Genomic DNA, 72,089 nt, shown 5'->3' with positions numbered 1-72,089 from the left:
GAAAAAGGGCGCAAACAAATACATCACTGGGTAAAAAACTTGCCGTTATTCCCTCAGATATGACTTGAGTTGCAGTCCTCTATTGTCTCTAACACAAGGGGTGTTTTGTAAGCAGTTAGAATCAGGAAGATTATTATTTTTTATTTGGTATCGTAACCAATACAAACAGGATTATGTGAATTCCATCTTTTTTGTTTATACAATCTGGAAAAAAAGGAAATCAACTTAAGGGGCAATGTGATTGATCAGTAAAGGTAGGAGATTACATTGCTGTGACAGGACACTGTGAGAACAAAACCTGAGGGACAGATTCTGATCTGTCTTGCACCTTTTTATGCTGGTTTAATTATCCTAAACTCAGTTATAATATTAAATATAAAGCGATTAATCCCAACAATTGTAAAAAGGTTAAAGCTCTCTGATCTTTTTTACAGTTTTCATTTTTAAAGGCTACGTAATATTCTACTACCAAAAAGATAAAATCCCATTGACCACTACCTGACTTTGTACACATTTCCACTGCAGGGGGGGGAATAATCTGAAAGCCCAGGAGCACAGAAGTTAAAAGCTACGGGAGGTGAAGAGCTGTGCAGTCCCAGCTGTGGGGATTCGAGGTACAACGCTGGTTAACCAGGAAACGCCACAAGTATGAATCGTCTCTGTGCTCACGGAGTGCCAGATTTTGAGACCACTGAGCGTTAGACAAAGCAGAACGGCAGCTACTAAGTTAGTCTACGTTCCCAGTGTTGCTCTAAGATGAAGGCGAAAAAATGTATCTTCAGAATGCCTTGTGAGTTCTCAGACGACTGAGCTCACTGTCACACAGGCAGTGGGAAAAAGAAACTGGAGAAGACGGGAAATGTACCATTCGGTGTGCTGTCAGAATAGTTCGAGTGCCTCTGTCTCAGTGGAAGAAAACAAAAACAGCGATGATGATACATTTTGTGAGGCAAGAAACCTGCACCTGGATCAGAGCGAAGAATCATTTATTCCAGCATCAAGCTCCCGACAGAATCTGCCTGAGAAAGGCCATGTGAGCACAGTGCAGGGTAGGAAGGTAAAGAGGGACAGCATTAAGTCAAACAGCAGATCCCACCAATAACTGGGTATCTGGCCTCTAACAATGGTCACTTCTTGTCAAGCATGCAGTGAGACTTCCCCTGGACACCCTCTGAGCAGCAGCTGATCTCTGCTTTGAGCCAGAAGCATCTTTGCATTCCACAGCTGTCAGTCTGGTGGGGTTTGAGTTACCCTGTATGAACCTATCTAAAATGATCTTTTCTTCTCTTAAACCATTCCAGCTTCCAGTACGCTTGAGTTTTTTAAACCAATACTTCTAATCTGCATTTTTGCATGCAATGGCTTTATCTACCATATATTCTTCTTGTCTCCCACAGCTACAACTCTACTCCGTAGGTGCTTTCTCCTCTCTCTCAAGCTATACAAATTGTTCTCCTAAAATATGCTAGTTATCCCTACAAGTTCTGCTTCTGGTTTTGAAAGACGGTCAGCAAAATGAAAAGTTCAGCGTGAAACTCACCGTAGGGTCTGCAATGTTGCTTACCCTTGTCTGTGGAAGAGCCTGGCATAGCTAGAAGTAAACCAGTGTTAACTCACAAGTGGGGAGAAAGATGCCACTAAGCCCAGCTGAACCACAGGGTGACTGTGGAGTAGAGCAGTGGTCACACCATGGAGGTACGTGTAGGGAGATTATCACACTGAGAGTTTAAATCTGTTGAGTGGGAGCATGTGTCTTTAAAGCAATATGTAAATTGGACATTTGAGGTATTATCAGAGTTAGATGAGTGGCTGCAAGAGATTATCAGTAATCTTGGATGACTGCAGAACTGCTATCTCCTCCCTAAAAAGCCCCAGGCCAAGAGCGATACAGCGGTGTTGGTTAGCGAGCGGGTGGAAGGAGAGAGCCGAGCGGCTGGAAGAGCTGAGGAGTAAAAGGTGGTGTTCCCTGCGCATAGAACAAATGTGATACCTGACACTTTATCCAGCTCTCCTTGCTTCCCAGACATGAAACAGCTTATTTTGACCTCTCTTATCAACACATCTTGGAGGGAAGGGTCAATTTAAAAACTAGGAAAAACAATTTTCTAATGCTTTCCCTGTCTGTAGGCTACTTGGAAGAAATCAGCGATGTTAATCAAGATTCTAGCTAAAAAAAAGATTTTTGGCTAACATTTATTTTCAGAACAATGTTCCTGGCGCAAGGGGAAAGCCATAACATATAAGGCCTCCAGGATCCAAGATCGCTAATTATTGGCGCAGTTCTCCAGTCAGTATATCCTTTATCATTCTCCTCTCTGAGTCACTTAAAATTCTGTAAATGAAACTACTAGAGGAGGGAGAAGAGAAATCAGTAAAGTATAATTATTTTAGGCGTATTTGATTTTGACTTTGCTTCCTCTTCCTGACCTTTCATTGATCTGGATCCTCTGCTCCTAGATAACTTTACTTTCTATATCTATGTCTTTCTTTTATTATTGAAAGTAATTTGAAAAAAAGAATCTCGTTTGGCTACTAAAATGAAATCAAATTATTTTCACTGATTATAAAGAAATTTTTACTGCTCAGTTACAAAGCCAGTGAAAAGCTAATTTTAAACTTAGGAGATATTGATCATTGAAGTAGCGTATTCAGGTTTGTGTAATAAGAGCCAGTAGCAGTAATCAGTCTTTAAAATAACTTATTCAGAAGCATTTTCATTCAAAATATTTTTATCTCTGTTTAAGAACTGTGGAATGATTATAACTGATAAGCCTGCATTTCATACAAAGCATTAAGTGTTTGGCAAGTGGATGAAAATAATTTCCTTTTCAGGGGAACTCATCACGTGAAAGTAAGAGTTTTGAAAAAGCTTTTGGAATATTCCTAAAAACATCTTAAATTTTCATACAATAAACAGCAGTATCTGCTCTTGAGCTTTTGTTACTTTTTGAGGAAAAGGAAAAACAAGGGGATTTGCAACTCAAAATAAAAGCCGTTCAGACTGAAAGTATATTTTGATATTCAGTACCAGACGCATGTAGTCAGTACTGTAAACCAGGGTTGAAATGTTCTGATCTAAACAAAACAAAAACATTAATGTCACATTTTAGTTTTCTATGAAGGCAGAAGACTGCTGAAGGACAGGGACTACAGCAAAGAGCCTCTATGAGAAAATTCAGTGGAAAAGAAGGAGCAGCAAGAACTGACTGTCAGCAAATAGGTTTCTGGTAAGCAGTTGGATCCAGCTGAACATTTCTGTGATAGGAGAGATGATTTAAAAAGGGGTCCAAAAGGCAGTGAAAGCCAAGTGAGGGAATCCTGGCCTGTGTGGTGAGTAGGACTAGGGAAGTGATTGTCCCCCTGTACTCAGCACTGGTGAGACCCCACCTCGAGTCCTGTGTCCAGTTTTGGGTCCCTCACTACAAGAAAGACATAGAGATGCTGGAGCCAGTCCAGAGAAGGACAACGAAGCTGATGAGGGGTCTGGAGAGCAAGCCTTATGAGGAGCAGCTGAGAGAGCTGGGGTTGTTTAGCCTGGAGAAAAGGAGGCTGAGGGGAGACCTTATCGCTCTCTACAACTCCCTGAAAGGAGGTTGTAGAGAGGTGGGGGTCTGTCTCTTCTCCCAAGTAACAGGTGATAGGACAAGAGGAAATGTCCTCAAGTTGCATCAGAGGAGGTTTAGATTGAATATTAGGAAAAATATCTACACACAAAGGGTTATTAAACATTGGAACAGGCTGCCCAGGGAAGTGGTTGAGTTGCCAGTCCTGGAGGTATTTAAAAGACAGGTAGACGTGGTGCTTAGGGACATGGTTTAGTGATGGTTTTGTCAGAGTTAGGTTGATGGTTGGACTAGATGATCTGAAAGGTCCCTTCCAACCTAGGCAATTCTATGATTCTATGAAAGGAGAGGTGTAGCTGAATGATGGGACAAAAAGGGAAACTGGTAATTATGGCAGTGCCCAGGAGATGGTAATGAGCAGAGATGGGGCAACTGGATGGGTGGATGGTGCAATATGAAGCACAAAACCAGTGAGTGCATGTGGGAAAAGTCAAAAAGAAAATTAATAAACTGCATTTAAAAAACTCTGATAGTCCAAAGGCCTGCGGAACGGCAGTCAAACTTTTAGGTAAAAAATTTGTTTGATTGGGGAGAGGAATGACCAAATCGGTGTTGAGCAGTGGTGGAAAGGAGGAAGGCAGCATGGAGCATTGCCTGCCCCTGCCAGCCCCTGCGCCAGGAGGGGACTTCATGTTACCCACCAGAGGGTGAGCCAGTAAGAGTGGGCAGGGGAGGGAGCGGGTAGGAAGCCACTCCACGCTGCGCCCAACAGCCCTTCCTGGAGAAGGTCTTTCTGAAGAGAAGCCAAGGAGCACATTGAGGCGCTCGATGTGCAACAGTGTCCGGCATTTTGTTTAAGGCTCGAACCTTAGCTGTGACTGAGCCTGGAAGGAGGAAAATGAAAGCAAGACAAGAACATGAATTATTAATGTTTCTACATTATTGTGCTTGGAAAGCAATAGCCAGGGAGCTGGATGGATGGGAAGGGCCTTACGACGGGGAAGCTGGGGGGCTAGATGCATCCCTCAGAAAAGATGAGGTGTAGAGGTAGCATTTTATTATTACTCTTACAGCCCCGAAAAAAGCAATAATCACTCATCCTGATCAGGAGTATAAATGTGGAAATCAAGCATTATGGAACTCAAGGCTACAAATTAAATTAAGATAGCATCAGAAGCAAAACAGAGGCTTCTTGTGTCTGGAACATTTTGATCTGTGACAGCCCATACCAGCAAAGAGTTAGTCTGGCCAACCTCCTGGCATTTTTTCCATTTATGATTTTTTTTTTTTTTCCTACGTGTGCACTTAATCAGAGCTTCAATGCCCAACTATTTTCCCTACCTTATTACCACTTGAGTGCAGCTTGTGATTTTGAACACCGTTCAGAAGCATTTGCAATTCTGTGTACCTCCTTACATGCCCATCTATCATCCACTGTACTAAGATAGTCTTACTGAATAGCATGCTATTTCAACCAGCCTGAGACTTGTAGACCAAGAGTGGGAACCGGGTGGCCATCCTATACAAACAAGGATTCTTGAAAAAGCAAGACATTTGACAAACCTGCCTGCCTATTATTTGGCATACTTAACATAGGCAGTGGAGAGGAACTGTGCCCTCCTGTTTCTCCAGAGAATTTCTGTGGCAGTAGCTTCCTCTGCATCACCACATAGCAACTTTTTTCACATAAGGGGAAAAAAAAAAAAGGAATGCAATTTATAATATATGTTTTTCACAATAACTAGCAATACGATCAATAACTAGCAATAGAAATGTTCCGCTAGTGGCAAGGAACATTTTATGGTCTCAGCTCCATCAGCTGACATTACTAAGAAATACATGCCATGGTTCCCTTCACAAGACAAACAATATTGCGGCTACAAATTCTCTGTGTTTCTTACAGGCTTGTTGTAATCTTTATTTTCTTTCACATGCTATTTCCTAGGTTATAAACATATGCTTTGTCCCATCCTGCGGCACATCTACAAAACTTAACAGAACATTTTAATTTAGACTTCTGCTGAATCACTGCAGTCCAAACTTGCTAATGAATCTTTAGGAATGCCTTAAGGAGGAGAAATTTAAGCCCAGCTATAAGCTATAAGTAAGATTCTGTAAATCTAAAAATCCTCTCTGGCCATTAGGGTCTAACATTAAGACCCTCAAGTAAGAGCTTTTAGCTCTCTTATGGTTAAAATCAAAGCTTTGTTGACTCAACCACTTTATGGCTGATGCCAGGTATTCCTGCAGAAAATGGTTTGGCCTCGGGCAATCAGTGCCCAGACAATGTATAGATGTATATAGATGCATAGATGAGCCCAGAACTGGTATAGGAAATAAAAAGGGGGCATGCAATCCCCCGACAGGTTGAGCAATGGGTTTTCTTTAAAACATTCTGCCTCTGGTCTCCATGCCAGTTCAAATACAGTTTATAGAGGCAAAGGTCTGGAAGTTACCTCAAGTGGTCATCTTGTCCAGCCTCATTCCCTAAAGAAAATCTACTACATTTCTGCTATTCTTGACAGATATTGTCTAGGCTTTAGCATGTTCATCATTGGAGGTCTTTACATACAACCTCTTCAACCAGTTTATTCCTTTGTCTTTACCACAAGGAAACAGCTTTTAACATCTGCCCTATAGATTCCTTTCTGAATTTTAAACCCATTACTTCCTGAACCACCCACCACAAATTAAAAATAAATAAAAAAAATTTTAAAAACTCAGTGTTTCCTTTGTCTTGGCAGAAGCCTTTTGTATATTTTTGTATATTTGAAGCCTGCTCCCCTTTACCTCACCCCCGGTATTCTCTTCTTATGGAGACATTCTATCTCCAAACTCTTAGGCCAGTACACGCTATAGATCATGCTTTTGGTTTTCATCCCTAGTTATCCTTATTGTGGACCTGGCTGAAACACCAAGGACCTCTGTCAGTTTGCATGCCTGGTTTTCTTTCCTAGGAGTTGAGGCATCTAGGAGTTGACAGAAGTAGGAGAGGGCAGAGCCCACAAATGGACAAAGTCCGCAGCCAGACCCTGGGAGGGAGAAAGGACTTTCCAACTCCCACCATGTCCCGGTCCAAGCTGCGAGAGCACACTCCAAGGGCACCATGGCACAAATTGCTGTGGCAAGGTCTGAATTTTATGAGGTAAATGCTACTACTAGACACTATTCAGTGAAAATAATGAATTTTTGGTCTCTCTCAGTAGTACTCGTGAGATAAGAGTGTTTCCTTCATCCACTTCAGTGTCACTACACATAAACCAGTCTAACTTACCCTCATGGTTTAAAAAAAAAAAAGTTCACAACAAACAATTAGTTTGTTTTCCTGGCTTGGTTTTCTTTCATTCTTATTACCTGAATTCAGCTGACATAGGGAGGACAGCAGGGCTGCCAGGTTGGGAAAGGGACCTGCTCCTTATATTGCAAGCAGGATCGTGGATTGGCTCCAGGGGCAAACTAACATTCCACGGGCTCTTCCCCTCTTCGGTGTGGAGACCACAGGGCCAGATTTGGTATCTCCTGGCACACAAGTCTACACATAAATGTCCCTTCTCAAGTCAGGAACTTGGCGCTAGGTGTCCCAGCCCAGAGACTCGATGGACAGGAGTCCTTCAGTTAGACCGAACCTGAAGTCACAAAAACATTAATGCTTCTAAGCACAGCTGATTTCAAATTAATGGAAACTACACTCTCAAATAGCTTTCTGAATCTTATTCCCCGTATCCACTTAATCTTCTGTCCATTATGTGTTGAGAGCTTTTTTAGTACATGTTTGTAGGAGGAGTACCACCTATTTGGACAATAGTCATTTGCTGACATATAAAGAGGGAAGTGCAGATTAGGTATACACGTATACATGCAAAAATTTTAATTTTAACTGATTAGCTGGTGAAATAGACACCAAGCCCATACAAACAGATTCAAGGAACCAGCACCTGAGCAACAAGTGACTGTTGACATCACTTGAGATAGTTGTAGTCATCTTTAAAGCTTTGAGAGGAACATATGAAAATATTTCCCAGGAGGATAAGCATGATGGAAAATGGGTGGACTGAAAGTAAATTGGACATCTGTCGTCTTTTCCATGGTGCTTTTGATTTTGAACCAAAAATATAAGTAAGAGTATACAGATTCAAAAAGCCACAATAGGAGACAAAGGACAGAAATTTTTGTCAGTGTTTATTGTTGACTATGTTATTGTAACACAGTTTTTTCAATGCCATGTGCAACTGACAGAAATTAAATGTGATTACCTTTCTGTTTCTGGGACTTATTATCTCTCTCTTTTTTATTTCATGAATAATAGGCCCAAAAATGTCTAAAAACCAATTTCTTCAATAAATTCTGTGGCCTCTATAAAAAATAATTAAAAAAAAAATATCACCAGGCATTAATAGATACAGCTACTTTTTATATACTGGGAACTTCTGATAAAACACAGAGTCCATAAATGGAACAAGGCTCTGGAGATATTCAAATGCATCCGCCAGTTATTAGTGAAATCCATTACATTGTTGAAGACAAATGTCAGGAAAGCAACAACAAAAAAGTTGCTGAAAATCATAAGAATACAAGCATCCAAAGAAATGCCTAAGAAAATCCCATTATGTTGCCTGTACATACACACATAGCATTACAGCTATAAGCAGTTACTCCTGCTAAAGAGAAAATTCCAAATTATTTGTGTCGTGTCTAGTTTTACCCACCGCCTTTCTGAAAGTATATTCCTTTCAGCTTACTCCAATATGCTAGAAGGTGAAGAACACAGTGCTGACTACTGAGAATCAACAGAAATTTTTACCGTTGAACTAAGATATGCTCAACAGCTTCTCTTTTAAGACTTTTTGATATATACTTGCCCTTCTGATTTTTTTTTTAATCTCACATTTTAATAAACTCATTTGGTAAGAAATACTTATTGTATGTGCTGAACATCTTCATGGCCTTCATCAGTTTTGTTTCAAGAGAAGAGTATGATCAAATATGGTAACTGTCAATGCAAGAGAAAAATAGAGTAAAGGAATAAACATAAATCTGAAATATTGATTAAGGTTAGTATATTAGAGTAAGAGAACGTCTTTCCCAGACTTCTAAGCCCCTTGCCATCATTTAAAATATGATAGAGAAAGCTGTATCAGCAGAGACAAAATACTACCCTCCCTTTCAGGCGTGGGAAAGGTTTCAGAAGAAATAAGAAGTAACACAACAACAACAAAATCTTCCTAGCTCTCAATAATCAAAGAAAAGCTCTATCTCACTAGCAGGGGAACGCTTTACTTCCTCAGTATCTATCTTCTCAAAAACAGTTGGTTCATTTTTTTTTTATTTTTTTTTCCCCCACAAGGTTATTTTGAAACAAACTAGGATTGAGTTTTGGAAATATCTAAGGGTTAAATTTCTCTATTCACCTGTTTGCGAGGTCAATTTTGGCTGTCCCAAAACTCTAAGGGGCATGTCCTTCCTCCTTCTAGGAAATTACACTTACTATGTTCTTGTGCTCTTTTATTTTGATTCAGTAAGACCTCTATTTAAAATAACTATCTAGATCTATCCATCTCCATATAAACGAATCTGACTCGGACTTTATACTTGCCAACGCTAATACTGCAGGAACCTAGAAGCCTTACTGCAAAAAGGTCTTCCATTTGATGTTGCTGATACAGGAAGAGTGCCATCAACACATTGCTCTACCATAATGTTGTATAACTTATTGGAAGGGAATCCAAAAAGTTGCCCACAAGCCCCACCAACATTGCACACACAGCCCCAGGAAATTAAAAGTTAAGATTTAGACCAGAAATAGGAGCAAAGTCTGATATTCTCCATTGCAGGTTATTCACTCAGCAACATTCTTGAATGCTGAAAAGGCCACCAGCATGAAGTATTACCCAAAGAACTGTAATTGGCAGTTGATGTCCTTCATAGGAATTTATTTTTTGTCGCTATGTTTAAGAAGCACTACAATGTCCCAGCAAGTGCTACAGATCTGTCTCCAACTCAGAGGTAAACTGTATGCCGAACAAGAAAGCCTCTTCTGGGCATCTCCACACATGATCTGCCAGAGCTCCCTAAGCTAGCTGGACATAAGACACCTCCAGTCCTAGCATGACATGGCTACATAAATCCCCCCAAAAGTCAGGACTGACTGATTTGAGACAGGTTGATTACTGAAGGTGCAATGCTGGGTGAATGGCGCTAAGGTGCACCTAGAACCCACCAAGGATCTGCACCAAGTACTGCTACCCGTGCGTCATGAGGACCATAAAGGCTCAGGCTACCAGTTTAGCCATCTGCACATTACACTGATGACTCAGGCATGGTACCTGTATGCATGCCTTTCTCTTTACAAGCATTGATTTAATCAGGTATATAACCGGCTGGCTGCTCATGCCCGTGCTAAGCACAAGCAGCTTCCCATACTTCATGTTCCACAACAATGAAAAGAAATCTTCAGTTTCCCTGTGAAATTCACCAAATCCTCCCACCAATCCATTAACCTTATTCCTTTGTTTTTTAACATACAGATGCTACCACAACTCTTGAATGAACAACTCTGATATCCTGTGAATATGACTGTATATCAGAGACCACCGTTCAAACAGGTAGCTCCTTATGGAGAAAAAGAAATTAAGATAAAGTGGTTGGCAAGTGTCAGAGTCTGTACACAAGACTATGTTGTCCTCATGATTATTTACCATTCTGTTAACCTATCAGCAATGATCTTGTATTAGCTTCATGAACACTGAGGCAAGTGTTATGCTATGCTGAGCACAGGATCTGTCCCTGCAGCAGACCGTAAGAATGGTCTCCAATGATGGCTCTCCATTGACAACTACCTGCATTACCTGTCAGCTAGATAGATTTTAATCTATTTAACATGTGTTTTATTGACAAGGTGTAGTGGTAGGTTTTTATTTAAATCAGAACAGCATGTTGTACAAAGTCAAATGTCTTTTGAATGTTTAAGTGCATCATACCCATTCATTTACTATCAGCCATATTTATCATCAAAGAATAAACATAGGTTTGTTTAATAAAGATCTATTTTCCATGAAACCATGCTGGACAGTATTCATTTCAGTCTGATCTTTTTGCTTATTTATGAACTACTATGACCACAGGGTGTTCTCTTAATTTACCAGGGCATGAAACCCACCCTACCATTTCCCAGGCCTTGTCACGCACCCTCTTGGAGTCTCAGGGTAAAATGAGGGGCACTCTTTTGCCCTGGAATTTTGCCCAGTTTTTTTAAATTTATTGAAAGCAAAGATGGCTGAGAACACATAATTTCTTTGCTCACTTTTTCAGGTCACTTGCATGTAGGTTTGGAGAATCTGAGGGAGGTGAGGTTTGGGGTTTTTTTCTTTCTTTTGAAGAGAATCCTTTAACGTTCATAGTTGCAACTGGCAAGACGTATCACAGCGCATCATTATAGACTCTATAGACTCTATAAGAAAAGAAAAAAAAAAAAACCAACACCCTGCACTATTTTGCTATTGCTATTGATATAGGTAAGGTCATCTGCCATGGAATTTGGTGAGGGGAAAAAAAATTCCACCCTCCCAGTAACATGGTTCACAGACCAAACACACAAAGGAACGAAACAGAACAGGTGACCATGGTTGACAGTAATCGACTTTATCTTTACTCCCAAAACAAAACAAAAAGGATAATATGCATGTTTATTTTATAAGTTAAAAGTTTAATTTACTGAGGAGTTTTTAAACTCTGAATTTATTGTTCTATGCTGCTGCTCATCTTTTAATGACCTGAATCTCTTTTTTCATTCAATTTTGGCAATTTTCTAAATGAAAAGAGCTTCAACATGGAAAACAAAGATTATCTGAAAACACCAGAATGACACCTTTGATTTTAAAATAAATATTTTTTTGTGAATAACATGGACTCTGGTATCTTTGGTTTCTTTAAAAGGTCTATATTTTGGAAAACACTGGCTATCTGTTTGTACAGTAATCAACTCACTATAGCAACAACTAGGATGAGGGCATTGAAATCCAACTATGATATACTTTGGGTATGAGCAATAAATTACTACTAATGAGCCATTATAGTGGCTGATATTTTCCACTCTAAATTCTTGCAATACATCGTGGATTGGGGTTTTTTTTGTATTCTAAAACTGAATTCATAGACAGCCTTTTACTTACAAAAAAGAACTGTCAGTGACTATATTTAGCAACAGAGGGTACAACAAATCCCTGTCTGATTCATTAAGATTTCAAAAGAAATCTTTTCAAGAGGAAGGGTGGCTTTCAAAAAGGTCTATGTTTCAGTGGGTGCAATTTTGAACATCAAGTGAGCTTCAGAATATGAAGGCTCAATGTGCAAAATGAATCCCCAATTATTTTCAATGTTTCATCGGTTCTAGAGGCAGGATATTATTATCATCAAAACCATTAATACTGATGCATATTTTCAAAAACTAGAACAATTACTTTCCCAAGAAAGTACATAATTCAAATGTACTTTTAAAAAGAAACAATGGTCAATTCAAAAGCCTCCTGTTCTCCCTGTGAGCAACAAATTTCAGAACAAATACCGAGTAAAATCAGTCTAGGTATACTTGTAGTTATACGACTCTCTTTTTTATTAAGCAGGCAAAACTGCCATGTATGAAATGCTGAGAGTCCAAAACCAGAGCTGCACACCTTCTGACAAAGAACTACTCTACTGGTTTTGCTATTGTCTTTGAGGTTGCAAAATCACCCAGTTTCAAGAGTTTCCTATGAGTATAATAAGTGCTGTTATTATCAGGAAAATTGCTTATGTTCTGATATTAAATTTTAAATTGTGGATGTCTTAAAAGCAAATAAAGCTCTTTTCTCTTTCTCCTAGAAACGAAAAAAAGCTAGAAAAAAATCGTAAACCTTATTTAGGTTCCTTGGATTTAATTTTTTCTGATTTCATGGGGGGAGGGAGGGGATAATCCCACTAGCACTGGTAATTGCATAAATGCTATAGAAAAAAAAACGGAACAGATGAATAAAATAATTCAAGCAGTGACGTTTACTACCTGGACCAGATTAGTTTGCTGCAAATCTAATTTGCATGAGATAACATTAAACATACAGGAAAATGTAACTAATGCCCAGAACAGCTTATAGTTATATAGCTCAACTACCAGTTAAAGAGTGTGAATAAGTGAAAATAAGGAAATTATTATTTAAGGGCTTCATATTTAAAAAAGAAGTCATTTTGAAGATGTTACTTTTCATCTTCATTTCATTTCCTTTCCTCCTGTCTTGGATTACTTTTACAGTGTGGAAGTTTGCCTCTTCTAGCAGATGATCTAAGCACCTTGTGGGCACATATTTTGATCCATTATAAAGTCCTATGCACTTTATTAGAAATTAAAGTGATATTATGAATAATCTCAATAGCAGTGAAATCTCAACACCTCTAAGAAATCAGCCAAGGTGTACCTCTGATGCACTTATAAGATTACTTATTCATCATGCCTCTATTGAATACAATAAAAAATAAGGTGCATTATGTTAGAAAGCATTTTATTGTCTTCTTCTGTATCTCATTTTATGCCTAAACTAGTAAATGGACTTCTTTCTAATGACATAGCCATGTTATTATCAAAGTGCATATTGTACTGCCCAAGATGAAAGCAGCATGTTTGGAAATCCAATTACAAATTCTTTCAATCAAAAATACTGTGAATGCATTTGAATATTTTTTGACCTAAAAGAATTAAAACTACAGGTACACTATGTATTTAACATGTAGCTGCTTTTTTCAACTTTCCATTTATTTCTAGGTTCACCTGAAAACACAGCTAAGTCAAATTCAAGTAACTTTGGCAGTTCTGAACATAACATTACTTTTCCACAATCGGAAAAACTACTCACTTTTTGCATATGGTGCCCATGAATAAAACACTCGAGACACTAACTGTTCAACCCAGAATTTGAAATTTATCTGTCGTTGTCAGGGATGGTGATTCTGTAGTGCACAAATCAAAGAAGGAAAGGAAGAAAAGAAGGCAGGCATGAAGGAAGCTTGCTTTTCTTCAAATCTCCACGTACAAAATTAAACCTGAAGCGAACACCTATTTTAAGAGGTAAATGTGTAACAAATAACAATCTGAACGCCTAAAGATTCAGCTTCAAGTGATGGCCATATCAGCGTGTTCAGTCTTAGAGAAAAACTACAACCTTCCACCTGCCAGCCCTGCCAAATTCAAACAGGGTGGATGGACAGGCCACACTCTTCTTCTCCTCACCGGTAATAATGCTCCTGCAAGCCAGATTAGTCTCTCAGTTACATTTCTTCAGTTCCCTCTATCGCTTTATATTTAGATCCCTGGTAACACCTTTGAGCCAATTGTTTCTTGAAACAGTTTGTCCTAACACACAAAAAAGGAAAGAAAACTTTTGCCTTTTCTGAAGGTAGTAGCAGTCCATTTGCTTGTCTTTTCTTACTCGAACTGGGTATAAAGTAAGCATTTTAAGTCATGATTCACATGACTTACTTTAGATGTTCTTTTTAAAAGGACATGATCCGAGCCCCTGAAGGTTCACATTTCTATCCTTTAACTCTAAGAGAAACCAAGGATGAGGAGTCTAGATGCTTGCATGAATACCATCCCATTTGCCTCTGATGACATTCAAGAAGGACGAGTCATACAAAAACAAGCGCTGAAGGGCTTTGAAAGAAGCAGACCAATCATAAAAAACAAACACACAGAGTAATAAAGAACATTAGCAACAACAACAGAACAAGCAGGCAGAAGCAGGAAGCAAACAAATGGTATTTGCGGATGTTGAGACTTTCAAAAACTCCCCAGCAATGCTTCCTCAAACAGGGTCCTCAGAAATATTACTTGCTGTTATACTGGTTGCTTCAGCACAAGTCTTGCCACGGGGAAGGCACATGAAGAAGTTGTGGGAGAAGCCATGAGGAAGGGAAACACATGTTTCTCTTTCAAAAGATTTGGCTTTGGGAAAAAAAAATGAGGGAACTGGACCACAGGCTTCTCAATTCTCTGAAAGTACCTGGTGTTCAACCAGGCTACTGCCTAAAAAGACGGGTGCTCTCTTTGCTACTTAATAAATAAATAAATAAATAAATAAACAAAAGGACCTCTCTTAAGAATAGGGCATGATTACTTACATTTAGGGTAGGTTTCCAGGCTGCAAATCCTTAGTGAAATGTTTGCCAATTCTAATGGTGGCACCGTGTAAACCACAAAGCCAACAGAAGGCCTTCGGTCCCCCGCATTTTATGCCCTCAGCATTGGCCTCCTTAGATATTTCCTTTTCACTTCAGTGGAACTGGTTTTAACTGCTCCTACTTAGATTTGTTCCTCTTTTAGGATGGAGACCTACATTTCTTTACCTGATCTGAAAGGAAGATAATGGAGTAACCAGGTTATAGGAATGCTCTGATTCTTCACGGTGTGGTTTACCTCAATTTCCTCAGTTGCTGCACACCTCACAGCTTACCTAATTTTTCATAATCTTTCCTGATGGTAACTAATCCAAATAACTGTCTGCTACAAACTTTGTCATCCCACTACTCGCCAGCATAAACAAATTTGTTAAAACAACACTGACCGCTGCCTTGAACCCTGGGGCACCTCACTGTTAACCATGTGCCATAAGACCAACATGCTATTTTCCGTAGTCAATGTAACTGATTTCCAAAACAAGCAATATAGTTTCCATAGCAGAACTAGTCCGTTTCTTTAGCAGCTCATAAGGGGCTTCTGAAAATCTAAGGGAAAAGTAGCTGTAGCTGTGAAAGCCAAACACATCAGAATCTGAAAACTCATTCTGAAAAAAAGGGAAAAGACCATGCAATGTAAATTAATTCTTGCTCTCTCCAAGAGTAGTATCTTAAATTTTTCCTTCTTCTTACCCACCACCAGTAGGTGCAAAGTAACGAGAAAGTCAACAGAACCAATGTGTGATTAATGTAAAATGAGCTATTATGTTGCACAAATCTCTAAGATTTTTCTCTCAATGTCTGTTTTCTTCTGGATGTAAAGGCCAACCACACAGTTGAGGGAAAAGGCTGTTTGGATGGACCACTTGTCTCCTGGACCTCTCTACCTACTACGTTTCCTTGAAGGGTGCTGCACCTGGGATAACAGTGGGGCTTGGGCTGTTCTTCAAGGAACAGGATGAGAGACATAAATGTAGCACAATGCCATGGTCTTCTGATAGAACAGACACAGCCTCAATACATTCTGCATTTTTTCCAGTTCTAGCTACCATATCTCAGAAAATAACAGTGGAAAAAAAGACTTGGCAAATATAATTGGATGTTCGGAAACAATCTCACGTTCTTCTTGAACAGCCCATGGAGACCTCAAAAAAAAATCCGAGCTCTGCTGAGGGCAATGATGTCAGTGAGTGGCAAAGATTTAATTCCATCACCTTGTTAAAATTATTTTTTAAAAATATTTCACACACAACAGTATTCCTTATATGCTGCGTGACTGTAATGCCATTCTGACACTAGCTGTATTTGGGAGACAGCAGGATTAAGTATTTCTACTATTTTTCAGGATCTGAGCAACACAACCAGTAAAGCATCATTGACTCCACTAGAGAGAGCTCTTGTGCTAACATAATTATATTAATAAACATAATTACTTATTTGAAATCAGTGGAATTATCTATGGAGGAAGATGTGTTATACACACAGAAGAAGAGTTTGCAGAATCTGGTGTTGGGTGACCTGTGTTTCTATGACTTACCAAATACATGCTGCAAGACATTCCCTTTGCGCTCATGTTTGGAAAGCATTTAGATAGAATATTTTCCATTTGCGTGAAGACCTTTGCAAATTACCCTGGCTGTGGAGAAAAAAAAATACACAAAAAACCCCAAAACACGGATCATGGCCTGAAACAAAATTATGTCCTCCTAATGAGCATTTGCAGCTTTCTTGACTTGAAGGCCAGTGCTTAGCATAAATTCACGTATTTTGAAGTTGTTAGACTGACTATAATCGTATTGAAATTCCACTGAGAATAAGCAATTAAATGGGGGGATAACTGGGTTCAATACACTGAGATGGGTCCTACAGAGCCCAGGTACACATAGAGCTATGGCAAACAGGATCAGGATCCCTACTCTCGGTTATTTCAAGGAAAAATACACGAAATATTATCACTGAAAGAGTAGGAAGAGATTAGGAAAGTTTTGACCTAATCCCAGTGGGATTTAGATTTTAGCTATAATCATTCATCTGTCCTAATCCTACAAAGTGGCTTAATACAGAAGAATGGAAGGAGAACTACTGAAGCATGCACAAAAGGTGCAGAGAGGACTATTGATTGAAGGAACTAAGCTTCCTTTTCTACCCTGTTTCCCACTGCAATTATTGTATCTAGCTTTATGCTTTCAAATCTCAATTTCTTTGTTGAAAACACAGAGATTGGTTTTGCTATTTTTATGGATGTTTGGGGAAGAAGAAGAAGAACTGAATCGTAACCTTATATACCTGAAATATCCTGACTTCCGTAATACTTCGATAGAGGACCAGATCTAAAATCTAAGACTGAACATACCTGGCCTAAAAAGCAAAAATTTTGCATGCCATCTTGCCATATAGTACACCGAAAGTCCATCTGAGTCTCTCCAATAGATCTGTAACTTTTTGATCAATAAGAGAGCACTGTTCTATCAAAGGAAGCGTTAAATTACCAGTGCACTTTATTCCCCTCCACCCTCCACCTTCATCATTGCTTCCCCAGTTCTCACTCGCCGCATACCTCTGAGTTGAAAGGCTGCTTAACCCATGGCATCCCACTCGTGCAGTTATTTGTTCAACTCCTGCTCACCACGATGAAGACTTTGGGGAGTCATCATATCACAAGCCTGCCTTCAAACTTAAATACACAAGTGCTTTGGGTATCTTATTTCCAATCGAATCTGCTGTGTTCCCCTAATAGGTACAATCACTGTAAAACAAGCTCTCTTGCTTTTTTTTTTTTTTTAAACTGAGTCATTAGAGATTTCTTTAGTGCGTTGGCACAAAATACAAATTTATTTGGCTGATTGCTTCTGCTCATGTCTCCCCTTTTAAGAAGCATTAGCATCACATACTGCATATATCAGTCCAGTGCCTTTAAATTTATTTTTTGCAATCTCGTATGCAAAAACATAGCATTTTTCCTGACTCTGTATCTGCACATAAAAGAATGTGACAGTAAATTACATACATGAAATTATTCAATAATTCAAGAATTGCTAGCATTTTTAGTTTGCTTTGTACCGAATTCTCCATACGTATCCACTGATTCAACATTTATTTATATTCCTGAAATATATGTATCACAGGGTCTTTCATTCTGTTAATCTGTTGAATTCTTCTCACCTACCGATCAGAAAAGAAAACCCATAGTCCTTTTTTTTCTATGTTTTTCTCCTGTGCACTAAGCTGCGTAATCTTGTTGCTGTGTGAAATTAGCAGTAAAGATCCCTGTGCAAAACAAAAGCTGACACGTACCGTACATGAGTTACAGTAAGACAGCTACCTAATCACAGAGAACCAGGTCATGTATCCCCGGCTACTGTACACAGCTAAGATGTACGGGTAATTCCTCCTTCACGGGGTTGCTTTGTTAAGAGCGTTTCACCTTAATACTTTAAGTGCTAATCAAGCTACATTAAACAGTAATATTAAAAGCAACTTAAAGGAGAGCTTCAGATGGAGGGTTTATCCGCTGGACTGTCAAATGTGAGAGGTACCAGCTTATTATTCATCCCCTAGGTTAGTCCTGCATTTTCCAATCTTAACAAATTGCTCTGGGAAACTGCAGAGTTGAAAGATTTCAACCTACGCAGTGATTCAGTACTTGGAAATGGGATATACTGACAGAGAAGGTAAACCAAGAACAAAATGCATTCAAAGGCACCTACCCTTTTCTTTATACACCCCAAATAGGGATTTCCCTGTCTTCTTAGTGTTTCATTAATTTCCTCGGCGATCCCTCAAATTTCACTGCAAGAATCAAAATGCTGGTACAAAGCAAGAAGTCAACTCCCTTCCTAAGCCAAGGTAGAGCGGTTAACACTGTTCCAAAACCACTAAAGAAAAATACTGATACCACATTTGACAAAAGTGACAGTGCTCGACCTCTTCCAGAAGTTTGTAACACTGTCATCCTTTATTGAAGATAAAAGCTGGAGCAAAACACAATACAGAATATTAACAGCATGTCAATTCTTTCAGCTTCAGACAATAAAACATTTTGGTTTAAGGCCTGAGCTTTTTGTTTCATTTTTACATTGGGAAATGTAGTTTATCGTGGTTTTGTCATCTTTTTGAAGTGTGGCTTTTATGACCAGCTGCTAAGGCTGAGCTGTAAACCCTGCTTTTTCTGATAATGTGTTGTTGTAGAGCGGCTGTTCGTCAGCTGGGGAAACAGACTTAGTCCTAACAGAAAATAGTTAATTGATTTAATTGCATGTCAAGTAGATTGTAAAATATATCGAATCACATTTCACTGAAATGGATTTGTATGTTTTAAATAAGCAAATCAGGTGTGGGTTTATTGTGGTTTTTTTCCAAGCGGGCCTTAAAATTTTAGTAAAACTTTATTTTCCCATAGAAACTAGTGACAGTGAAAGGTCATTTGACACAAACATTGTACATACAGAACTCTGAGACACACAGTTATCTTTTGATTCTTAAAATATCAGAATATTTTAAAAGTCAAAATTGTGTGCTATCTATTTATAATGTGAACCAGATACAGAAAGAGAAAAACTATTGGAAAGATTTGCTGAACCATTTCTGTATTTAAATGTTCATCAAACTGTTAAAAATAAATCTTCATTCCTTTTGAGTGTGAGTACTCTGAGCATGCCATGTCATCTCTAATGGAAAAGTCAGGTCATTTACTCAGGTATGATGCACTTGCTACTGAAAAAAACATGATGATTTGTCTCTTTTTATTACGTATTATTTGAATAATGCTAAATAATTAAGTTATTTAGAATCGTGGAACTTGTGACATTACCAAAGTAAACAGAGATGGTAATAGGACAGGATTTGGAATATTTTTGCTTGGCTTTATGTTATCCCAAAACATTTCACAAAAGAAGTTGGAAAGATATAAATAATTTTCAAAACTGTTAAAATGTCATTCCATTAAACACGGAAATTTTATCATGTTATTATAAGGGAAAAGACAGCATACGATTTAATTACACAACAGAATTCATTTCCAGATCCTCTACAGCTGAGGATACTCTGTAATCTGTAGGTGACTTTATGATTTAACCACAGAAATTACCTTGTCATAGAAAGATTAAATGAAAAACACAGCTAAGGCGAGATTCGGTTCTGGACTCCGAAACAGCACTTGAGGTGTTTATCGTAGGTGTCTGCACGCGAGCCAGAGGTGGAGGGTCTCATCTCCCTCTGAAGTTGATGGAGAGTTTGCCAACGTGGCCGATAGCATCCGGAGCCCCAAAGCAGGTCCTTGCTACAGCAGCCGGCCCGGCCACCAGCTGCTGCTCCAGGGGAACATGAGTCTCCCCTGCAATCTCTGCTAGATCTGCCAGATCTTTTGGATAAAGGTGATGCCCACAGCCACCCAAACGACACTAGATGCCTACATTTAGGCAAATGAACAAGTCTCAGAGTCCCATTGACTCTGACAGGACTTAGACGCTCACTCACATGTGAGCATCTCCTCTTCTGTCTATCAATAGGCACTTCTGTTAGTTGTCTGAATCTGGAGCTGAATCACACCCACAGTTTCACCCCGCACAGGTACCATAGCTTTCCTTAGGAGGAATACTCTCCCAACTTAAACTTTTAGTTACTAAACTGCTTTGCTACTTAAAGTCTCGATGTTATAATATTCATATATCTGATTTTTTTTCTCACTTTCTTTTTTTTTACTCATAATTGCATCTTCTTAAACCATATGAATTTCCTGAAGTTGAAAGGCCTTCAGCCATTATACACTATTAGTATACTGCTCTCTCTTTCTTACCAACTTTCCTCTGCACTCACCTCTTGACAAAGCTGTGCACGCCTCACTTTTATACTCTGTCCCCATAAACCAATTTTGTCTCCCATTGTTTCCATCCAGATTATTTCTGCTGTTCTCTAAATTTCTCCCAGGGTCTTTTTAGTAATGTGAAATTCAGAACTGAAACAATATCAGCTGCCACCAACAAAGCTGCGTAAAGTGTTGTTTATACCTGGGAACTCTTCCAGGGCAGAAAACAAAATGCAGGAATTAGAAGTGACAAAAAGCTGATAGTAACTGGTGTGCCAACTGTATTGCAACCATCTGTGCTCTGAATCTTTGTCTTTCCAAATTGGTAGGGTCTATAAGAAAGTAATTTTCCCTCTTAAGAAGACTAGATTGCCTTAAAAGTAACTTGTATCTGCTCTCTGTAGGAAATCCATTAATTAATCTTTATTTTGTTCAGAGATAATTTTCCCAGTTTCCCTCAGTTTTGTTTACTCTCATAAACCAAAATTATCCAGCATGGCAAAAAGACTGTATTCAATCATTGCCCCACGAGCTACTAAAGTATCCAAGGTAAAATTTTAAAAGCTTGCAAATAATTTAGAAACCAAACCCAAATGCTCAGAAATTAATGTGACACTACCAGTATTTCAACACAGGAACTTAGACATTTAGACACAGGAATTAGACATTTAGACACAGGAATTAGACAAAGACGCTCAGTGGATTTCTAGAAATTGCCTAATTTCTGTTGCTTTCCATAGGATTTCAGAAGCTTCAAGCTTTTGAAAACCCCAATAAGTAATTTACAGCACCACCTCACCACCTTTTGTGTCAAACGGCTTCAAAACCAGAGATTCTCTGCTCTTTGGCTATATAAAAGAAGCTTCTGTGCCCAGACTCCTTTTTCTAGCTATATTTGGCTAAGATGTAACCATCGCACCTCTGAAATGACAATCACAGTTCTTTACTGGCATTTCTAGATCAGAATATTGCAGTGAAATCTAACTGCAGCCACATCTTTAAATTTATTCTCAGACTGAAAACTCATGCACATATTAGAGATTTATTTTTAAATGCTCTCCCCGTTCTTGTCAATGGATTGCAAGATCTACTTCTAGGTGAATTTTAAGACACTGCTTTTCGCCTGTACAGTCCAGATTTGTCTTTTCTACCCGAGTATATTTTTCCAGGACACATTCCTGCATTTGAGACCTGTGGATAACTTTCATTTCAAACAGAAGAGGTACAATCAGCATTTTCTCCTCAAAGATAACTTCACTTTGGAGGTAATATCCTCCATTGGCCCAGAAAACTGGAGACTGTGACTTCCTTCTGTTTAAGGCAGGCCTAGAGTAAGAAATTATCTTTAGACTTTGCTTAGCAATAATTTCTGATTTCAAAAATACCAGCTGACCCAGGAAACATGTTACCACTTTGGCTCTGTGATTATTCCTGTGCTGTGTTCCTCACATAAACAATAGAGCTAATACTGGAGCTCTTTTAAAAATGCAGGGAAATTACTAATTAATGTGTCTATTAATTATTTGGGAAAAGGTGAAATCCAAGGTGGCATATTCACAGATGTCAAAATAATTTAGGTTACTGAAAACCAGGAAGAACTATGTGGAATTCCAGAGGCACTTTAAAAGACAGACAATTGCGCAGCCCAACTGCAGTTAAAATTCCATGCTAACGAAGGCATGTTAATGTACAGTGGGAGGTAAAACATTCAATATGATCTGAGCTGACGATACACCTTCATGAGCTCTAAGTGAACGGTAACCATTTGGGACTCAGGCATAGGAGGCAATGAGTCATTGTTGGCATCTCCATTAACATATTTATTAATTATTTGTGGATTTGGGGAACTAAATTTAAAAATATATTAAAAATTGGATTAAAATAATACCTGAAAAAAATATATTATGCCATCATCAATCAGATTAGTTGGGTTTGCGTTAGCTGCTCATAAACCATTTTATTCCCTTGCATATTTTTCCTTTTCCATTTCTATAATTTATTCACCTTTTTAACATCTGTTTTAAAATTTGATTGGAAGATCTTCCAGGCAAGAGCTCCATGTTTGCACAGTATCCAGCAACCTTATGCTCTCTGCAGACTTGTGGACACCAACACACTACAAATTAATACACAGTACTACAGACTAGGTGTATGCTTTCATTTTGAATGTTGTGCTTAATTCTAGTCACCTCTTTTAAAATAAATAAGAGAGAGCAAGTAAAAGGTCTTCACAGGACATAACCACAAATATAATGACAGGTTTTCATGAAATAAAAGCTTTTAAGGATCAGGATTATTTCTTTTGGAAAGGAAAAATGTAAGAGAGAAATAAAATAATGAAGGCAAAGGCAAGACCAGGTTGTGAACCCTTATTCAGCTCCTCATTGCAAAAAAAAAATAAAAAAACCCAAGGAAATAGCCAATAAAATTAAAGCTAAATTAACGAACTAGAAAAGGCATTTCATCCTCTCCTTGTGTGAAGGGAAGCAGAAGAACTTGCTGTGATAGCATACAATTGAGCGCAACAGCTCAAAAATGAACAGGGTGGAAGGGGGTCATTCAGTTGCCTGCACATGGCACGTAGAGACATTTAACATGATCTAAAGCATCCTAAGAGGTTCGCGTGGCAAATATGACGGAAAACCTACAGGAGACTTGCACTGTTCTGAAAGCAGGTGGAGAGCAGTGGGGACACTGAGGAAATCTCCATAGAATAAAATTCCTTGAGGATGGAAACCTTCATTCTTCAGTGTATAAACCAACAAGTGTCTGACTAAAATTAGAATAGACAACTACCCTCAAAGAAGGTTATTCTCACAGGTTACGTTTAATTGATAGATAATGGCCAGTGCCATGGACAGGTCGCTCTTGCAGTAGCACTGCACTCTCATATATGATTTCTTGGGTTTTCCCTGCGCCCGCTGTACGGGTTGTTAAAATCGATCTGGCTTTTACTGCTTATCGTACCTCAGCATAGGATCATGCCCAATTTGTTGACAGAAAATTGGACAGCTATTTTTCCAAATGGGAAGTTAACTTAATGTTGCCATCAAAGACCTGGGTGCAGATCTCTTTCCGAAGCCTACCGGGTAGAGTGAAACTGATTATCCTACAACACTGCCAGGAAATTAGCTTTAGGCTTTTACTACAGCAGGGGCTTAAAGACTGAGAGATTTCAGTACCAGACAACAAAGCATGTCTCATGGTCTTTTTTGTTATTATTGTTTATATATAATTATGGATATGGTTTGGTGTCATTGATTGCACATGGAGACATCTGTTTCTTGGAGACTGGCATGTCAAATTGTTAGTCCACAGCCCTCTGGTGGGTTGCATATCGGAGAAGAGCTTTTTTCCCTACGGACTCTACATGGTCAGAAGCCTGGTCAGAGTGTATCATGATTATCAAGTCACCCATAATAGCGGGGAAGAGTGGAGGAACGTGCCTGTAAATACAGCGTCTTCTCTGGTTGCATAACCGGGCAGTAAAATAGGAGGCAATTTTCTGCCTGAGGATTTTTCCTCTCAACTTGCCATTCACTAATATTGATAACAGGCGCTATCTTCTATATTCAATCCAGTCTATACTTGTGCACTTAAAGCCTTTTTTATTTTTACACCTGAGATCTATCTTTTACCCAACTGTGCCAGTGGCTTCAAAGGAGCTGCAAAATCCTTTCAGAAACAGATTTGGGGGAGGGAACTGGAGAATACTCCACTGGAAAGAGGAATGACGTTTTCTGTCTTTTGGGAAGTGTGGCAGCTTTGGGACTTTCATTTAACATGACCTCCATCTGGCCTATCTTGTCTTGATGGGAAATATATTACCATCCTGATTTTTCCTGATACGGTAGCCTCGATTCTTTTGTTGTTAGATATTGCGCGTACTTTACCAGTGAATGCCAGCAGGCAAGAATCACAGCATGACATTAGCATGTGGCAAGTTCAAACCAAGAAAAAGATAGTACTTCCTACAGTGATTGCACAAGTGTTGGAACTCCTTGCGACAGGATGCTGCAAATGCTGAAACGCAGAGCAAGTCAAAAAAGAATCAGAAAAATTAATGCAGGGAAAAAAAAATCAGGGGCCGCTAAACACAGAGGTATTACCTTTATCGCAGGTCCTGAGTTGAGAATGGCTGGAGCCTAGGAGAACATCGCTATATTCTTGCCCTGGTGCTGTATTTCAGCATAGGCATCCTCTGTGAACCTCTTAGAAACAAGCTGTGGATGGACCTTTGATCTCTTGTTAGGGCTTTTACATTTATTTTTAAAACATTTAATTTTCAAAGCTGCTCAGAATTTGAAAAGTAAGCACAAGTTTCAGGCACAATAATTTAATGTATATTTTTCAAATAAAAGTGTTTCATAAAACCATGTTACCAGATGTGCTCACTGTTCCCTTTCTTTCCCTTTTGTGATCAACATTTGCTCTTTTTTCTTTTTTCTATCCGTATCCTTTTATACTTTGATTTGTAATCGGTCTTTTCCTGAAAGTACTTATTACTCACGTTGTAAATCGTTCATAGTTTGTACAAGCCCCGTGTGCAGGCAAGCCTTGAACTCTCTGAAGTCCTGTAGGCATCTCAATTTGCATAGGAAATGATTGATGGTGACAAAACATGATGTCATATTGGCTTTTGTTTTCAAACTGTGAAGTGTTCGTGCAAGAGCTTTGAGGAAAAATGGTTTGGTTGAAAAGAAAGAAGAAAAATCTCAAAATAGTACTTCAGCGCTGTTCTTATTGTTTGATAACAGAAGCCCAGAATTTAGGAAGAGATGATAAGCATTGCTTACAACAAGAAACAGCAGCGAATCTTACCCTGCAAAGTCTTGCAACAGGAGAATCCATCTCGATATCTTTATAGGAAGGGCAGATAAGGTCTTACAGATACAAATCCTTACGCTACCAAAGACTTCAAAAAACTGGAAAGCCTGATGTGCTTGGTGGTTGGAAACAGCCTCTCAAACAGATCTATTTTTTATTAAAAATTGCAGCAATTTCTGTAAAAACGTTGTACATGATTTGGGCCCCGGAGATGAAAACAATTTTTACCCAGTTTTATGAAACTACAGCTTAAAATCACGATTATGAAAGTGTTTCAAGAAATAAAAAAAAAAAAAGAAAAAATTAAATCTTGTTATATCACTGTATAAATCTAAAGTGAACCAATATGCTGAACACTGTGTACAGGCCTGATTCTGTCCTCCCTCTCAAAAAGATGGAAAATGTACTCGCAAGGTGAAAGAATCATCAGAGCCACTTCACATTAGACACAAGGGAGAGGGGGGAACCTTCAGAGCACCTCCCCGAGGATGGGCCAAGGCTGGGCAGAATGTCATCCCACAGGCCAGGGTCAAGATCAGACCCAGTGACAGTAACCAGGACTTCATCACCTTGGACTCAGAAAGCCCTCGAACCATAGATTGCTGGAGGCTGACAGATTATTCTGGAGGAAAATCCCTGTATCCTCCTCCTGCTCATACACACTCAGCAGTCAGTATCTGCCACTGCCGAAGACACAGGACACAGCCCAGGACAGCCATCCTTACGTTACACTGTTATCATGAAAAAAGACGGAAAAGGGGTGGAAGCTGAGAGCAAGACTCAGTCCTTTGACTGGGAATGGCATCAGCTGGACTACACATCAGATGGAGAAGCCAGAATCATTTAAACAAGGTTGCCTGTTTTCCAGATGGAAAAGACTGCCTTTATCCGGCACTGGTGCAGTAAAATGTTAATTTTGCATACTTTTAATGCTGAAGTAGTCAGTTGGTTTAACCAGGGTGAGGTGATTAACTAGAGTGTGAAAAGGTACAAGAAAGGGAAGAAGAGCTTCTTAAGTTGTATAATGAAGTTATCCATCACGTTGCCACATAGGACAGCTCTTTTACACCTCAGTATAAAAATTGGCTGGCTCTAGAGATATGATTTTACTTGAAGGTAAACAAATTAGTAGCTCACTCAGATGACTGTAAGTCCTTTTCACAGAATCACAGAACCACTTTTCTATGGAAAGAATTATTTACTACTAATTCAGTCTATCATAATCTCCTCCTCCTCCTTTCCAAAGTCCATCTGTAAACAACCACTGCTTATTCCTCGCATTAGTTAAATAACAGTTCCTTGGTCTGAAGACAGGGAGTACAAATGACTCTGAGGTACTCAGGTCTATCCAGAACAAGTTTCGTTCAAACAGACATTCAAACCAAAATGTCCAAACTCAACTATGTGGTCTCAGGAAGAAAAGGAATCAGGAAGGGATGTAGAGTAGGAAACAGGAGGTAATGACAACAACAAGATGATTAGCAAGCACTTTCATTTTCAAAAATTTCTCTTATCTTTCTTATCTCAAAAAAAACCCACAAGTCATGTCTTTCCCCTAGACTAAAACAGACACCAAAATAAATAGAAAAAGAAAATCCCTCACATTAAGCTAATATAGCAGTAAGCAGCAAGGCAGCCACATAGAAAGCAAATATCCCCATTATGTAATTAGAAAATGAATTATCTGTAGTATTTCAAACATTTGATTGAGTATAAAGCCATATTCCTCAAATAGAATGTGAATGTTTATACGTATTTTAGCAGTCACCTCTTAAAAGGCCTCACAGAAAGTCTCCTTGGGAGAGAAAATAAATTCCCCCAAAACATTATGAAGCAATCATGAACAAATAAATCTTGAGCTCCAGAACTGTTCCCAGAGAAAGTGGATCAAGGGCAATTTCTAAATGTATTTCTCCCAGCTGTTTCATAACCTAAAAGGAAGGATCCTTCATTGAAAAGGAGAAGGGTGCAGTCTGAATCCAACCTAATCCTGACACCTTCAGGCTAAGCAAATGCATGTTGTTTGAGCAAGTATTGGAAATTTCACATAGACGGGTAACATCGTCCGTTGTTATTGAGAGGTTGCTGGTCTACGGTGCATTGAAACTTTTGTACATGCTGCTACAAAGTAAAGTAGCCAAGGCAGAGGCGTCACCTCTGTGCTTCCAAGTTGATAATTACTCGCTTGTCTCACTTGTCTAAAAATGCCAATATCTCAAAATCTGCTTCTTGATACTCAAAAGATGAGAAGGGACCATAACACATGCCCAACCAGGAGATCCAAATGCTAGGAAATGCTTCCCAGAGTAATCTTTTCAAATGACAGTAAGAACCTAGAAATTATGACTGAGCCTTCCAAAGAAAGGACAGATACAGCCTGACCAGGAAAGGGGTGGTAACAAGAGAAAGTTAGTTTGATGGTTCTTCAGGACTGTAAGGAGTCTACAGACCCTGATGAAAAGGAAGTCTTGGGTGCAAAGTCTGGTCTGATTGTCAGAGGTGGCAATCTACACTGACAAAATTCTCCTTAACCATGCAAGGTGGAATGTATTGTTCCTATCAAAATGGAAAGGGCAGGTTTGGGAACTGTTTATGTCATCCAATGATCAGAGAATCAGTGCCAAAAATTCTATGGATACCTTATCAAAGTCTTATTGAACAACTTTCTGCTTGCGGTGGCAACAGCGCTGGGCAAGATAGTAAGCCATATTCCAGTGGTGGAACTCAGTGTGCTCTTGCCCAAAAAGGACTACGTGTCCTGGAATCAGCTATGTCTGAATCTAGCTGATTCTTAGGAGTCAAATATTCTTGGTGTTGAAATGTTGTAAAAATAGATGCCATCTGATATTAGGCATTGTTAATGAGAACTTCCAAAGAGCAATTATTCACATTAAGATGAATTTAAAGCCACTCAAAGGCTTTTCTTTCTCTTGCAATTTTAAAGTAAAGTACAATCTTGCTTTTTGCAAAAGCAGTTTAACACAGCGATTAATAAACTTGCAAAAGATTAAATAGTATCGTGAAAATTACATATGCTGTAATGCAATACATGAACTTGGAACATACCAGAGCGTACAAGAAGGAAATTAAAGAAACAGATAGCCCTGGAAATCAGAATTTCTTTGGCTAAAGAAACTGGAATCTGTAGAATGGTATATCTGTGCCTAGAGAAATTAAAGTTTAATGGTCATGGACTACATAAACAAATGATCCATAACAATGCTTGGGTCAGTAGTTGAAGGTAAGCCTCTACTCCGTGTATACAAATCCTGTGTCAAAGAATACTAGTGCAAGTGAAAGCAGTCAGAAGTGTCTTTTACCTCGTCCATTTGCCAGGCTGGTATAGATATATTCCATGCTACTATGACTTATTGAAAAAAAAAAGACCTAAATTGCAGTAAGCATTCGAGAGATTTCCTTAACCTCCCTCTAGGAGTTCTCCATTATCTCCAAAGTGGGCAAATAGATCTCTGTCTAAAGTATTGGATTCAGATTAACAACAAAGATTTAGAGGATTTAAGCATAGAAGCACCAAGTGTTAGAAGAGACAAGAATTCAATTTCTATTTTTTGGTCTGATAGTTAGGTGCATGTCATTAACCTGCTCCCATTTGTTCCCACTCCCAGTTGCTACCAGTAAATTGTCATTAGGCACTTAAAGGCGCAAAAGAAGTTTTGATATTTTTTTTTTTTCTTCTGGTGACTTACCCGGTATTTCTAAGTTTCGAAGCACTTTCAGCTAAACAATGTCAATTTTTAGTAACTGCAAACCAGATTTGCTTGGTTTATTCTAGTTTAGGGCAGATTATATTTTCAAGGAAAGATTAAAATTTTCTGAGAATTTCAATAAAACGCTGATCTGTTTAAAGTTTTTTGAATCAGTTACATTCTAAAACTTTTAGATCAATATTTTCAAACAGAGGGACAAAAGTCTTTCCCATACATATATATGTGTATGCATATGTACATATATTTGCATGAAATCTCTTAATTATGTTTTGATTTCAGAAAAGAGAACCTTTCTGCCACACACCTCTCCACTCTGCTTTTCTTCTGCCCTCATTCAGGCCCTGTAGGTGTTTACAGAGTGCTTGTGCTGTTGAAAGTCGGGCTGTGCATATGTGGATTTAAGCAAAAAGTTCCCTGAAGGGACCAGTTCTGTTCTACCTCTACACTAAAGGTTTCGGGTGTGTTCAAAACAAAAAAGGGAAATTCTGTCAGAATTTGCGTTTTGGAATTGAAATCTGAATGTTTTGACCGAGGGATATCATTGACACATGTTCAGTCTGACTCACAGAAGACCTGAGTTCAGGTTTCTCTCCTGCTCCTTTAGAGCAGAATTTTTCATGACAAATTGTTCCAGCTTAAATGCATCAGAGAACACATTGCAAGAGGGTTTTGCTTCTAAATCTGCTGTCTTAGTCACAAGATAAGACCAATTCTTACTGTTAAATCTCTAAAGGAAATTTCCTTCCTAAACGTGACTTTATGCATCCCTTTCTGCAAACGTTGGCACAAGGAAATGAGTTCCAGCCCTTGATACATAAAAGAGTTAAGAGCTTTCTCCAAAAAGTGACCTCGTCAGAGATGCTGAGCATTGGCTGTTACTTACCAGAGTGGAAGCTGCTGATGCTCAAAAGCTCTGAAAAACTTATTTAGGTTCCTAAATATGTATTTTGACTCCTGGTTTGGCTCAACAGCTAAAGAAAGAATTAACACTGACAGATTCCCAAGGAGGTATTGCTGCCAGAAGGACAATTTCCTCTAAACTGGTTAGCAGAAGTCCAAATAAATCTGTCTTCAATGAAAGTTTTGAAAACAAGACCATGAGCGGAGTGTTGGGATAAATATCCTCGATAATCTTGGCAGTCAAGAACGGAGAAAGAAAAGCTGAATCTGGAAGAAATATGGGAACAGCTATTCTGAAACAGAACTACAGTCCATCCATCAAGTATCCTGTTTCTAATATTGACCAGTACCATCTGCTCCTGAGAAAGACTATAAAACCCTCTCTTAAAGCAGCTCAAGTTCATCAATTGGCTTATGCCCTAAGATATGATGGTTTATGTCTTTACAAATCTTGGGGACAGATAAAGTGAGAGGAAAGATTCTGGGCATTTTATTTACACTTAGAACTACCCTTCTTTTCTGGAATCCTCCTAAATTAAGCTTCAAAGTACTTAGGTGTAAAAGCTGGACTGCTATTCACGTGCTTAAAATGGTTTGGTACAGGCAGTTTTCCAACATCATTTTATTCATTTCATCCATTGCAAACACTATTTATGAAGTTAAACCCAGTAGAGGAAAGAAGATCGAATTGGTTATATACACAGAACCTGTACCACTTACACAGATCTATATACTACCAGCATAAACCTTTCCTTCCAAATGAAAGAAAAATACTAGGCTTACACAGGACCCTTGATGGGATTCAGCTGCACTGGGAGATGGTTCTGCGACGCACATGTAAAAGTGGAAGAGAGAAGTTTTTGGTGTGAATGTCCCAGGCCTTCATTTGTCATGCTGTTTTTCACCATAACCTTTTTTTTTATTATTATGTTCCTGGAAACTCCTTCCAAGTTTTATTTCAGCCAAGCTTCTATATTAGGCTGCTTTAAGTTTAGTTCCCCTTAGCATTTACTCTGTAGTGTGTGATCGCTACTTGGGAATGCCGTCATTTGCTTGAAGGTAAGTTCTTTGAACTTGATTTTGAAGATAAACAATATTCTTCTCATTCAACTTTCCTCAGCGTTTCAAAATAGCTTCCAGATCTGAAGTAATGAACAATTACTATCCTTAGTGGAATTCACTAATTGCATGATTCATATGTAACACAAGATTCATTCTTTATTTGTATTGTTACAACTGACTTTCTTTTTCCTAGTTCTATCTATAAAATTTTCAATTGTAAATTCTACTATTGAACAAATTTACCTTGGCACATGCCCTTCTAAGAGAATAACAAAACTACAAAAAGGAAAGGTGGCATTCAAAATAGAAAAAATTTTTTACCATTGTTGTCTTTCTCTATGAGTTTCATGTGGATTTTTTAATGCAACCAAAGCAAGACAAGAGTAAACCCATATGACTCAGTGAAAGAAAGAAATAAAATGAAGAGGGAATTGGGACTGGGCTCCTGAACTGCAGTTTTAATGACTGTATTTTTATAAATTCATGAAGGTCCCCCCTGCCTGTCTCTTTTGGTAATCCTGAAGTGCCTTCACAAAGCTGGTCTGAGTGATTTTAAGTTCTTTAAACTCCAGGTGAGCAATGCTGCGGATTGTTTAGCTCACAAGCCACAGCGCTTTGCAAATCCAGGAAAACAAAAGACAGGTTAGAGCGCCTTATAAATTGATTGGTGGTTACTGAAACACAGATTAAGCTAGGTTTCTTGAAAGTAAATATATCGCATTAAGTAGGGGAAGTAAGGAAGCAGTATCCCCACCTGCCTTTTCCCAGCAGTGTAATTCACATAAAATATTTTAAATAGAAAAAAAATCAGATTTGTAAGTTTTACTTACATTTATGGAGCCTTCTACATCTACCTATAGCTTTTGCTTTTTCGGATTGTCTCAGGTTTTACTCCGCCGTGCTTTCTTTTTCAAATCATTAAGTTTCATGAAAGAGTAGTCAGCTGGGATCGCCGCTTCCAGCAAGTCCTCCTCCCAAATGCTCAGCAAGATTAGAAAGCACCGTCTGAGGCCCAGGAGCTGACAAAGTTAGGGAGTCTTTCTTTACACATTAGTGTGTAAAGTAGCTAACTGCCTTGTGGTAAGAAAACCTGATGAAAACCTGCAAGCCACCAACAGTCCCACAGGGAACCACAAAAGAGATTTGGCAGGTCAAGGTTTTAATTATTGGTTAAAGCTAGAAGTGAGAGTGGGCAAAAAAGCAAAGGTCCAGCTGAGGTTCTGCTACCAAGACTGGACAAGCCCAGGGGTTCCCTGCATTTTGGTGATGCTGGAAAGGAACAGATTTTCTCACACTTGTCACAGTCAGACATCTTCATTTGGCTGACCAGGAGCAGCCAGCAGCTCGCATGACCACCTTGCAACAGGCGTCCTTTCGCAGCTTGGGTGAGAACTGGAGCATCTTCTGGACATGGCAGTGGTGCCACGGGCTGCCATTGACCTTTGGCTCCATCCCCTCATTCCCGCTGAGATTTCCTCTAGGAGATGCACGGTCGGTCACAGCAACCAGCTGCACCCGTGTCACCGCTGGCTCCGCTACGTCCCCAACCACTCTGGGTTTGAGCATGGTGCTGGCGTTTTCTTCGTTCCTGGAGAAGCAGCTCTTGCCCTGTTCTGCTCTGCATCCACCTGAAAAATAGCCTGGCAGAGGAACGGAGCGCAGCTAGGAGCCTTGTGCGAGGCTTGAAATGTCAAACAGGACCCGCTCTCTGTGGACACGTGTGGCTGCAGGTATCTGCTCTTTATCTTTTACCCCTCACGGATGTCTCTGGATACAGGCAAAGACCAGAAATGGAGTCATCCTCCCAAGGAAGGTTCTTCCTTCAACATTAACGAGGATTTTTGCAGAAATCCTTCAGCTCCCACTGTCTGTGTCCTTAGGACTGATAGCTCTACCTGCTATGAAATCAGATGCTTGGGAGAGGAGGAGAAGGAGGAGTGTTAACTGGAAAATACAATGCAGATGAAACATAGCACCTTACGACAAATGTGACTACATTTCATATCTTGACTGCGCTGACTTTTTGCCAACCTAAAAATGAGACATGCGAGGGTACTTTTTTTCTTTTGTTAATCACATTTAACCTTTCCTGACATGTATTTTCAATGAAATTATTCTACTTTCTAGACAAGTTATCCAGGGTTTACCCAGCTTTAATCTGAAGCCAATATTCTGACTTGTTTTTTTACTTCAGCTCTTCTATATTACTGCAGTTCAACCATTTCACCACAGGTTAGGGGGAAAAAAAAAAAGAGAGAGATTTTTTACTTCAAGTATTTATTGATTTTCAAAAAAAAAAGGAGGGAGAAGAGGGGGAAATGCAGGAATGTCCTACAGTTTCTCATAATTTATGGAGATATTATATACTCATAAATCCATGTGTTCCTTTTTTAGACAAACAGCCCTTCTGAGATAAACAACCTAACTATTCTTGAAAAAGATCTTTTAACTGCATAGTCCGCAGAAGAGAAAAGCTTTTAAATGCCTGTGAACAGGGGATTGGGGTAATTGGTGGAACAGACATTTAATAGAAAGTTCAGGCTTTTTAATACAAAAGTGATTTGAGTCTGGCTGCAGGTCACAGGTGCTAATTTGGTAGATGTGAGTCTGTTGTGAATATTACGGGTATTTGCCCATAATACTCAAACTGTCTTCTACAGTCCGCAGTCCCTGATTAAAAGAGTGTCATGGTTAGACTGTTGCCCTTATTAAACAGCGGTCTTTGATGAAACGTGAGTCTTATTGATGTTTTTAGTCTTGTATTGTATTTATTACATGCAGTTTTAAAATAACCAGTATATAACAGACGTATTGTCAGCAACTGTATTTTTGCAACTGCAATCTATTGTGGATCTTTCCATTGCTCAGTGACACCCCCCCCCAGCCTCGCACCTGCGGGGTGCAGAATTACTGCGTGGGGCTACAAAAAACTTGTTACGTTTTCGTGACACAACGTCAATATTAAATACTCAGGGATTCTTAAGGTGCGTATGATTTTGAACGACCAAGGAAAAGAAACAGAAGGGATAAAGATGCATTTATCCCTGCAGCGTTATTGTCATATTTTACTCAGTTAAATATATTTTAAACATAGAGAAAGCGTTAACATGCTACTGAGAAAATTATCAGTGAGTATTGAAAGTAGGTAGCTGTTGGAAAATATCATAATTAGTCTCCTATAGAGTATTTTCAATCTTTTCTTGCAATACAGTCCCTTCACACAGAACAGACGCTTCTCTGCATCCTTCCCCTCTGTGTGCGTGTGTGTACATACAAGTGCGCAGACTCGGATGTGCGTGAATGTACATGTGTGCATAATTCCAGTTCAGCTATTTCTAAACTTTCTGCACTGAGGAATAGTATATATGCAGCTTAATTATTTCTGATCAGTGAATAATTATAACAAGCAGCCATTTCGCAAAGGATAGAAGTTAACCCTTATCTGAAAGAGGGGAGATTTAGATTAGATATCAGGAAGAAATTCTTTACTGTGAGGGTGGTGAGACACTGGCACAGGTTGCCCAGGGAAGCTGTGGATGCCCCATCCCTGGAAGTGTTCAAGGCCAAGCTGGATGGGGCTTTGAGCAGCCTGGTCTAGCGGGAGGTGTCCCTGCCCATGGCAGGGGGGTTGGAACTAGATGATCTTTAAGGTCCCTTCCAACCCAAACCATTCCATGATTCTATGATTCTGTGATCTCCATGGTATGATGACTGTGGGTCTATGGACTGCTTTGGTGGCCTGGGTACAATTAGGAGCATGGCAGTAGATTGAGATTACAGAGGGGAAGGAAGAGCTGCTCAGAGCAGAGCACCTCTGCTAAAAAACAATGGCATGGTAGCGACAGTTCAGCCTCTCCATATTTCTTAACACTTTCCTGCTGTTGAGTCACGCGGCGTTATAAAATCCCCCTGCATATCAGAAAATTGTGATGGTTTAAACACTTTTATTTTAAAACAACCTCCGTTGCTCATAACCTACGGGCCAAATGCCAAGGTATTTATTCACAGGGTGGGATCCTACTGAGCGTTAGCTGCCCGTGCTACCTCAGACTGCTACCCCCAAAAGCTGAAGGCGTGCGGTGGCTGTTCGAGATGCACCTTGCGAAGCCATGTGGGTATTCAAGTTAGTACAATTCGTCCAAAGAGAGGAAAAGAGAGGTAAAATAAAAAAATTAGAAAAAAAAATGAAAACTGGTTTGGCCCGCAGTCAGATAGCTGGCCCAGTACACGGCTGTATACAATACAGACTGGCTTCAACAAGGACAAGTCGAATCCCACAACCTGAAATATCACCACAAACCAGTTAAATTTCAGTATAAAATGTCTAAATGTATGTTTTATCAAGCCACTTTTATGTTTTGCTGGCCCCTTTATCTTGTGTCAACCAAAAAATTCATAATAGCAATTTTGACTGAAGGCTGGCTTTAATTACAATTTCTTTTACAGGTCTCAACTGCTTTTTGTATCCTGGGAAATGAGAGCAATTCTTTCTATCATATTCAGAAAGAAAATGAAAAGGTTGGTAAATGTATAAGTAATTTTAACTGATTCATTGATCTGAATACTTTTAAAGTAATACAGTAAGTATTTCTGTCACACTTTGAAGTTAAGCTTGGAGCTCAGTTACATCCCTTAGGGTTATTTTATAGCCATTAAGAATGTGTACCTTTTATCTGGTGCCTTCAATTAATTGAATTTCAAAAATATTCTCAAATGTTTTTAGAAAATCATTTAGTTCCTGGAGGACATTCCTGTGTGATTTATTGTTACAGTAATTAAAAGCAGTGAGTATTACACTGGTCACTGTTGGAACTCCTGTCTGCCTTTGGCTATATTTTGGTTTAAGTTAAAACATATAGTGCACTTGAGAGACTTGTGAAGGGAGGCAAGAAAAAAATTAATTCTTTTCAGATTGCTTCAGAATTTTGGCACACTTAGAAATAACCTCTTAAAGTGATCACAGTGATATTTACATGATAATTATATGCAAGCACAATTAAACTTCTATATTAAACAATTAAATAATGCTTTTTCCTGCTATGGTAAATTATTCCTGACTACCCATATTAGTATTCTGTAGTTCTAATCAGTGCCATAAATAATTTTCAGTTTTACACATTCTGCTCTGAAGCAATTATTAAGAGCTCTCAGGAAAAGTTAAAACAGCTAATGAAAATAATTAGCAGGAAAAAAAAAATGATGGTTCGTCCTGCATTGAAAGATAACCCTAACTGAAAACTACAAATGCCACTTTAATTGCACCTTTGTTTTCTGAGGCACGCACAGTCCTCTTCTTGTCGTCCCCTTTGCGCAAGGAGTCATCACTCACGGGTAGCGTTTCACGGGACTTCTCTCCCATGGGAAGGTCGGTGGGATGAGACCCGAGGTCCACTTCTCTTTAGTTGTGTAACGTGGAGGAAGGAGCTCATTCCTGCGTTGCTTCCCTGGAGCTCCACCTCAGTGGCGTTGCTCACCTGGGCAAGGTCTGCAGGCGCAGGCTGCCCTCCCCACTCCGCCAAAGCTGCAGTGCAGGGAGGAGAGAACTTGGTGCTACCGACTCACTCCGTATCTTCTGCCTTTTCAGGGTCTTCAAGGAGGGTTGAGGTGGCTAAGCTTCTAAGCATTTAAAATGATGCTCTTTTCCCACTGAAAAATAATTCCCTCCACCCATCCATATATTGAGCACACTAAGACAGCCTTAGCTATTTCGCTAACCACATCAATGTTGTTTTTTTCTACCGCAGAATAAATGTCTCCTCAAAACCATGGGCTCGCAAATGGAATTATGGGAACACTTGCTTAGAAAATTATTGAAAAAAAATAATTATGAGCCTCTGTCATTGTGGACTACAAAAGAGCCACAAATGATCACACAGAACCTGAAAATGAATGTGGTTTATCAGTTTAGGCACGAATTTGTGAATAAAAGTATGGTTGTACAGATCAGTACAATGCAGGTCAGTACGAGATAAACATTTCACATTTAAATGTACACACTGAAGTCATTGTTCAAAGTAATAACCTATCCTTTTAATAAACCATCCCTTTTGCACTGAAATGCCTAAAGGTTTTCTAATGTGTATCAGTCTTTTGAACATCACATAATGAATTTAATGTGAGAAAAGGGAAAGAAACGTACCTGTACGGATCCCTGCACATTAAGATAAACCTTGTTGCTCTGAGGCTAGCATAAAACTTGGCTCCCAAACCAAATGAGGACAAAAATAGTTTCAGTGAAAATCTGATTTCTATCCATGTATTTACTCCATTCTGAATTATATTGGCTTTCCTGTGAAATTATTCCAGTTACGTAAATTATCTGAGAGGTTTCATGATTAAGCTAATGTGTTTCTAGGACCTTTATAGTGTGCATGAGTTATGAGACAAGCATTAGCATATTACTCCTTGACTAGGTGTGATTTAATAACCTCTACAGGAAAATAAAGGGAAAAAAATAAAAAAGAGATCAAGCTAGTGTTTTCTCCCATCTGATCTCTTCGAAAGTAGGTCTTCAAAGAACAGCCACAGTGCTGCAGGAGTTGACATTGGCAATTAAATGATATTCCCTTTCTGAATGGAAGGATGTGGTGCTATCACTAGTGCTGTTTGTCTAATGACATGGAAAATTAAGGTTTTTAGCCACTTGGTATCATTTAATGATGGCCTTTTCACAGTGGAGAGGGCAATGATCTAGCTACAGAAATGGGAAAGAATGCCAAAGAATGCCAAGGATAGACAGGACCAACACTGTGAAAAGAGCACCTTTTAACGGTTTAAACATTAAAAATGGTTGAAACCTTAGTTTTACTGGTGATTAAAAGAAGAGAAGGAGAAAGAGAGTCTGTAGCAGTGTCATGAACAACATCAAGCAAAATCTACAAAGGCCCTTCCAGCCGTGGGCTGTGGCCCATGATTTTTTGGGAGTGCTTCCCAAAAGCTTTTGCTCTGGTTGCAAGCACCTTCCTGGATTTATTGGTGACCTGTGTTCCCTTAGTGGTTGTGTCCTTCCGGTCACTATGGTTGACTTGCGTGCCTGTCTACTGGGATTTCACCTCTGCTCAGTGCGATCGCCCTCCTGCCTGGCGAGGCCCCTCTTTGTCAGAAAGCCACCGCGCGGAGGTCAAAGTGGCAATGGGTGGCAATTTCCAAGGCGTGCGGGTTAGACATGAGCAAATTGGAAATGACAGACTCAAGAGTCTGCTCGCTTCCTTTGACCGTCACTGAAACAGTAAAAAAATGTTGATCTCCTGGAACTGAGGTTGTTATATTATGAAAGATACATATTAATGTACTGTTACTGGTGGTAGGTGTTAATATAATTTAGGTTGATGATTGGACTAGATGATCTGAAAGGTCCCTTCCAACCTAGGCGATTCTGTAATTCCATGATTTTTTTGAAGGATGCCTCCTGGCCCTGAACATTGTAGCAAATTTCAAGGGTGGGCTGCTGGACCTCACCACAGCAGTTCCCCCCGTGCTGCTCTGCTGCCGGGAAAGGGGGGGTCGGCAGCTCCCCGGGACCCCGGGCCCTGGGGACCCCCCACCGGCGGCAGCTCCAGGCCGGGAGGGGGGACTGCGGGATCCCGGTCCCCCAAAGCACGTTTGGGCGGGAGGAGAGGTGTCACCCCACTCTGTAAAAGACGGGGTCGGGTGGGCGGCTGGAGACGGGGGGGGTGGAGGTGTCATCCCCCCCCGAGGTGGCGGGTCCCCCGCGGGCACGGCGCTGCCCCCGGGAGCTTCGGCCCCGCTGGGCGGCGGTGGCGGGGGGCTGCCTGCAGCTGGGCTAGGAGGCAGCCCGGGGCAGGAGCCCGGGGGCAGCGCCAGCGGGACGGGGCTCCCCGGGGGAGGGGGGAAGGGAAAAAGCCCAGATCCGCGGCGGGGCCGTGTCGGGGGCGGCACACAAGCCTCTCCGGTGATTTGGCGGGGGGACGTCAGTGTCCCACGGGGGTGGCTGGGAAGCGGAGCGATGTCACCGTCCCGAAGCCACATAACCCCGCTCCGTCTGGCCGGCAGGCAACCCCGGCAGCCGCGTCGCCCTGGGTTTGTTACTCTGCTTTAAAATGCAAAGGCTCGCTGCGTGATTGGCTTTCTGTTTACAAGCGCAGATGGGGAGAAGGCTCACGTTTTCTTTCTCCGTGTGGTTTCCCCGCCTTGGAAGCTGCAAGGGCAACCCGAGGAGGGAGAAAGGGGGAAGAGAAGAGGATTTCCCAGTTCCAACATTCATCAGATTTACCCTGTCATTGCACTACAAGGTGCAGCGTGTGTCGAACATTACGAGCACGGGGCCATGCAAATGACACAGGCTTGAAAGAGCCCTGGCAAGAATAAATCTGTCGATGTACAGATGTTCCCTATTAACGTTATTGTTCAGCCTTGGTGGTTACGGTGGGAAGACACCGGATTAAAAATTCCCATTGCCACCCCACCTCTCCTGAACCTTTCTCCCCACACCTCTTTGTCTTCGCTTAATTAGGTAGGATATAATATTCTCTTTTTCTCCTCCTCTGTCTTATTGAGACGTCTGCCCAGGTTTACGCCTTTAAACAGGAATGATATTGATCCCTCCTCCCTCTTCTGTCAATCCCGATTTGTCCCTTTTCGTGCTGAACAAACAATTAAGACAAGAAAGTACCGACTGCGCTGTAAAACTTAGCATACGGCTGCCCCCCCCCCCCCGCCTCCATACTCCCCCCCCCAGCTCCAGCAGGGCTGCCTGAGCGCTGCGCGGCCCCCGGGCAGCGGGCAGGACCCCGCAGCGGCTCTCGGCGCCGGGGACCGAGAGGGTGGAAGGGGGGCTGCACACCAGGAAAGACATTTAAGACAGGGGGCTCACTTGCCAGCTCGCCCAGCCTCGGGTCCCAGTAACTTCTCCGCAGGGGAGAGCGGCGGCGGCGGCGGCAGCAGCTTGCGGCGGAGACCGGGGGGGACGGACGGAGAAGATAAGCGGGAGCAAGCGCTCCTGCCCGGACCGGCCTACGGCTGCCGCCCCCCCGCCTTCTCGTCCCCCCCTATCCCCGGAGGAAACCCCCGGTGCCCGGGCAGCCCCGGCGGGCTGCGCCCAGGGCGGGCGGCAGCGGCGGCCCCGGGGGAGCCGAAGGCAGCGGGTCCCGGAGCCGCTCGCCGCCCCCTCCCCGCGGCCGGGGAGCGCCGGGCCGCGCAGCTCCCGGCTCCGCTGCACTGCCCCAGGGCTATGAATAAAGCCCAGGGCGATGGGTGGCCAGGTACAGGTGGCCACCTCCTGCGCGCAGGGCTAGCGCTGGCGTCCCAGCCCAACCTCCTCAAACGGGAGGGAAACAAAGACGGCGAGAGAGGCAGGGAGAGTTGCCTGTAAGTTTAGCGCCTTTCGGTCGTGACTCGCAGAGATAAATGATAGTTTGGAGGTGCGCGCAGTTAATCAACGCTCCGGCTGCCGTACAGCGTGTGCAACCCGCAGATCATTAGGTTAAATGGAGGACATTCGTGTCCTTCCAGAATCAATGCAATTATTGTTGGCAACAAGGACAACAATTGGAGTGGCAGCGCTAATTTTACTAACCTGCTATTAATTATGGTGTCCCCCACGCCCCAGACGGCGTTTATAACCCGCGGAAGCAAGCGGTGCTGGCTGCTTCTGGTTTAAAACGGGGAGGAAAAAAAAAAAAAAAAGTTGGAAGTGGAGTGCCTGGTCGTGTTGGAAAGTGTTAATCAGTAGGAAAGAGTGTGATCAGTGGAGCTATTCACTCGAACGTCACTCTGGTACAGGGGGTTAGTGAAGTGGTTGTGGCGCCTGGGGACCGAAGGCACTGCACCGCTCCGCTCAGGTGCTGCACACTGAGAAATGTCTGCGTTAGTTCTCCGTAGCCGCCTGCGAAGTCAGCCAGCGCAGAGGAGGGGAGACAAGCCCTGCCATGGCACAGCCGTCGCTACGAGGTTTTAGCCGAAGCCTGGCGTGATCGCAGGTAAACGTTTTCTGCTTGTTTTTGGTGGGGATGCGGGTATGTGCGTCTCTCTCTCGCTACGGAAGCGGGGGGTGGGGGGGAGCGGTGGGGTTTATCCCCCCCCCCCTCCCTTTCGGAGCCTGCTTTAGCAGCAAGGCAGCTGAAAACGAACTGCTGGAGGGAAGAGAAACTATCTGTGATGAATCATTTGGCTTTGTGCAATCTTTACCTAGGACAGAGGGCAAATGTATTTTAACATATGTGTGTTATTTCTTGGGAAGGGGGTGTGGATATGATATTCAGCGAGCGCTAAGGTAAGGTACCGAGTCAAACTTTCTGGATTTTAAGGCGAACTTTTTTAAAAGGCGTAGAATTTGACCTTGCGAGTAGGAAAGTTTTATCTTCGCAGGCAAGTGCGTTCGAGCTGCCGGCTGCCAGAGAGCTCAAAGGCGGTGGCGTTTGAATGCCTACCCGTCTGCGGCACCGGGGGCAGAGGGGCTGGGAAGAGAAACCTTCCTCATACAGCCTTTGCCTTGCTAGTGGAAGCGTAGTCGCGATGCTCTGCACCGGGCAGGTAAACGTGGACGTGTTGTAGGGGCCATCGAGCCATACAGGTCGTAGCGTTTGCTTCTCTTGCTGAAAAGTTTTGTCTCCCTGTGCGTGTGTGAGAGAGAGTGAGTGTGTTGCCTCTAGCTCTTAGGTGTGAAAAGTTAATAAATACAAAGAACTGAATGAGCATGTAAGGCCTTTCTGCCTTTAAATCTAGGTTGTTTGCCAAGAGGATTGAAGCCTTACAAAATGAAAGCGTTCAAACGGCTAGCTTTGAACAACTGATTTTACGTGCAGTTGTAATGGGAGCAAATTAATTAGCGGCGCCTTCTTATGCAACTGTTATGTTTGTCATCCTGGCTCTACCGGTCACAAGCCCCTGCACAGGTTTGTGCAGGTGGGCAGCATCAGCTCGCTGTCCCCTCGCTTCAGAGTGCAGGAGATGCAATTACATCTCAGATGGGCTCAGGGAAAAAAAAAAAAAAAAGAACAGCAATCGTATTTACTGTCGATAGCGACTTTATGGGAGCTAATCTACTCGAAAATGTTGTAGGCTGCCCTCGGTTCCATGTCAGATCCCAAATGGGCAACATGTAGAGCTTCACAGCGTTTGTCAGGCGGTGTCAAGGTTGCTTTAAATCTGTAATGTGAAAACAAAGCAAAGTCGACGGAAAGAGCTCGCTAAAGTCTGTTTAGCCCATAAGCAAATTCCGCCGCTGAAATATTTCCAGGAGTGGCAATAACCCCTCCAAAAGAGGAGGCGATGAAAATGCAGATAGTAAAAGTGTAGCTGCATTAACTGCCTCTAGATCATGTCCCTGAAGACGTCCATCAAAGCGTTAGTCCTGAAGAGGTTCTCTGTTTTACCTGCTGTGGCCTGTTCCACCATCACAGCGTTTCCTTCGCCTTCCCTGCTTTTTATGATAAAACTTGTATGAACGTTGGCTCCAGGTTCTCGGAGAAGAAACACGTAACCCCCGGAGAGACTTAGTTGGGCTTTGGCTCTAAAATACCCGCTCGCCTGGGTGTGCAGGCTGGCTCTCACGAGGGGGGAACTCGCCAGCCTTTCCTATTGATCGTGATGGGTTTACTTGCTCCAACTTTGGAGAAAGCAGTCTGTGTTTCTCTCTCTCTCTCGAAAGCTGTTAACTGCTTTGTACAGGAAAGGGGCTTTGACCAGGATCAATTTTTATTGCACGGCAAGGACTTGCATTTTCCAAATGCTTAAGGATATAGCCCACAGCATTAAGCGTCTTTGCTTGGATTTGAACAGTGTTGTGTTGTTTATGTGCAAGAACCACAAAGGTTATTTTAAATCATTGCGGGGCTTATTGCATGTTTGTGCGCTGGCACCAAAAATTCAAGATGAAATATAATTGTGTTGAGTTTCTTATCAACAAAGGGCCATTATTTGTAGATTGTAAGTGAAACAAGACTTGAACGCTGGAGGAAGACATAATGTCAGCTTTTAGCATTTAAAGTTATTAAGTGTTTAAGGTTATTAAGTTTTTTTTGTTGTTGGCTTTTTGGGTTTGGTAGTGTTGTGAGGTTTTTTTAATGACTGCTTTCTAGGGAATACAGGTTGGAAGTGGCACAAAGCTGACCGGGGGTAAAGTAATAGAGCAGGCAGGCTGCAAAGAAAAATGACAAATAATTATCATGATTAATACAGGAAAGTTCAGCGCAAAAATGGGGACCAGAGTATTTGCATGGTGCAGTGAAAGACAACTGTGATATATAAATAGACAAGGACTATAAATATTGAATTTCACCTTGTATTTTAAAGTTTAATAGACTCATCTAAATATCAAAACCTGTAGTCTTCTGTGGGCCACCGCGGAGCTGACAGCTGCAGTAGTATCAAAAGACGGGAAGGAAAAAAATAAATAAATCCAAAGCCCCCACAGCACCAGGATATCTCCCAAACTGTAGCCTGGAAAACTGAGAGGACTTCTCCAGGCAGTCCTCCAGCTCTCCCCCAGCTAATTATAGCGCTTTACACCGAGCCGCTCTTGAGATAAGTGCAACTGTTTTCTCCCCCAGCGCCGCGGTGAGTTATACTCCAGAGCTTAAATAAACATCCCCCAGCGCAATGAGGGCAGGAGGCAGAGCCAGAGGCTCCGGGGGCTGCGTGCGGACCATTGTGTGCACACCGGGTGTCTCTGCTCCCCAAACAATGCGCTGGTCCGGCAGCACGTCGCAGCGAAGGGAGCCGCTCGTAAACAGTAGCTAAGAGGTGTTATAGCCTGGCAAGCACCGGGGTAGCAGGAGGAATAAAGGAGCGTTTCTGTAAAAGCAACCCAATGGCTAAGTAGTTAATATTCCCAGAAAGAAGGAGGTATTAGCATTTCAGGTGCGGAAAGAATAGGCACTTTCTCTCCCCCCCCACCCCCCCAAAATCAATACAGAATTCAAAACCGATTATTAATGTCATTCGATTCCCGTTCTTTATACCTTTCTCCCGGCTACAGATACTGTAGCTGTCAGGATAATTTGCATGTACTGTATCTGATATCTTTTATTTGCAAACACTCTAAAGCGCCATAAAACGCCGCTCGCTGTAGTCTAACTCAATCCCAGAACTAGTATTTTCATCTGTAAATTAAAGCAATTACGCAGCAGATATTATATTATGTGTACTGTGGTCTCCAGATAGTCATCAATCACCCTCAATCGAGCTGTCAGTGTGGGCAGATTCGTTTCTGGGAGGCAGTCTTCCAGCTGGGGAGAAGAAGAGAACATCATCATTAATTAGAGTGTGACCCTGGGGCTATTCACATGTCTGAACCCAGGAATCTCTCTGAGCAAGTCTGCACACCACGGAGCAGCGCTCAACGGCACCAGCAGCCGAGCTTCAGCCTCAGAGCTGACTCCTCCGCTTCCTCCACTCGCCCGGCGGCTGCCTGCTCGCCCTTCCCCGGCGGTAGCTAGCCGTCGGGGGGAGGTAGCCCAAGGGGCCATCTCCGCCGGCCGGCAGCCCCAGCATCTCCCCCGACGGCAGCACAGAGGATGCTGCCTGCTTGGAGATGGGGTGGTGGGTACCAGCCCCCGGAGGATGGGGAGGTGATGGTAGCAGTGGGGAGAAGGGGGGTGATGGAGACGAGACTTCTTCCCAGGCCCTCCTTCACTCGGGGGTCCCGGAGAACCACACAACCACCGGGAAAGGGATGTTCGCTCTTGAGTGAGAAATGGCACATTTGAGTTGCACACCCCACCCTCCCTAATTATCCCCCTCCCAGCCGTGAGCACCTCGGAGCACAGGCGGGCTGGATACGGCCCTCCGCCCCGCCAAAGGCTGGCTCTTCCAGCCGAAGGTTTGCGAGGGGATCAAAGTCGTTTTAACGTGAAAAGTCACGTCCTTTCCAATCATTCCCCCGGAATACGCTCGTAGGGTTTTCTACCTGTAATCACACGTCTGGAATAAAAGCCGAAAAGAAAGGCAGGGTTGCATGTCATGTGCTTTATTGTCAGCGTTAGCGCTAATTTTAACTGTTGATTAAATCTTAAATGAAGACTCAGTCGTGTGTCCCTTCATATGTCTTGTTTGTAATTGAGACTAATTATTACTGTGGGGTGGGAAGAAGCAGCTGCTCATTAATTAATTTCTAATTAAAAGTGCTTACCAGCCCTTCAGTGACGAAGGAGGGTGGGGGGAAATCTTAGCTGATACAACATTGATCCTTCAGATTAAAACCATTAATTTCCTTCCCTTCCCTTCCCCGCAGAAATACATAGAAATATTGCGAGCGGGCGTAGCCGCTGCTGGAGAGCTTTCCAAACTTTGGCTCCTGTTGGGCAGAGCAAGAGGGATGCTGGGGAGCCTCTTCTCCACGCCAGGGGAAACGGTCCCGAAAACGAGTGTTAAACTTACAGACAGGTTAATTCGAATAGGGTTTGCGTGACGTCAGAGGCTCAGCTCTTTTAAAACAACCTGCTTCTGAACGGATGTATTTGTATTACTCTCACTCTCCCCCCCTCCCCCTTTTTTTCTGTTTTTCCGTGGGTGCGAAGTATGTATTTCTGCCGTCGCGTTTGCCAACCTCGGAGTCCACATGTAACAATTATTTCTGTTTCGTAGCTGCAGAGGAGAAGGTGCTAAAATCACTATACATCTTTTTTTCTTTTATTTTTTTTCCCTTTCATTCGGTTTAAAAATAATAAAAAAAAAAGAAAGTAAGTTTAAGATTTCATGTAAATAAATTAAATGTGGTTTTCTGCTTCGTCCTATAAGCATCTAGGGACCTGTGGTTACCAATCAATTGGTACAATAGAGCAGAGCCAGGCTGCAATAGCGTGCAGATCAGACGTCTCGCCTTGTTTCTAGATAACTGGGAGCCTCTGTACCATGTCATATCCTCAGTTTGGCTACCCTTACTCCTCTGCACCCCAGGTAAGACTCTTTGCCTACCGACGTTAATTGATTGAATTTCAGTCCTTATTGATTACTTCCGTGCAGGGCTGTGGGCGGCAGCGATCCTTTCCAGCACGGGGGAGCGGCACATCGGCTGCTCGCCCCGCATCTTTCCAGGATGCTGAAGTTCTACCTCGCGCCCATGTTTTTAAAATGGGAAGGAAAGACGCGGGATTTAGGGTGTTTGGGGGTGCTAACGATGCGTGGGGGAGGATTACAGAGATGAAGGAGGCGAGAAGGGGGGCTAGAGATCACCCGACCCCAAACCGCTCTCCCCACCACCACCACCACCACCCCCCAAGAGCTTTTTTTGCTCTTTCCCGATTAAATTCACAGTTTACCAATTAAACACGAAAGTATTGAGGTCCGGACAGTAGAAAAGTAATGGGATATTCTAACCCAGCAGCTTAATAACAGATGCGTGCGTGGCTGCTACAAATCTGCAGTTAAAATAAATATGCATGAGTGATTTAGAAAAAAAGGTTTAAATACGCAGATGGGAAGCATTGTGCTGCAAGAGGAGGAAACCGGTGTAAACCCAGGCTTGTGAGAACACACCAGAAAAGTTAGTTTTTTTAATGCAAAAGGCTGGAGCGAGGTATTGCAGAGGATTAAACGCCCACAGTCACGGGGCGTTTGTTTGTTGTTGTGGGTTATTTATCTTAAACTGATAAAACACTTGCACCTCTGTGTTCCTCTAGAGCGTTTTTACCCCTATTGAACTAAAATACGGAAGGGGAGGCAGGGTGGGCGACAGCCCAAAACTGCGACACGCTCAAAAAAAAAAATGCCCCGAACTTGGTTACAGTTTGGGAAGTTCTCCCCCCACTACAGACCCACCCCCCCTCAGCGCCGCTCTCTTTCCCTCCAGTTCCTGATGAGCACCAACTCCCTGACGACCTGCTGCGAGTCCAGCGGCCGGACGCTGGCCGAGACGGGGGCGGCCGCCTCCGCCCAGACCCCCGTCTATTGCCCGGTGTACGAGAGCCGCCTCCTCGCCACCGCCCGACACGAACTCAACTCCGCCGCCGCCCTGGGGGTCTACGGTGGCCCCTACGCCGGTCCCCAGGGCTATGGAAACTACGTGACCTACGGCACCGAGGCTCCCGCCTTCTACTCCTTGGTAAGACGCCCGCCACCCCGGGCGATGGATGATCCAGCGGGGGATGGATGCTCTCCGCCCGGCCTCCTCCCCGCGCTCCCCCCTCGCTGGACCTGCGCTCCCCCCGCGGGGCGGTGGCCGGTCGGCGGGACCCCTCCGTGGCGGGGGGCAGCCCCGGGCGCTGCTGCTGCTGCTGCTTCTCCTCCTCCTCCTCCTCCTCTTCTTCTTCTTCATCTTCATCCTCCTCCTCCCTCCCCCGCGCCAGCCTGCTTTTGGCGACAGGCGCGGTAGTGCGGCGCGTCCAGCCCCGCGGTCATTAAATATTCAAGCCCGGCACGGTTCTCACGGTAACGCAATTAAAAGTCGCGCCTAACAAGGTGGCGGACGAGCGGGTAGTTTGGGGCGGCCCAGACCCCGGCTGGCAAAAAATTATGCTCTCTTCCCAGCCAGCTTTTTCTTTTTTTTTTTTCTCCCCCTCTTTTTTTTCCTTCCCCCCCTCCTCCCCCTGCACCGTAACAGCGCGAGTTAATGTCTCTATTGATCTCGCTGGCCGAGGGGCCTCCGGGAAGGTCCGGCACACGCCCCCCCTCACCGTCCCCTGTGTGTCCCCGTCCCCCGCCTTGCCCCAAGCCCCGGGGGCGGGGGGGCAGGTGAAGGGGGACCCCATCTCTCGGGGCGGCGGGGGCTGAGGGCGGCGGCGCGGTGTCTCTTGCAGAACAGTTTAGAGGCGAAGGACGGGAGCGGGTCTGCGCATGCGGGCATCGCCCCGGCGGCTGCCTACTACCCCTACGATCACACCCTCAGCCAGTACCAGTACGACAGGTAAGCTCACGCACACACACACCCCCCGACACCACCCCCCACCCCCCCTCCATCCCCGCCGCGGGGCCGAGGCGCGGACCTGCCTCCTCGCCGCTCAGCATCTCCTTCCCAGCCCCATGCCGCCTCCCCTTCCCCACAGAAACGCCCCCCTCCCGCAGGCAGACCGGCACGGGGTCCTCTGCCCCCCACCCGCCCGCCCCCCCCGGGTCCCTCTCCACGGGGGGGTAATTATCTTTTCCTGCGCGGGGTCAGGCTTAGGCGCCCCGGCATCCCTGGTATGTTTATTAGTTTTAAACCAGCGCAAACCTACTTTACGCACCGTTTTCAAGCTCTGAGGCCCATTGGGCGTCGGTGACCTTTCCTGGAGGATGTGCATTAAATATTCAGTCGCAGCCCGGTGTCATCTGCGTTAGGTTTCCACAATTTCAGGAACAAAAGGGTAGGAGAGCTTACTAATGAAAGGAGTAAGGGGAAATATATTTCTATTAACAGTTGCACCCTGGGGTCACCCAAGATGCATTCTGTTTGGGGGAGGACTGATCAAACAACAGGGAAGTGGGATTTCTGTGCGTTTGCGAGCTGCTAGGATTTCCCCACTGTCCGAAACGTTGACATTGACTTTACCGCGAATAAAGGCAGGCGGTTTCTTCCCCCTTTCCGCCACCACCGCCACGGCACAGCGGGGCTTTGCAGTGCCCGGTGCTGCTGCTGGCTGAACCCTTCCTCCCCGCCTTCTTCCTCGGCCTGAATTCTCGAGGCAGGTCGCCCCCTGAAAGATGAGCTTGCCCATCTACCCCAACCCTGGTCCAGCCACACCCCCTCCCCCCCCGGGGGGGTGCCTCAGGCAAGCGGCAGGGGCCCTGGGACCCCGCGGGGGGGGCGAGGGCGCCGTGTCACGCTGCGGGTGCCCCCCTGTCCCCGCAGGTACGGCACGATGGACGGCGGGACGCGGAGGAAAAACGCCACCCGGGAGACGACCAGCACGCTGAAGGCCTGGCTGCAGGAGCACCGCAAGAACCCCTACCCTACGAAGGGCGAGAAGATCATGCTGGCCATCATCACCAAGATGACCCTCACCCAGGTCTCCACCTGGTTCGCCAACGCCCGCCGGCGGCTCAAGAAGGAGAACAAGATGACCTGGCCCCCGCGGAACAAGTGCTCGGACGAGAAGCGGCCCTACGAGGAAGAGGAGGAGGAGGAGGAGGAGGAGGGCTCGCAGGAAGAGCCGATGAAGAGCGGGAAAGCTGAGGGTACCCTGCTAAAAACAGGCACTTAGCGGTTCTGCGGCGGGGGCTCGGCCGCCAGCTCGCCCCCGGGGCGGATCTCGCCCGTGGGGGCGGCCGCGGGCCTGGCTGGCGAGGGCGGTCGCAGCCGCAGGGCAGCGCGGTGCCGCCAGTGACTGTGTGTGTCTTCTTTTTGCTGTCCCTTCCCCCGCCCCCCCCACCCCGCAGAGCCCACGGGCAAGGAGGAGAAGGAGCTGGAGCTCAGCGACCTGGAGGACCTGGACGCCGCCGAGTCGGAGACCTCGGAGTGCGAGCTGAGGCGGCCCTTCCCGCACCCGCTTCCGCACCCGCTCCCGGGCGGTAGCCACCCGCCTCGGGCCACCGAGCCCCCCGCCGCCAAGATGCCGCCGCCGGTCGCCCCCGCCGGCGGGGAGGAAGAGGAGGAGGAGGCGGCGGCGGAGCGGGCGCGGAGCTGCCTGAAGACGGCGGCGGAGGAGTGCGGCCCCGACCTGCTCGGCGCCCGGCAGCGCGGCTGCGAGTCCAAAATGTGCTTCCAGCAGGGGCAGCAGCTGCTGGAGGCGAAACCCAGGATTTGGTCCCTGGCGCACACCGCCACCTCCCTCAACCAGGCCGAGTACCCCTCCTGCATGCTGAAGCGGCAGGGGGGCTCGGCCGCCGCCGCCGTCCCCGCCCCGGTCAGTGTCATCGACAGGCACCAGGATTCGCCGGTCACCAACCTCAGGAACTGGGTGGACGGGGTGTTCCACGACCCCCTGTTCAGGCACAGTACTTTGAACCAAGCCCTGAGCAACACGACAGTTTCCTGGGCTACCACCAAAGGAGCCATTCTGGAAACGGGCGCCTTGGGACGCGCGGTGGGGAACGGCGCCAACGTGCTCAAGGGGCAGCTCTCAAACTTGGCCCACCATGACTCAAACAAAGAGTTTCTGGCGTTTCCCAAATCAGGAAGCAAAATGTTTTGTTCCTAACGGGCCCGCCGAGGGGCGAAGGACTTTCTAACGCTCGAAGAGTCAGCTACACTGAAAAGAGACTTGCGAGAGTTTAAATTTAAATATAAAACTTTTTCTTTTTCTTTTATTTTTTTTTTTTAAACAAACCCAACCAACAGAAACGAGGATTTAAAGTTCAGTTTGCTCAGTTCAACGGACAGACTTTGCTCATTGATGTTCTGAAGAATTTCTCCTGGCTGCGACTTTAAGGGATCAATGTCGTGAGAGTTATTTAATTCCATGTCCAAAAAGCACGTGCTATAGCGTAGACCTCCTTAAAAAGTTTACATCCGAAAGTTTACAAACGGGAAATTTTAATTCAGATTTAATTTAAGGCATGCCGACATTAGTTAAAAGACTTTTCGAGAGTTTTTTCCTCCTGATTTCCTTGTTAGCATATAATTCACAAACAGCACTTCTACTAAGTTTACACCTACTGCACAAATTTATCTCGACAAAAAAAAAAAAGAGAATATGTTAAAAAAGGTATGTTCACTCCAATAAATTGTCTGTTTCAGAGGTAACACAAGTGGTGGCGTTTTGCATGGGGCAACAAACACCTTTTGAGGTTTCAAAATTTTCCCCCCTGGCAGCCGGTCCCGGTAATTCCAAGGACACTCAACAGGCTGCCGGGAGAGGGGAAAAGAGGCTCCGCGGAGGGAGGACGGATCCGCGGGAGGGATGCTTGCCGTGGCTCCTCTCCGCGTTTTACCGTGCCTCCGGGCCGGCGGGGGCGGCAGCGGGGGCGCCCAATGAGGCGGGGAGGAGGGGGGGTAAAGCGTCTTTCCCCCCCCGCCCCCCTCGCCCCAAGCTGCGATGGGGCGGGGGTCGGCCCCAAAGGGCCGGGCTCGGCCGCGGCGTCGCCTCCGCCGTGCGCGGAGCAATTGATTCACATGGAAAATTTGATCTTTTAAAGAACCGTTTTAGCTCTCCGGCTCCTCCGCCAGTATGGAGAATCGCTGGTCCTCCATGAATATTTCAGCGCTTCAGGACAGATGCTTTACCGTTTTGACATTAAATAGAGTGCAGCCGACAAAAAGAGAGAGGGAGAAGAGAAAGAGCGCTTTCGACGTGTGATTCAGCAGCACTCTCAGCCATTTTACCACTTAGATAACAGGCGTTTAAAAGATTTCCTTTCCTTCCCCGGAACGGGGACAAACTTTACTGATCCCCGGACCGGGAGAGAGGGAGAACTGCTGGGAAAAAACCTGCTGTAACAGACCCCAGCTTACCCAGACGGGCCTAAACCTCCTGAGCTGCAGGGGCCGGGGGGGCGGGGGGGAGAGTGAAAGAGCCCGAAGGACCGAGCTGCTGGCACCAGAGAAGCAGAAGAGCCTTTCTTGCCTCCCAGCCCCCTCGCCCATCCCACCCCTGCGGCTCCCCGCCAGCCTCCCTTCCTCCCCCAAATAAATAAATAAGAATGCAATGAGATATATATTATGTAGGCAACGACAAACGCAAGCGAGACAGCACCCAGCCAAAATATAACATACTCCAGCCCTCAAAGTTTCTAGCGAGACCTGTTAGTGCAAGGACTGAATAAAGGAATCCGGGTGCGGAGATCAGATCAAGCCCTTCCCCTCTCCGCCAGCAGCCGTAATTGGATTGTATCCAGTCATATTCCCTGTCATTGTATTGACTTTCGCTCTCTTGGATGATATTATCGAGATCACTGAACCCCTCTGCTGATCTGGCTGTCAAAAGGCTCAGACAGGAGCCCCCGGCCTGGAAAACGTGCATCAGCCAAGATAATTTGAAGTGAAATTTTCATTTTGACAGTAAACCCCTCAATTTCTAAAGGCTCTGCACCCAGAGAGCTCGGTGGCAGGGGGAGGCTTTACAGAAAGCCCACGTCTTAAACTGAAAAGGGCAAAAGAACTCGAATTAGTTGTAATAGATAAAAGGGCAAAAATAAAGAGTCAAGGGTACTTGACAGTAATAGCGAAAGTGGAGTCTCCGGGGAGCCGCGATCTCAGCTAAAGGCTGGGCCGGCAGGAATTTTAATGCAGCCGGGGCGGCCGGCGAGCTTTGCCTCTGAAACCCTTTAGACAAAGCAAATTATTTTTCAGCCAAACTAAGGAGGTGGAGAAAGAGGGAAGGGAGGAAAGGCGGGTGTTCAGGCTGCCCTCAAACCGCTGGCGGGGGCAAGCGGGGGCAAGCGGGAACGGGGCGGGGGGGGTGGTGGTGAACCCCTCCGCCTGCTGCCACGGCTGTTTGTAAAGCCGGGAGGTCTGTGTGTGCGAGCCTGGCCGTGCCTGCAGCGAGCGGGCGGGGTGACACCGGGTCTCCCGGTGGGCTTCAGCTCCCCTGCGGCACAGGCTGCCGTGGGGTAGGAGGGGATTTCATTCCCGCTGCCAACGCGGCGACAGTCGGGTGTGCGTGTGTGAGAGACTGTGCGTGCGAGGAGACGGCTCCTCCGCTGGGCAGCCAAAAATCTCCCTCAGCCTGAAAAGTGCCCTGATTTCTGGGGAGCGCCGAGCACCCCCACGCCGACCCCGGCCAGGCGTTTGAGAGGTCGTTTGAGATGGGCAGCAGCGCGATTTGGTCATCTCGACATTTGGGAGGCAACTCCCCCTCGACGCCCCCACCCCCCCCCCCCGGACTTAAAATGAAGGTGGTAGCACACACAGACGCACTGAAATACCAGCAGCCAAAAACAAAGCGGATCAAACCTTGATGCCTTCTTTTTCGTGTCATTGTCGCTACAAAACAAGTTTGAGTAAGTTTATGTGTGTTACCCAAGCAGAGCAGATCCCTCCGGAGCAGGGGGCTGTGTCAGAGCTGGTCGGGGGGTGTGTGTGCGTCTGAATGCCCTCACTCCCATCAAAACATTGCCGACCCCGAGATGAGACTGTATAAATTAGGGGGGAGGGAAAACAGTTTCTCGCTTTGGCGCACGAACCTTGTCTCTACATCAGCCGTCAAATGCACTGGTCTTTCAAAAAGGTTGGGGTTTTTCTGGTTTGTTGGTTGGTTTTGGTTTTGGTGGGGTTTTTTTTGGTTTTTGTTTTGGTTTTCTTTTTAACTATGAACAAAAGAGTGTGAGAAATTAATTTTGCCATTTGATTCAATGGCACAAGTCAAAGATCAGGTCCAGCCGCTTTAGAGGAGGCTACGGGGCTGAAAGGCAAAGCCGTGCAGCTCGTGTGGCTGTACACAGCAGAAATATATAGGCAGGCTGAGAAAGCGGGGGGGGGGGGGGCGGAAATCATAGAGAAACGGCTTGAAACTGAGAGACTCTAAATCATTCAGCCATGGCAAATTCAAACACACAAAGGAGGGGATGCTAAATTAACAGTGCTTTTTACATAGAGCCCAAATAAAACTGTAATCAGCGACGCGTTACTTTTCATTAAGCGAGTTTGACAGCAGCATATTCAGCCTCGACAAGGGAACAGGAGCGAAGAAATATACGGCTCTCCCAGCCCGAGTCATAAGATAATTCCTTAAGCTCCATTAACAACTCTTAGCCGCAGGAAATGGGCTCCCTGAAAACATCTCCAAATCTAAAAGCTTTATCGACCTCTCAAACCTCTGCTGATGGTTCTATTTTTTTAAAAAAACTTAGAGGCGAGACGTCCAGCAAGGTAATAGACTTTGACACAACACCTTCTTAACTAGAGAGAGAGAGGCAGGGAAAACGAGACCTTAAATGATATTTAAAAGGCAGCCAATTAAGATTTAAAATGATTGTCTCCTGAGATTATGCATGCGATTTATGTCATCTACTTTTTTTCCCAGGCATGCATGCAAAATTGCAATGGGGCATATTGCCTATTCCTTAAATAATAATAATAATAATAATAATAATAATAATAATAATAATAATAATAATAATAATAATAATAATAAAAGAAGCAGTAGCAATTAACAATCTGTAACTATCTCACATAATTGTAAATGTTAAGTTAGGAAAGGGCGGGAGTTTAAGTAACCTGATTATATCACCTTGCAATACCAGCTCATTTATAAGTGCCTAATTAAAAGACAGATAGATGAAATGGTACACACATTTACCTATTAATGTTTAGGAGCACATTTCTTTTTACCCTGAGTGCATATTTGACTACTAAAGTCACATAATCGGTTCATAGTTACAGAACCCAGTGTAGCAGCTCCTTCCCATCAGCCGCAGGAAGAGAGGTGTCCAAAAAGACTTTGTCTTGGCAAGACTTTGAACATTATGTATTTTAAAGATAAAATGGTTCAGAAGGAGACTCTGACTTACTACAGTCTTTTTGATATACATTTACCTTTTCCATTTAAATCTGACCTTCAAATAATATGAAGGCTTGAGTGTGCGAAAGTGTATCCAGTTAAATGCCAAGAAAAGAGTTAATGCTCATGATCTACCATTTCATGCAGAAATCCCGGAAAATGCGAGAAAATATCATAACTTGCTGATTTCGTGAGGCATCGGAAACTGTTTCACTGAGTGTGATTTGTAGATGAATGGGGAGGAACAGGATCATTCAAACACCGCTGTGTTTTGACCAAAGTGTTTAGATCCCCCCTTAGATGAAGTCAGTATCAGCTACAAAGCGATGAGCTTCGGTCCGAGTCCCGTGTCTCTTGACATTTGTGCATGTAACTTTGCACATAAAAAAGTAAAGAATACAGAGATGTTAATGGTCAAATTATACATTTGCATTTGCCCCATTAAAAGAACAAAAGGTAATAACTGTGCTTCCCCTTAAAGAGATAACTATTTTTAATGGAATAGCTAATGGCCAAAACAGATTTAACTCACATTTACTGTCAAAGAGGCTGTGAGGTGTTTAGGATTTGTGGGATGGGTTCTCTTCATACTCCTTGTGAAATGGCATCACTGCAGAAAATAATTCCAGATTTGTAGGGCCCCCCAAAACGCAGTCACTTTTAATATACAGACCAACTAAGTCTGGGGGCAGTTTAATATGCAAGCCATCAGTCTCCCGTACCATATGACTATATAGCAAAATCTTAATTTGGCTGAGAACTTGAAGATACCTTTAACATAATCTGAAGATCTGAGGGAAGAGGAAACGCTTGGGAGCAATTCAAAAGCAAAAGATGACAACCGCTTCCCAGTGTGCCCCCACCCCATTGAGAAATGGGACGGGGTTCCGGGAGGAAAGGAAGAAGCCCCCACACGACCTAGAGAGAGTGCGCATGTGCAAGCCCTGCTGGTATCCTGCTTTCCACAGTGGGGAATGTGGTCCAGGCATGAGAACTGCCATTGACCTACTTACAAGGCTCGAGAGCATCCCAGTTTAAGGAGAGCATGAAAATAAAGGAAATATCTTGAAGGCAAGTGTTCTCTTAATATTTTTTTTTTTTTTTCCTGACACAAATGCATGAAAAAATTCTTTTTCTCGTTGATTTGGGTAGACAAAAATGAGGGCATAAAAATCTTTTTCTTCTTAGTTTTACCTCTATTTCCTTTCTCCAAATCAGCATGTCATTATTTAAATTTCGAAATGGATGGATTTCAGTTGCAGTTGGTGAGTATTTTGTCAGTGGTTTCCATGGGATCATAATCAGGCCATTTTTCAAAGAATACCTCAGAAATCCTTTCTGAAATACTGCCAAGGATGACAGTGGCGATGAAATGGAACCGAGGAAACACCTCCCTCCAACATTATTTCTTTGATTTATATGACTCCTATGGAATGTCAAAAAATCAAACAATTAAAAAAACCTGCACTTGAGATGTCATCAAATACTTTCCTTCTGTTGTGAAACAGGATTAAAACACTTGCTAGAAAATAGAACAAAGCTGAATAACTAGCACGTTAGCTCTGTCCTTACGACGGGAGATGTGCTGCGTCAAAGGCTGATGAGTCTTCTGAAGATTTGTTCTCTCTCATGGTATCTGTCCATACGGGGCTTGTAATACTCTGGCAAGTTACTCAGAGTAAGTTCTGTTGTCCTCTGTCAGGTGCTCAGCTAACTAACAGGTTCAGTATTTCGGTATTTTTGCCATGGAGGAAACTATTGGAAAGGTAGGATAGTGCCCAGCGAATGAGCCGAAGAGGAACACTTCCAGGAGAAGTGGCCATGAAACGAGTAAAGGGCAGAGTGCTTGGGAATCCCTTTGGAGCAGGGTTCTTCTTCCTTCCTTCCTTCCTGGGAATAGGAAAAATAACCAGCCAGATCCTTACAGAATGTATATCAACCACAACATAATGTTTTTCCTTCTGGCCTGGATAGGTTACAGCACACAAAGAAGAGTGCTGTATGTGACACTGATGCCATGTAAGTCAGCCCCGATGACATCAGCTGTTAGTAGCCATGTGGATAGAATGCTTTGGGTTTGAGGCTTCATGCCATGAGGTTGCCCTCCTTCTGAATATACCGCCAGCTCACCGACCTCGGGACGTAAGTGGCTGGTGGTATATTAAGCAGAGGAGGCAGAAGCTGGGAGCCGTTGCTCTTGACTGCAAATAAAGGCGACAGACAACTTTTAGTCCAAGGTCACATCTGTGATCGAGTACAGGTAACATTATTTTTGTTTTAATCTTATCTGCCACAAAGTCTGGTATGCGCAATTTAATTCTTTGGTTACAGTCTTCACAGAGAAACAAGTGACAGCCTGCTCACTTAAAGGAGCAACCTCTTAATCTTACAGGTAAAAGTAAACCAGATCTGAACCAGCCTGGACAGTTTTGTAGTTAGTTTACCACAGGTTTGGCCCACAGTAACTGAAATAAACAATAACTAAAAAAGTAAGATATCTATGTTGATTTTACCGGTGAAGTAAGGTGGGAAAGTCCCACCATGACAAAAGATTCACTAGAAAAAAACGAGCAGGGGCAGGATTTTGTGCTAGGAATCAAAGCTTTTTATTAAGTCCATGCATCGTCCCAGTATTTATTTCTGCCTTCCTTTACACCAGATTTAATTAACTATAATTCAGATTAACTTCATTAGAGCTTCTCCGTATTTACGATACCGTGTCAGACAGCAGAGAGGATCCTTGTGCACGAGGATTACTTGGGTCAACCCCCTGCTGACAGAGTTCCTACATGTAAACCTGGGGCCTAGCAACACTCATAAAGTACGTGAAGGAACCTCACACCATGTAACTGGTTTAGATTAATGATTTTAGTCACATAAATGGAATGCTTTACTGAAGCAGGCTAGTTCAAGTTCTGCTACTTCTGTATTAAACTGAAGCAAATGGAATCAACAAATGTTGAGGCCAAAAGTCAGATTCCCAAACTTATTACCAGGTTCACTTTCAAACATTTCCACTAAGCCTCTCCTCTCTGACAGTAACGCAGGAGAGAAACATCAAGAGTTTTCTCTTCATCTTCCCACCTGGAGGAATGCAAAGCCCCCATTGGTTCACAGATCTGTGAAGCAAAGAAGGACATTTGCTCTTCTCCCATCTGCTGCCACACAACCTGGTCAGTAAAAGGTCTTCAGATACAACTATTCTCTTGCTATGCACGAATCTCTGGTTCTGCTCTTCCTTTGCCTGAATTTTGTCTTTTCCAGGAGAAGTGATGAACAAGAAAAAAAAATCAGGTAAGAAGAAATCTCCTTCACTTGAACCAGGAGTCACAGATGCAAGCTCATGCCTACCACTGTGGATGGGAGGCTGAATCCTGCAATTGTGAGCAGCTGTGTAACAGAAAGATACTCCTGGTAACAACCGCCACACCTCCATATTTCATGAAATAAAACTTTGCCAAGATCCTAAAGTAAGACTTTTTAATTAAAATGAAGGACCTAAAAACCCACTACTAAAAAAGCAAGCAATAGTGCCAATTATGCAAGTTGACTGAAGAGTAAGGAACTTATTAGGAAATGCTCAGATGATTCTGAGAAATGAGCCTTGTTCCATAGTAAAAGCAAAACAAAAGGACATGAACACCAAGTCCTGATCCCAAATTTGCATGAACAATATGCACAAACCAAGCCTGAATCTTCCCCTACTACACAATGTCTCATCTTTTCCTGTTGCAAATCTCTGTTACAAAAAAAAAAAAAAGGTGAAAAGCAAGCGAGCAAGCAAACAAACAAGACAGAAACTGAGTTTTACATCAAGAAAATAGAATTTCCTAGTTGCTGGAAGTGACTGATAGAAGCCTGGGAGAATGAGATTGCACACATATAGTATCAGTAGGATGAAAGCAAACATCATAAACAAATAATGCTGCAGTCTCTTGAAACGTGGCCATCAGTATTTCCTGCAAACACCAAATTCCTGCTTTTTGCTTTTGGAAAGGCTTTCATTAGCTATGGCAATTCCCGTGACATCCTTCTCCAATTAATAACAACCAAACAAATAGGCTTGACATGGTATGTGCACAGCAGTACCATAGAACTAATTTATAGCTGCCACTAATTCAAAACTGTAGTTCCTTAATCCTGAAGAGCATCAGTGGGCCTACTAGATCACTGAAAGTGCCCAGTTTCTAACACAGGCAAACTGTATTATAAGAGTCTGGAAACCTGAACCATAATGCATGGGGAAATCAGTTTATTTACTTACTGTCCTCTCTGATCAGCCTCCCATCAGGATTGTCTGGGCTAAATTTGAGCTCGGCTGTCTTTCAGAGCTGGTCTCCCAGCTGACTATAGCTAAGTCAATATCCCAAACCTTCACAAAAAAATACACCCAAGCCCTTCACAACCTAATTTCAGGCCTGGACCTTGAAGACTGAAGAGGCTTGGTACCCCTGAGTGTGAGGGACCCACGGGGAGGCAACAACGTGGTGTGTCTTGAAGTCTTCTCAGTGCCACTCCCAGGATGGCTAGAGGAGGGACGTAGTCCATTCTTGATCAGCTGTGAGCAACTCCTGGCATCCTTCTCTCTCTAATCCCAATGGTAGGACAGATAGTGACAGAGCAGATCGGGGACATTTTATTTCGTGATGCATCATTTACAGGAGAGTGGTGAAACGCAATGTTCTGTTCACTGCGAGCGCGTTCCCAAATCTGATCCAAAGTCAGCTGAGCACAGGAAGAGATTCTGCAGACCAAGAAATAACAGCAGCTTGTTGTTTCCCCGCGAGTGGCTGCTGCGTGCGGCTATGCGTATGGGACAGACACCCAGGTACAGATGAAGGATTCTTGCAAAGATAGCTGCAGAGATTCCCCTTTTGGGCACACCTCATTTCAGCTTGTATGTCGCAGGGATTGTTATTTTTAAGCAGCTGGGACTCTAGATGGCCAGGAGAATGTGACGGGAAGTATTGTTACAAGACCTCGATTGCTGCTGTCACAGAGGTAGCTGACTGGTAGACAGATAGCTCTACAAATAGGACAACGTTAAGAAAAGGATGTAAGGAAGTGTTTTATTTTCATTCCATTGCTTTTAACTACTATAAATTCTTCAGACACTGAGACATAAGGAGACAAGGTTTTCAGCCTTCCTCTTGACTTATCCTGATTAATGCTCTGCCAGAAGGAAGTAATATATTAATTGTTTGTGATCTGGAAGAGGATAAGTCCCTGACTTTGCATATGTTACCAAAGCTCAGTCAGATAATGCTGTCTTAAAGGCAGGCTTTGGCACAGCTCTCACCAGTGAGATTTCCTGAACTAAAGAAGGATGTGTGGCCACGATTATTGCATCCAGCTTCAAATAAAGGATACCTCCTTCTTCAAAGCTGGAGCAAAGAGACTGAATCCACTCCACATGCAGATTCACGTGCATGGAAGATACTTGAGTGTAGTGTTCCCCACGTCACCAAATCTTTCTGTGGAAACAGTAAGCCCATTAGAGCCATAATTTAAGAAATAGAGACTGAATACGCTCAGTGAGTGCACTCTGCGCAAAAACAATATATGATCTTAATCAGTAACACATTTTCTAACAGCTTCAGCAATGACAGGCTGCCACATGTTTTGGGGGTTTGGATTAAAGGCTAGGCAATTCTCTGAGAAAGGGAGTTAATCGCTTTTGACCATTTTGCTACCTTCACTTCAGAGCCGTATCTGCAGCATATTTCACTGTAAGCTGCTGATGCACTGTGAGGCAGTTAAGCAGGTCCTTTGTCCTTCTAGATCTGGACCTTAGCACTTGCATGAATAATACTGTGGAAAAACCTTTGTTCAGTGTAGACTAGGGCATCCCTTCCCTCCTTGTTCCTCTGCAAGGTCCTGAAGCTTCTGATTCAAGAAACTGGCAATTATGTAAACTGCATCTGTATGAAATTTGCTTAAAAAGCCCAGAAGTTCAATATTTTGCTTCCTCTTGAATGCTATTTTATCCTATCTGCTGTTCCCGCCCACCAGATCCTGGCCCTGCCCTTTTGAAGAGCGTAGGAAGAAGTAAGGATCACAGAAGCTGCTCTGTCTCCAACTGTGACCCATCATACATGTAATTTGCTTTAAATAGCATGGGAATTGAACTTGCCTAATGTGTGCATATACAAACGCCAATCGTGTTCTATATTTTTTAGCACAGTTTGCCAACATTAAGACTACAGGCTAAGAAAGAGGTGACCTAGTGATTCAGGATGGGATTGTTGTGCGCTGGGAAAGCTGCATGATAAGTCGTGCACAGTACTTTATATCACCTTATCTAGTTTAAACAATATATATTTCTTCATTACCACAATTATTTATGTTGGTTATATGAGGAAAAAACCCACTTGCATAGTGTCAGATATTTGCAGGTACATACATCTGTAAGCATAAATAGAGGTGTTTCTGCTGGACACACTAAAGCTTCAGAAATTTTTTCTCGTTCTTTTAATATACGTATTTGAGCTTGGTCCCTAGCACGTACATGTCAGCAAAACTTAAATGAATATCTGCTAGTTAAGCTGCACGTTTTAGCTGTGACAAAATTCAGTACTTTTCATTTATTTTTAATAAATTTAAGTATGGCATAAGATAAAAACTCTCTGTATACCTTAATATATATGGACAGACACATACATCTACAAAGCTTGCTTAAGTAGTCTTCTCATTTTCCTTCAAAGTCCCCAACCGATTCAAACGACATATGGCAAGAATTCTTTTAAGGTAATCATATAAGAAAAACTGAGTAGATGGAAATACATGGTTGTTGACTGTAAGATCAAAGGTCCCCATGAGTCTGTTGTGAACACTCAGTCCATACTGAAATAGGTTTTTATTCTTTCTAATCTGTTTTCTCCGTTTTGAACAAGATGTGTGCTTTCCATATTAAAGTAAATGTGAACTATGTGCATGTTGGGTGATAAGATTATTGGTTTTTGAAACAGAGTTAGAGTAAAAATTCCTACTTCCAAGCTTAGGATCATGTATTTTAAAATAATATTTATTTTTCTATCAGCAGCTCCCAAAGCTATAACTGGAATACAACTTGTACTTAGTCACAATAGTCCCACCGAAGGCAAAGACACCAGTGACTTCAACTGAAAGTTGAGGGTCTCATTTTTCACAACTGACGACCTCGTTTCCTTTTTTAGATTTCTTTGAGGATGTAAAACAATAAAAAAGCAGATGGGCTTTTATGCTGCCATTTCTAGTAATTTTTCATTCTTTACAGCTCATGTTTTAATAATTAGCACAATTCAGACATAGTGATGTTTTTAATGTCTCTAGGAAAGAGAATATTTACACTAATAAAGTTTTAGAAAGTTCAATTATAATGCAAATAATCAAGAAACCATTAAAAAATCATATTATTTTGACAGAAAAGAAATTTTACAGTGGACCAGTAATACCAGCAGTTAACACTATTATAATTTAAAGGTTCGATAATGCAACAGTGTGACGAAAATCTTAAAGATTGGTTACATTTTAGACATTTTCATATGTGATTCACATAAGAGGTTCATAGTTAGCCTATTTGCCACAACAAGTTTGATTTTCAAAACTGGGCACTCAGTAATTGCCTGCAGTTTTACTCGGAGCTTTGCTGAACCCTACAACACAGGAGGGTGCAGCCATCAGCAGTCAGACTACCATTTCGATTCCACAGAACAATAATCCTCATTAAAAGATTTCTTTGAATCCTGGCCCATCTTTTTACAAGTACAGCTTGATAAACTGGAGTACAGCAGCTTGGGAATCTGAGGAACGTGAACATCCAGAGAAATTCAGGCTTTATAGAAATTAGCTGGATCCTTATATATTGTTGACTTTCCATCACATATGTTGTTGATATTTGACAGTTACACACTGTACATAATTAATCTAGTTCTTTTCCCTGTAATGTACATGACCTGATTGGAATTTTCCCAAATTAGATCATTTTCCATAAGTATTCATTGTATCATTTATGTGAACAAATGTCAGACTATGGTTTTTCTACAAATGCAGAGCTGCATCTTCTGCTATGTATGACAGACCGTGTAAATCAACTCCCCTGCCCCTTCTCTGGACACCTTTAGCTTTATAAATGTGAGCAAAGCCAAAAAAAATATTTCTAAGGCTTTGAAATTTTAGGGGAAAGCGGAGAACACTTTAAGTGGAAAAACGCAGCAGGCACAGGAAATTTAGGAGAGCTTATGCTTTTCCTGTCATTATTTGTAAAACTTTCCTTTTTGAAAGGATTCTGTTTGATTACATTCATAGACAGCAGATTAATGAATCGGTTGGTTTCTTTTGGACACATTGAAGTCAATAGAAGTACCTGATTTTAAGCATTTCAAAAATCTCAGGCTGCTTTGCAGTAACTAAAATGGTAACATAAGTGTCTCACCCTAAGCCAAAGGAACTATGTGGCTTACTGCCTGATCTTAGATTCTTATTTTCAAAACTTTGGCTTTTTTATTGTGCCCCGCAGAGAATTTGTTCCTGTACAATGAGAAGAATGACAAACCCAACTGCAGATGAGTAAAAAAATAAGGTGTTTCACCTAATCAACTTAAACTCCCTCTATAGCCAGTGCAAAGAGATGCTTCCTATGGCAGGTCCTCTGACCCCCAATATCCATGATGGGTTAGAGGAATCCCACTCAGGGTCTTGCTGCGAATTTAGGCGAGTACTTTTCAGGGCCTTCCTCTTCACTAGCTGTTCACGGGCTGGTAGTTCGTTCTAACGCATTGGTCATGGGTTCAGACCTGGCAGAATGCAGGTCTGTTTATTTGACTCTTCTTAATAACATCCTGAAGGAAGTCCCAGGAGCTGACCTGTACAGGAACAGGAGACCTTGCCAGCATTTGTTGACACTGAAGCTTTGACTGCACTGAGGTACAGGCTTGTGTCCTCACTCTCACAGTCGCAGTCCCCTGACTACCCTCAGCAGGGGATTGCTGTAACGGATCTTGACTCCCTCCTTGCTTGTTCAGGTTCCCCTCAAGTGCAGAACAAGGTGCACGGAAGAAACAGTGATTACTGGGGATTTATCTTAGCATTCAGGCAAAAGTGGCTGCTGTGGTACCCTATCCTGGGGGTCAGGACACAGCACCCATGGGTAACTCAGCCTGGCTGGAGTTTCCTCTCTGCAGTTCCAGCAGCACTGTCAAACTTCCCTTAACGCAAACACAGAGCTCTCAGCATTGATTCAAACAAAATGTCTGAGTATGAAATAATCTGAACACATGGTGGCCTCTTCTACATTGAGCTAGTTTGCGTCTGTTGACTTGGACTTTCACAAAGCAATAGTTAAGAGGGAACAGCATTCATCTTCATGAGTAAAGCTGGGAGCTAAATATCGCGCACACCCGTTGAAATAAGGGAGGCATTGCTAGCATACCTTTCCATCCTGTAAGGCTTGCTATCAGCATCACGCAAACCTAACCGGCTGCTGCTACTTCTTCCCTTTCCTATTAGCTTGCAGCTGTGGTGGCTGCCCAGGCTGTGCGATACAGCCTTTGCTTTGATACAGAACAATGGGCTTCAAAGTGGAACACGCCACAGAATTAGGCAGGGTAGATTGGTTTGCTTCCATGCATCATAATCTTCTCTTTCTTCTTCTCCCCCCTCCCCATGCCTCTTATCACTCATCCTAGTTTTGTGCTGGCACTGTTCCCACTCGCCCTGCTGTTGTTCTTTCTTCCTCTCTCAGTGTCTCACCGTCACTGTTCTGCATCCTCTTATACCTAAAGAAACTTCCCTGCCTCAACCTCATTTCCAACTTCTCTTCTTTTTTTTTCACTCAGATTCTATTCAGTCATAACACTAGTAGCTGTAAATAGCTCCCAAAAGCTCCAAGTAGCTTCTCAGACACATCCATTTCCTTAAATGGCCCTGCAAAAAGGAAGAAAAAAACATATTTTATGTATATCTACGCTGCTCACCACCTGAGGAGAAGGGGTACTTTGAACCTGACATGAGGACAGTTGAAGGCAAGCAGCGGTAAGTGGGAAAACCTGCTACCAGCTCCTGACTGGCCATGTCCTCTTGTGATGACTTCATGCCTCCCACTCCTCCAGAGCGTGTGAACAGCTGCTTATTGTCCACAGGCTGCATTCGCTCTGCACAGATCTGCACATTGAGGCTTTGGGAGATTGGCTAGAACTTGCTGTGGGATGTCTGAATGTGAGGAGATCATTTCGCTGATCTCTGGGAGCTAGACTTGGTTCTTAAGCCAGAGTCCTGGTTTGCTGACTGCCTTGTGCTTCCTTCTTGAAACGTAGGGTTTCTTTGTGAGATCAGTTCAAAAGGAACAGAAGTTAGCTGAATTCTGGGTAGTAATGAACAAAAGCAGAGAGCTGGCAAAAGGCTGTACTAGGGCCAAGCAAGGATCACTACCAGGGATTTTTACTTTGCAAATTAGAATCACATAGGAACGCCAGAGAGGAAATGGTGACAAGAAGACTCCAACGATGGATCATGGTACAATGCCAAGACTTGCAAAGGTGGCAGAAATATCTGCTGTCAGAGAAGCCTGACATTGCAGCTCATTGGCCACTGAGGAAAACAACTCCATCAGCTCCTCAGGTGAATGACCACTGCACAGAGGGGCTGTGATGAATTTGTCCTGAGCACCTTCCCTCATCGCTTCTACCACTCTGCTTAAGCAGCAGTGCTGTTATTCTGAACGGCTGATGGCAGGAAGACTTTAAGTTCAAACATACCCAAGGATTTTTTCCAAAACAAGCCCATCACCATCCTTCAGGTGTAACAGAAGGAGCGATCAAACCTTGGTTAGGCAGTAAAAGGATGAGAAGCAGGGAGCATGCTGCCCCAGCCTCTTCTCCTGGTTATGCAGGGGGATAGCTCAGCTGTTTCTTCTACATGAGCCAATTTAGCCCACCAAAATGTCAGAAAAGTAACTCATGGGAAAAAAGGTGAATATCCTTTTTGCTGTTTTAGTGAGCTGATGCGAATCAGCAGAAGCACCGAGAAGGGCAAGAGCAGACAGAGGTCAGCAGTTGGGAGCAGAGAGAGGGAGGAAGGAGCAGGGGAAGGGAGATAGGAAGCAGAGATGGGGTGTACGAGGTTTCCTCCTTTTGTCTGCAATAAGACATTACGGGCTCAACTGCTTGTGAAACCGCAGCCTAGAGGTGAAGTTATACGCACATTTCAAGCTGATAGAATTGTTCACTGCTGCCAGGAGAAGGAAGTCCTCCCAGCTCCGAGGCCCCACTGGCTTTGCCAGATCCTGTCACACAGTTGTTTGTAACCCATCTCTCCACTCCTCCTTTCCTGCAGGTTTTCTTGTGGAAGACTAATTTTCAGAGATCAAATCAGAATGAATTTAATAACAGAGACTTTCAGAAAAGGATTTTTGTGGAGGATGTAACCTTGTGCACCCAGGGTTAATAATGACTTAATAATCCTGCCTTGTTTGTTTTTCAAGGAACAGACACACTGACAGAAGATGACCAGTAAGGGTATGTGTAGGGGAGTCAGCAGGAAACAAGAAGCCATTACTGATAAGAGCAAAAGAAGGTATACTTGTTTTGTAATTTAAATAGGGGCAGAGATCTCCACAGTGATGATACAAGGTGGGAATAATACAAACATCATCGAGCTCCTTAGGGCATCATTTTGTGTTTGAATCTGTCTCTCTTTTTTGCAATTAGGATATCTTTCTACATTTCACTGCTTTGCAAAAGTCTTTATGGTGTAAGTCTGAAAAGCAAAAAAGCATGAGAAACACGTCCTGCTCCTACAAGATGCAGTCCATGGCTGTGTGCTTGTTGCTGGTACTGGGCCAGACTCCCTGATGCCGCCAGGTTCCCAGGGCAGTCAGGGAGCTGGTTATAGTTTCCTGGTTATCTGAGTCAGCTGCTACAATGTATATATACCAGATGACAATCATCCCACAAGGGACGGTTCCCCTAGCTAAGAATAGCTGGAGCAGTGAAAAGAGGGGACGGTAAGGGAGGAAAGCTGTCCCAGTGTCTGCGCTGAACGGCCCAGGTTGCAGCTTGTACAGCTTTATCATAATTAATAACAAAAGTGATAGGGCCGGCAGGCCTGTAATCTTGGCAGCCCTTCAGCATCTGATCAGCCTCGTTCGGTATCTTTAAGTAACTCAGATCTAAAGCACTAGAGCAATCAGGCTCCTGTCAGAGGTGAAAGAGGGTGTTTCTGAGTCTGATCAGATTAAAAAGCTTGGCTCCTTGGAATAATGTCAGTAAACCCACCAACTTCCGAGTATGAAGAGCCCACCACACCCTCGGGGGTGAGCTGAAAACAAAGGCTCGCACTGTACCGCTGACACCCTTGAAGGAAACACTCCCTTCCCGAGACACAGGGGACAGAGCTAATGGACTTCTGCCTGTACAGGATCTTTGCTGCTCACAACTCTCACCAGCACCGTCGATATCTCCTCCCTTGCCAGTCCAGCGGCACGGTGCTCAGGCAGCACAGGCCACCCCACGTCTCTGGAAGATACCTGCTGCTGCCGCCACCAAATCCCTTTCTTTTGCTTTTTTTGCTCCAGGGTCAGGAGGAGCTGTTAAAAAGTTTTAACTCTGTTTCATTTAAATACTTGAAGCAAATACACAATTACATTCAAGAAGCTTTTTGATAAGGGTCTGCTATTTCTTCTTGATCTCTTCACCCGTGTAATTTAGCTCAGCAGAACAACATGCACCATATTCAACTCTTTGAGTCATACTCAAGTCTTTGAGTCATAAATACTTCTATGCCCTCTATACTTTAGACAGTATAAATGGTAATGCTTAGTCTCCAGTGACAATTGTCATCTGGGGAAGACAAAACAACCAAACTGTCATAAGGCTACCAGTTAGAAATGGCAAACTTCCATCTTCTGATTTTGCATCAGTGAAAGAGGTTTGTGTGGCCCGTCTACTTTGAGCTCTGATTTCATTATGTAATTGTTGTGTGACACATAATAACTCATTTTCTTCTTTACCATTCTCAAGTTGCTGGTTGATGGACAAATACTTAAGAAGGGTATGACAAGGCCATCTCTCTCTTTCTTCTTTCCCAGGTAACAAAGCCATTAACTTTCATACTAAGATGCACCTGAAGTACAACTATTGCAGGGTTTCTAATCCACAGTCAGCTTTAATTTATTGTGTTACACAAGTACTATTAACTATAGACTAATTTTTTTGTATGGCTATACACATTCTAAACTGCCCAAAGTTACAGTGCCTATTTTGAAGAAATTTATGCCTTTACAGAATTACTTGTGAAACATGTAATGTGGCTCTTTAATACTTGGGGAGCAAAATAAGCATTTCATAACACATATTCTCACTAGAGAGGGGTTATTCTCTACAAAAAGCACAGGAGAGAAGTCTGAATAAAGACTGAATGGAAAAACAGGTAAGATCTTTGAAAGATGGAAATCTTTAACTCTGAGTGTAGATGCAGGCCATTTGTAAGCCATTAGAAGTTTGAGCCAGGAGTTATGGCCTTGGTTATGAAGTCAGTCATCCCAGAAACCTGGACTGGCCTTCTGGCATTGAAGTCTAAAAATCTAAGTCAAAATACGTCCATGTATACGTATTTGAAGTTGGCAATCTGCTTTTCTCCGCATATCCTGAAATGACACATTTCTATCCAAAAGTAGCAGCAACAGATAATCCAGGTTTCAGTTTTATGGCAGCATAATGACTCATTTATTTGTAAATGTATGCTATATAAATATTATATTATATCCAATATCTTCAGTAATTTAGACATGAAACAACATACTTTCTGTTTCTTTGAAATAGCTGTGATTCTGAGTATTTTTCCAGTACTATTCTGATTTGAAAGGAAAAGAGTCTTGTTTTCATCTTGTTAGCAATCAGCTAGAATGCTCAATTTGTATCCACTTGCCAAAGTTAATATTTGTGCCCAAGATGATTATTGGGCTATTACGTAAATAGACTGTCACAGCTGTTCCTCATAAGAACGCAAAGACTGTAGGGAACATCTGCCAACGTACTGCTCCTTCTGGAAGTGGAATTCTTGATTAGTCAATGGAGTTTTCACAAAGGGTCACCAAATACATATGAATTAAAATCCCTGGCGCGTGTGTTTAACATCATTTTTACTTGGCTTCACTCATAATTCAGACTCCTCTATTATTTTCAATAGTTTGTTATATTTTCGTTTCCTTTTTCTTTTCATGCTTTGGTCTACCTTTTACAGATTTCCAATTTTGTCATGTTCCAAGTGGAAAGTAAATAGAAGGACTTCTTTGCCCTCCCTTGGAATTGCTCAGGTGACTCATTAAGATGAGAGTGCACTCATTTTCCAAGAGAAAAGAAGACTGCATTTTAGTTTTGATGTTTCCAGTGCAAAAATCTCAAAGTGTCATTAACAGTTCTTCCAAGCTCACAAGCAAGAACTATTAACAAAATTTTGACATTTTTGCGTTTTCTTTTGACAATTTCCCAGTTAATTGATCATTAAGGCAGAGATCACACTCATGCTCTGTCCTTGTCCCTCACAGACACAGATCTCTCCATGGCACTAGCCCCCCCAAGACACACACACGCGCACACACAGAGTCTCTTGAAGGCTCCTTCATCCCCACAAAGACCCACACTGGCTGAACCACCAGTTCTGGGGCAGGAGGAGTTGTCCTGCCCTCTGAGTGGGAGCTGTTGCATTTGGCAGAGGGGAAATGGACCCAGCAAGATCCTCTCGGGTGCTCCAGCTGCCCCAGCGGGCCGAGCTGGATGCCGTGCTCCAGGGAACGAACAGTAAACGCACTTAAACAAGCACGGGAGCAAGGGCTTGAGCCCTGGCCTGTCCCAGTGTCAGGCAAGGAGCCCACGCCACGGCTTGCAGGGTGCTTCCGCCAACAGTGACCATGTGAACCCTCACAGACAAAGGATGGGAAATCTATTTCTGATGCCTGGATGTGGGCTTGCAGCACCAGCCCATCACAGGACCAAAACATTTTGCAGGTTACAATCCTTTCTTTCAAGAGAAGGTTATAGTCCCAGTCCCTTTGTGTATCCAGGCTGTAGTTTTCAGAATATCCTTCCTGAGGACAGATAAAATTGTTACTGTGTCTTCACCCACCTAAAAGAAAAGCTCAAGGATTAACGGCACAAAATGAGCTTTCTAGCATTTTTCATTTGCATCACAGTATATTCATGATTTAAAGTTCACAGCCATATAGAGAGCTGTGACAACTGTCATGTCTGAGCGTGGCTGCGGTGCCATTGTCAGCCAAGCTAGTTTGCAGCGGTTAGGATATGGCCCTGTGTTTTGCATGCATTTGTGTTATTTTTCACATGAATGCTTCCTTTTATAACTATTCACAGGTTCACAAAAAATGCACATGGATTTACTTACATACACACAAGCCAACGTGCACATGTACATATATGTAAACCCCCCAAATACCTAAAAAAAATGTTCCTTTTAAACAAACTATCATCACTACAGAGGAACAGTATTTTCTGCACAGTCGATGAATATAAAATATCAAGTTAATGTGCTGTGTGCTTTATCCATTACCGTGGATTTGACAAATAGGTTATTTCTACTGTTTTCGTTAAAACAACACAAACCTAATTTCTTTGAAGTCTGTATTTTTTTTATGTCTGGAAGTAAGTATCCCTTAAAAACAATCACCTTTTGCAATGATCTTATTTCATATCTTCCTACTACTCGGTGGGATGAATTGCTCATGCAGCAGGCAGCATTTAGCTTTACGTTTGCATACCCAGCGATGTGGCCAGGTTTCATAATGCTGTGAATACCAAACCATAAAACCGCTTTTCAAAAGCAAATTCATAAATGCACTCATGCATACCTTTTTGAGTTATGAGGTGGCTGCAGATTTGGCAGTGCTGACTTGATGCAGTTTTGACAGGTTAGGTTAAAGGATTAAGTCTAGTCTGTCTTCACTTTGCCCTGGCGCTGACACACTCTAAAAAAAGTTGTAGGCTGGCTCTGTGCCTAGTATGACCTCTACATCTCCTCAGAGTGACAACACTTCCCTTTAAGGCTCTCCAAAGGTCAAGGCAGATAACTTGTTGAGGCTTCCAGATACTTTCTTATCTGTGGCTCTTCCTCCTAACCTCACACAGTGGAAGAAATATGCAAAACCTCAGAGAAGAATAAATCAGGCTTGGTAAGGAATAACTTGCATTAGATCAAATACATCTATCAACCTTTTCTTTACGTTACAGTCCTTATTTACAACAAACATCCAAAACCACAGGTCACTAAAATCAGATAAGTGTTCCATAAGAAGAGATTTCACTGCCCCTCTTCTTTTTGCCCTGGCTAATTTGCAATTGAAAGCAACTTTCAAGCACTTAAAATGAGAGCACTGGGGAAATAATGATATGATGATAGAGGAGTTCAATGGCACAAAAAAGCCTGTAATATTTGTTTAACAACTGTTCACCTTTGAGAAAAAAATAATGTGAACAAATAATAATGATAAGCACAGCCTTTTATTCTGGCATTACGCCAAAGACTTTTACAGAGAAGCGTTGGTGTATGCAAGATTCATAGAGGTTAATAGATTTTTAAGACCAGAATATCATCTGGGTTTCTGTATGATTTAGCCATTTAATTTCATCTGGTATTGAGTTTAAGAACTTGTGACTGACTGCGAAATATCCTTTAGGACAGAGAAAAAAACCCCACACTCAGTTTTGATGTAAAAGTTCAAATTTTAAAAAATTAAAATCTTTCTATGCATAGTGTTATCGCTTTATATTCTGATTGCTGGAGGGGGTGCTTTTGTCATCTGAATTCAAGCGCCCTATTAAATGTAAACACTTTCAGTAGTTAGAGAACTATATACAGGGCACATACATCTCCTGAGTTATGATTCTTTAAGATACGCTAAAAACTTTAAGCTTCCTGTAGGTTTGGTCGTAAGGTGGAATTTCCTGTCTGTAAAATCATTCCTGTAGCTTTTCTCTGAACACTCTCCAAGCTTTTACTATCTTTTTTGAAGAATAGATATCAGACTGCATTTTGGCAGTGGTGTCAGTAACTTTGTGGGCAGAGATAATACAGCTCTCTCCCCCTATTCGATGATTTCGCATTTATAAACCCACCGGCTTACACTAATTCTTTCAACCGAAGAACCAGATGAGAAAATATTTCCAATGAAAAAGTATTACTGCCTTTTCAGGCTTCTTCAAGTATTGTCTCCCTAATGTTAAATCTTGTACTTTTTATCCCTAGGTGTTTGGCCTTGTATTTGGTTATATTAAAATGCGTATTAGTTCTTCCTAGTTTACTAAATGATGCAGAGGATACTGTACAAATGACCTGTCCTCATTACTTTTTTACCATTCCATCTGTTTTTGTGGCACCTGCAAACTTTATCAATAATTATTCCATAGTTTCTTACTTGCTTTTGTCAATGATTTATGGCTGCACTGGAGCAAGAACTGGTCTGTGCGAGACCTCAGTGGAAACATACTTGATTATGATTCTCTAGTAATTACTCTGTTGGATATTTATCATTCGTATATCACATATCATATCGTCTTATGAGAGTGAGAAATTTGCATAGTAATATGTGGAAAATTGTGCGGACATTCAGCCTGATCAGACTAATAAAGGTACCTTTAATCAGCCCGTTGTCTCTTAAGAAAGGAAATGAGGCCAACAAGAACAATTTTATGTAAAAAAATCTAAAAAATGTCAACTGAAATTAATTATATTCTCATCCTTTATTTTTCATATCAATTATCCCATTATTTTC

General features: G+C 42.9%; 1 protein-coding gene and 1 long non-coding RNA gene across 5 annotated transcripts; one reads left to right on the top strand and one right to left on the bottom strand.

The window, feature by feature from the left end:
• Window positions 1–28,960: 28,960 nt before the first annotated feature.
• Window positions 28,961–40,768, bottom strand: LOC141739338 (uncharacterized). 2 transcript variants are annotated; one of them, XR_012585672.1, is made up of 4 exons: window positions 40,615–40,768; window positions 36,342–36,600; window positions 31,910–32,992; window positions 28,961–31,159 (listed from the first exon to the last, which is right to left on the bottom strand). It is a non-coding gene; the product is annotated as an uncharacterized LOC141739338 (long non-coding RNA). The 2 variants fall into 2 exon arrangements; XR_012585673.1 differs by having other exon boundaries at window positions 36,342–36,666; window positions 40,615–40,701.
• Window positions 40,378–50,635, top strand: IRX4 (iroquois homeobox 4). Of its 3 annotated transcripts, none has more exons than XM_074576413.1 (6): window positions 40,378–41,017; window positions 45,777–45,935; window positions 46,828–47,079; window positions 47,774–47,880; window positions 48,805–49,130; window positions 49,332–50,635. In XM_074576413.1, the coding sequence occupies exons 2-6, from the start codon at window positions 45,891–45,893 to the stop codon at window positions 50,090–50,092; spliced, it is 1,491 nt and encodes a 496-aa protein (XP_074432514.1). In that variant the 5' UTR covers window positions 40,378–41,017; window positions 45,777–45,890; the 3' UTR covers window positions 50,093–50,635. The 3 variants fall into 3 exon arrangements, with proteins under 3 accessions (XP_074432514.1, XP_074432518.1, XP_074432517.1); XM_074576417.1 differs by having other exon boundaries at window positions 40,821–41,017; window positions 45,870–45,935; XM_074576416.1 differs by lacking the exon at window positions 40,378–41,017 and having other exon boundaries at window positions 45,757–45,935.
• The last annotated feature ends 21,454 nt before the right edge of the window (window positions 50,636–72,089 follow it).

The sequence above is a fragment of the Larus michahellis genome, chromosome 2, assembly GCF_964199755.1.
Source record: "Larus michahellis chromosome 2, bLarMic1.1, whole genome shotgun sequence".
Taxonomy (NCBI): Eukaryota; Metazoa; Chordata; class Aves; order Charadriiformes; family Laridae; genus Larus; species Larus michahellis.
The sequence above is the reverse complement of the archived record's forward strand: the minus strand, read 5'-3'. Positions and strand labels throughout refer to the sequence as shown.

Bases quoted from the DNA above. Each gene is read 5' to 3' on its own strand.
- IRX4 (XM_074576413.1), top strand. From the start codon at position 45,891: ATGTCATATCCTCAGTTTGGCTACCCTTACTCCTCTGCACCCCAG. The intron at 45,936-46,827 runs GTAAGACTCTTT...CTTTCCCTCCAG, and splicing joins CTTACTCCTCTGCACCCCAG to TTCCTGATGAGCACCAACTC. The intron at 47,881-48,804 runs GTAAGCTCACGC...CTGTCCCCGCAG, and splicing joins AGCCAGTACCAGTACGACAG to GTACGGCACGATGGACGGCG.